The 71,505-nt window shown below is 32.2% G+C and overlaps 7 protein-coding genes across 12 annotated transcripts in view; 3 read left to right on the forward strand and 4 right to left on the reverse strand.

Annotated features, from left to right (window-relative positions):
- LOC107638233 (adenosylhomocysteinase) overlaps positions 1 to 2,473 on the reverse strand; it is a 2,599-nt gene extending 126 nt beyond the window's left edge. The window contains exons 1-3 of the mRNA XM_016341391.3: positions 1,612 to 2,473; positions 958 to 1,222; positions 1 to 573 (exon numbers count right to left, since the gene is read on the reverse strand). The exon at positions 1 to 573 is cut by the window's left edge and continues 126 nt beyond it. Of these exons, the coding sequence (XP_016196877.1) occupies positions 92 to 573; positions 958 to 1,222; positions 1,612 to 2,322 (1,458 nt within the window). The 5' untranslated portion in view covers positions 2,323 to 2,473 and the 3' untranslated portion in view covers positions 1 to 91. The remainder of the gene's footprint in view (positions 574 to 957; positions 1,223 to 1,611) is intronic.
- A 1,636-nt stretch (positions 2,474 to 4,109) lies between these two features.
- On the reverse strand, positions 4,110 to 19,184 carry LOC107638232 (general transcription and DNA repair factor IIH subunit TFB1-1-like). Its single transcript, XM_088483958.1, has 22 exons — positions 18,878 to 19,184; positions 17,017 to 17,155; positions 16,713 to 16,853; positions 15,760 to 15,838; positions 15,579 to 15,640; positions 15,369 to 15,429; positions 14,857 to 14,959; positions 14,138 to 14,213; positions 13,622 to 13,717; positions 12,904 to 12,948; positions 10,088 to 10,144; positions 9,818 to 9,973; positions 9,640 to 9,705; positions 8,425 to 8,548; positions 7,667 to 7,723; positions 7,479 to 7,588; positions 7,122 to 7,313; positions 6,817 to 6,930; positions 6,480 to 6,557; positions 5,429 to 5,476; positions 5,236 to 5,304; positions 4,110 to 4,526 (listed from the first exon to the last, which is right to left on the reverse strand). Exons 3-22 carry the CDS (start codon positions 16,791 to 16,793, stop codon positions 4,446 to 4,448), a joined length of 1,755 nt encoding a protein of 584 aa, XP_088340084.1. The 5' UTR covers positions 16,794 to 16,853; positions 17,017 to 17,155; positions 18,878 to 19,184; the 3' UTR covers positions 4,110 to 4,445.
- A 6,077-nt stretch (positions 19,185 to 25,261) lies between these two features.
- Positions 25,262 to 28,154, forward strand: LOC148566459 (uncharacterized). Its single transcript, XM_088483671.1, has 5 exons — positions 25,262 to 25,323; positions 25,413 to 25,527; positions 25,607 to 25,761; positions 26,172 to 26,289; positions 27,489 to 28,154. The coding sequence occupies exons 1-5, from the start codon at positions 25,262 to 25,264 to the stop codon at positions 28,152 to 28,154; spliced, it is 1,116 nt and encodes a 371-aa protein (XP_088339797.1).
- Positions 28,155 to 29,432: 1,278 nt separating this feature from the next.
- On the forward strand, positions 29,433 to 30,296 carry LOC107635791 (uncharacterized). Its single transcript, XM_016339356.1, has one exon. It carries the CDS (start codon positions 29,433 to 29,435, stop codon positions 30,294 to 30,296), a length of 864 nt encoding a protein of 287 aa, XP_016194842.1.
- Positions 30,297 to 32,569: 2,273 nt separating this feature from the next.
- RAD50 (DNA repair-recombination protein (RAD50)) lies at positions 32,570 to 47,141 on the reverse strand. Of its 3 annotated transcripts, none has more exons than XM_016341389.3 (27): positions 46,837 to 47,141; positions 46,655 to 46,741; positions 46,340 to 46,507; positions 45,883 to 46,058; positions 45,242 to 45,356; positions 44,590 to 44,818; positions 44,258 to 44,436; positions 44,003 to 44,173; positions 43,410 to 43,514; positions 43,233 to 43,340; positions 42,934 to 43,145; positions 42,740 to 42,832; positions 41,654 to 41,781; positions 39,145 to 39,259; positions 38,898 to 39,027; positions 38,562 to 38,771; positions 38,218 to 38,426; positions 37,620 to 37,821; positions 36,953 to 37,122; positions 36,549 to 36,873; positions 36,269 to 36,394; positions 36,135 to 36,187; positions 34,237 to 34,387; positions 34,079 to 34,141; positions 33,562 to 33,695; positions 33,343 to 33,471; positions 32,570 to 33,133 (listed from the first exon to the last, which is right to left on the reverse strand). In XM_016341389.3, the coding sequence occupies exons 1-27, from the start codon at positions 46,957 to 46,959 to the stop codon at positions 33,094 to 33,096; spliced, it is 3,951 nt and encodes a 1,316-aa protein (XP_016196875.1). In that variant the 5' UTR covers positions 46,960 to 47,141; the 3' UTR covers positions 32,570 to 33,093. The 3 variants fall into 3 exon arrangements, with proteins under 3 accessions (XP_016196875.1, XP_088340055.1, XP_088340054.1); XM_088483929.1 differs by having other exon boundaries at positions 45,459 to 46,058; positions 46,837 to 47,112; XM_088483928.1 differs by having other exon boundaries at positions 45,435 to 46,058; positions 46,837 to 47,112.
- Positions 47,142 to 54,741: 7,600 nt separating this feature from the next.
- LOC107635790 (uncharacterized) lies at positions 54,742 to 57,461 on the forward strand. Its single transcript, XM_088485181.1, has 9 exons — positions 54,742 to 55,113; positions 55,598 to 55,784; positions 55,956 to 56,089; positions 56,222 to 56,334; positions 56,427 to 56,679; positions 56,766 to 56,921; positions 57,001 to 57,080; positions 57,203 to 57,252; positions 57,331 to 57,461. The coding sequence occupies exons 1-9, from the start codon at positions 54,742 to 54,744 to the stop codon at positions 57,459 to 57,461; spliced, it is 1,476 nt and encodes a 491-aa protein (XP_088341307.1).
- LOC107638229 (mannosyl-oligosaccharide 1,2-alpha-mannosidase MNS1-like) lies at positions 57,205 to 59,577 on the reverse strand. 4 transcript variants are annotated; one of them, XM_088485182.1, is made up of 4 exons: positions 59,287 to 59,577; positions 58,820 to 58,867; positions 58,291 to 58,479; positions 57,205 to 57,372 (listed from the first exon to the last, which is right to left on the reverse strand). In XM_088485182.1, exons 2-4 carry the CDS (start codon positions 58,829 to 58,831, stop codon positions 57,322 to 57,324), a joined length of 252 nt encoding a protein of 83 aa, XP_088341308.1. In that variant the 5' UTR covers positions 58,832 to 58,867; positions 59,287 to 59,577; the 3' UTR covers positions 57,205 to 57,321. The 4 variants fall into 4 exon arrangements, 2 of the variants coding, with proteins under 2 accessions (XP_088341308.1, XP_088341309.1); XM_088485183.1 differs by lacking the exon at positions 57,205 to 57,372 and adding an exon at positions 57,767 to 57,999; XR_002360490.2 differs by lacking the exon at positions 57,205 to 57,372 and having other exon boundaries at positions 58,073 to 58,479; positions 58,810 to 58,867.
- Positions 59,578 to 71,505: the final 11,928 nt, after the last annotated feature.

Here is a 71,505-nt window from a genome sequence, read left to right on the forward strand (position 1 = left end):
CAAAAAAAACAAAGAATGAAATAATAATCTAGTCCTTGGCACTTGTTGACTTGAATATCATTATGATGATGAGCATGATAATGACATGTTATTAGTACCTATAATGAGCAGGCTTATAGGGACCCTCAACAGGCACACTAATGTAATCAGCTTGATCTTTGCTAAGCCTTGTGAGTTTAGCGCCAAGCTTGCCAAGATGAAGAGAAGCAACCTTCTCATCAAGGTGTTTGGGCAAAACATAAACCTTCTTCTCATACTTGCCTGTCCCCTTCTCCTTCCAAAGTTCAAGCTGAGCAATCACTTGGTTTGTGAAAGAACACGACATCACGAAACTCGGGTGCCCTGTTGCGCACCCAAGGTTCATCAGACGCCCTTCGGCCAACACGATGATGCCGGAGTTCGTCTCCGGGAACACCCACCTGTCAGTCTGAGGCTTTATCGTGATGCGCTTCACCCCGGGGTATGTCTCAAGTCCATGCATGTCTATCTCATTGTCGAAGTGCCCAATGTTGCAGATAATCGCATTGTTCTTCATTTTCTTCATATGACTCACCATGATGATGTCCTTGTTACCTGAAACTCACATATTAATAATATATCTTTTTTTAAATTCATATAATTCTCAAATTTTACTTCAAACAAAGCTCTGATACTATTATACGAGGAGTGTTAGGGGTAGCATTTTTGTTAAATTTTGGTAAGCACTTAATTATCAAAAGTAAATTGAATGATTCTACATCATTAGATACAATCTAACACCATTAAAAACATTATTGATGGCTAAAAACTACAAAATCTAATGTCCCCTAGACTTTCTCTTATTATATTTTAGCTTTCTCCTGTTACTCTTAAGTAAGTAATAGATTCAAAAGAGTGAATCTAATATAATAAATTAAATTTGGTAAAAGAGCAACCAATAGATTTATTCACGTGAGTTTAATAGTTGAAAATCAGTACCTGTGGTCGTTACAAAGATGTCAGCTTCTGAGAGGATATCCTCAAGGGTCAGGACTTGGAAGCCTTCCATGAGAGCTTGGAGGGCGCATATGGGATCGATCTCAGTCACAATGACGCGCGCCCCGGCCTGCTTCATTGCGGCGGCGCAGCCCTTTCCGACATCTCCATAGCCGGCAATCACGGCAACCTTTCCGGCGATCATGACGTCGGTGGCTCTCATCAGCCCATCAGGGAGAGAGTGACGGCAGCCGTAGAGGTTATCAAACTGTCGTCACAGATCAAACAAGTTTTATTAGACAAATTGTCAAAAATAACAGAGGATTACAGAACATGCTATAATTTATAACTAGATTACATTCCATGTCCCACTTGTTTCTTCTTATACAAACTCTGATCCTTTCATCATAAACATCAAACAGTTGATAAATCCAACTTCAAACCCAATATAGAAACAATTTTTGGAAACCAGATAAATTCCTTACATATTTAAATGATCATTTCAATAACCAAAACTAGTATGGAGAATAATTCTTGAAACAAACAATAAAAAACAAAATAAACACGTTCAGATTTATTGTAAAGTTACTACTTACTACTTTTGCAATCAAACCACAGATCCAACACAATAAGAACACAAAACTGAAGATAATATACCTTGCTCTTGGTAACAGAGTCATTAACATTGATGGCAGGGAACAAGAGGGTCCCACTGGCTTGCATCTGGTACAACCTCTTGACACCGGTGGTAGTTTCCTCGGACACACCAACAAGCCTCTCTTTCATTTTATGGTACTTCTTGGGATCAGTCTTCAACCCATCTCTTATGATCGTTAACACGATCTGGAACTCCGCATTGTCCGTAGAAGACGGGTCAGGCAACTTACCCGTCTTCTCGTACTCTTCCTCGGCCTTGACCCCTTCGTGGATGAGCAGCGTGGCATCGCCACCGTCGTCCACGATGAGGTCAGGGCCACCGGAAGGTCCCCAGTCGAGGGACCTCTCGGTGCACCACCAGTACTCCTGGAGGGTCTCGCCCTTCCAGGCGAAGACGGCAGCGGAGTCGCGAGCGATGGCGGCGGCGGCGTGGTCTTGCGTGGAGAATATGTTGCATGAGCACCAGCGGACCTCAGCGCCGAGAGCGGTGAGAGTCTCGATGAGGACAGCTGTCTGGATGGTCATGTGAAGGGAGCCGGTGATGCGGGCTCCCTTGAAGGGCTGTGACGGGCCGAACTCAGCCCGACTGGACATGAGCCCAGGCATTTCTACTTCGGCCAGCTCGATCTCGAGGCGGCCGAAGTCGGCCTGGGACATGTCCTTGACTTTGTACTCTCTACCACTAGTGGTCTTATCGACGAGTAACGCCATTGATGGAGAAGTGAGAATAGAGAATGGAGAAAGAGAGAGTGATGTGTGGAGAGTGAGCGAGTAGAGTGGGGGTTGTGAGGGAGTGTATATATAGGGTTTGAATGGAAAATGGAAGATCCGTTGTTGGTGCTGAGTGACTATAAACCACCCAAAACAAACACATGCTACTAGTACAATTGGATGGGAATGCTTTTTAATTTTTATTTTTTATATTTTTCGGACATAGATATATCTTACAATTTAAAACTAGAACATATAAAAAAATGTATAACTATATATATAATGAAAATGTTAATTTACAACAATTTATCTTTTAACATGATTAAATAATATATATATATATATATATATATATAATTGTTATTCAACTATTTATTATTTATCACTCGAGATCTTCTTGTTACAACATTATTCATTACATGGAAAAACTATTTTAACCAAAATAGTTGTTATAAGTAAGACCATTTAAACATTAAAACAAAAAACTTAACTTTTGAAAAAAATAGATATTGCTAATAACTTTAATTTATATTTTAGAAATAAATTTCAGTTTTTTTTTTTTTGGGTGACTGAATAAATTTCAGTTTGGTAAATAACAAATGAGCTAGTATCAAAGTTTATTACCACAATTTATTGATTTTTTGTTTGAATTGATTTATTCATTTATTTTTCTTTTGATACTAGACTAAATTCACTAAGATAATTAATTAATTATTTTTAAGATGAAACTCAAGAAAATAATTTATATTTTATTATAAGTACAAGTACAATAAAAACAATTAAAGAGAATGAAAAATATTATACATATACTAAAATGTTTAATTATTAAATTAATTACATGTTATTTAATTAATTTTTAATATATATTTATATTTTAATATATATTTTATATTAACGAGTAATTTGCTAATTATTTTCCGTGTACATATAGTAAAGTTGATAGAAAAATTAAATTGTAAAGCAAGACTAGCAAACTAAGAAAAAAGCACATATTAAATTGTAAGTATTAATTAAACATATCACAATAATCATATTTAACACCTCAAAAAGTGAACATACCTAAATAGAATATAAATTCAAATAGATTTTGATCAAAATTAAAAATAAAATTATTTATTAGACTACATCCATCATGGTGAAAATCTAAAAAACAAAGAACCAAACATTATTTTAATAAATTACATCCATCATTAAAATCTTAAAAACCTTTGTAGTAGGTTTGTTAGTTGTTACTACTTCATTGCTAGAATATTAAAAAGGATTACAAATATAAACATTTTAGTTGTTCTTTGATGAAGAGTGAAAGTTTTTATTAAATTTATTAAAAATGTATAATTTAATTTTTTTTATATTCTTTTTACTAAAAAGAATACTCTATTTTTCACCAATACTTCATTGTTCACTATAGCATCACTCGTATTAAAAAGACAATTGAACTGTAAAATTCTCAACTTAGTCCCTAAAAAAAATCTAAAAAGATATATTAGTTTCTATAAATATCAACACTCCTAATATTTGCAAAACACAATTTCGCTCATTCTGCATAAAGACTAATTTGTCCAATATTATATACGTGACATTTAACGGTATGTGACAATTTAACAATCCACATAGGCAAATGCCGTTATCCATCATGGTGAAACTAACATGTGGATTATAATTATACCAAAATAATTCTTTAATGACCGATTTCGTAATTAAATTTTCCTACGAACTAAAATGTCAGACTAAGCAGTCCTTAGAGACTAATTTAGGATATTAATATACATATTCTTCAATAAAAGGACATGCATAAATCAATCAAATTAACCATGTTTTTCAGTTCTCATTTAATGGAAGCAGTGCTTTGACATGCAGCAGCAGTAACATAATAATACAACGTGTGGGAGCTAAATTCTTCTAAATGCGCAAATTTTTGTATGTAAATTCATTTGGACTATGTAAGGAACTATGTTAATTCTGTGTTGCATGTTAACTAATAACTATATAATAAGATTCGCACTGCTACTTGAAATTTTCACCATGGTATATAGAAGAATAGCAATATGGCTTTTCATGTCTCGGCAAAATTGTCGGAATCTACATCCCTAAACTGTGTTTGGGATGATGCTGGGGAATGCCTCCTAAAAACCGTTGGGCTTCGCTCCTTTTGCGTTTCGTTTCCTAATGTCAGCATCATAATGTAATAAGGCAGCATCAAGAGCCTGCACCAAAAATGTTATCGTTGTCAAATGTCAATAAGAGGCAACAAGCACCAGGGATTTCGAAAATAGTAACAAAATACAATGAGTTAACTAGGACAATTAGGACTTTCTGCTTGTAAAGGCAGGATTTAAACAATCTGGATGTAATTGTTTAAATATCGGAAAATAATTAAAAAAAAAATATGATAGCATAATACATTCATCAAAAGGGGATTTTGTGAGAACATTGACCAGTAAGATGAAGATAGTAAAATCAAAACCTAAGTACCTAACTATAAATGTTACAATGCATTGACAAGAAGATTGGAAAAGAAATCCTCCTAAAACTTCAATTACTTTACAATATATGGGATTAATCATTAATGAAAATACATCCTCCTATTTTTTCACGGCATTCTATTGATGAAAATACATCCAATTGAATATAAAGACAAAAGAATTAGGTGGCAAAAACAACTCTGTATGAGGGAGGGGTTGGTTGGTCAGGAAAGTGCTCAATGATTTTCTTCTCCAAAACCTATTTATTCAATTAAATGATAATAACATAATAGTTTTCTTTCATGTCCCTCCCCATCTTTAAAATATAATAATTAACTTACTCAAAAACTGATTCCACTTCTCAATTTTACCTCCTGTACTTAGGAGGCAGGACAAGCAGAAATTTAAGACCAAACAATGAAACATGGTCAAATGAGTATAGTATGGTTACCTGCTGCATAGGGTGGACAATAAGGGAAACCTGGTGCCGCAGGTCTGACTTTGCAGATACCTTTATTTCCTGGGAATCAACCAAAAAGAAAATGGGAACAGGTTAACACAAAAATTACATGTTTACTACTAATGAAACTAATACAGAGAATATATGCTAGTGGATTTTTTTTTTTTTGTTGCTAAATGAATACCTCAAGTTTAGAATACACTTGTGATATGGCATCCTTTAGTCTTCTGGTCTGTATTTAATTTTGACATGAACAAGACATTAGACATGATAAAATGAAATTCAGGGCAATTTTTGATGAATCACTACATAAAGATAGAAGCATATGCATATAAGGGCACGTCACCATCAATGACATAAACCAATAGAAACCCTCTCATCACATCTAACCCGTAACTAATCAATCACTGCAGTGTCAATAATAATTAACTTTAGAAAAGAAAAGGAAGTAATGCTCAATGAAAGACTGATCCGAGCAGAATATTAATCAGTGTTACATGACCAACAAAATTTATCTATTAATAGTAGTCCTTGGAACCTATTTCGGAATCATTAAACATCACGAACTCATATGACGTACATTACTTATATTACTGTTTTAACTGCTCGGTTTAGTGTTTCCTTGGCAAGACATCAAAATCTCCATTGATCAATTAAGTTAGGCCTCAATCATAAGTAAACAAGGTGAAGATAATAGTTTAGTAGTTACTATATAACATCTTATAACTAAATCTGATCAAGTGATTAAGCATGTTAGAATTTTAAACTCAAATAATAAATCTACGTCTGCATATATTATTTAGCCTGAAAAGGTAATTGCATATTATGAGTATGAAACCCAGCAGCTCATCACATATGAAGACTAATCATTATTAAAGCAAGCAAAATTGATTATATAATCAACCAAAATTTTGACAAAACTGGTTAACCAGGACACTTATCAAGCTAATGAATATCCCATATGTCAAGGAACTTCTTACAAAGTAGGCACCAAACTATTAGAAGAGACATAAATAAATATGAAACTATAATATCATTTTCTGAAAGCACTGCTCCTTAAAATCAATGGGATGAGAGAGAGGAGGGTAGCAGGAAAAAAATAAATAGAAAAATAACATTCACGACAAAATCAATTGATATACGATGAACTCAGAAAATAATTGTCTCAACATTTTTGTGGTGCAATTTGCAACAATAAAGAGTTCTTAGTGAAATCACAAAAGCTCAGCATTTACCTTATTTGCAAGGTTTTGTGTTGTAATTGGATATGAAGACCAAAAATGCCTCAGCAATTCCTGACTGCAAACCCAATGCTGGAAGGAAGGAGACATTACAGAAATATAAATAAGGGCATTTAGGATAAGTAGATAACCCAAACTGGCAATATAAATAAAACTAAAAGCCATACTACTTGAAAATAAGAGCAACACATGCCACTTTCTCAAATAATAAACAAAAATTGAAAAGATTATCCCCTTATTCCTTTTCCTTCTTTTCTATCCATTTCTATTCTTTTTTTGCTTGGCATCTTTCCCTTTCCAAAGACCTCAAAACTAATACGGGTTAACTTACATCTAGTAGTTTCTCCTTAGTTGAGGTGGGCAATATATCAAGGATGCTATCCTGAGAATGTTTCCCAATATGAGATTTGGTGCTTGAGATATTTTTGGTCAATTCATTAAGGACCTGAAAAGTAATAAACACCTTTCATTATTTATGACAGAATCATAGTTAAAAGGGAAGCAACAAGACAGGAGAAAATGTTGTCTTAGCATAATATAGAGTGATAAAAATATAATATGCATTTGTCCACTACTCAAAAATTTTATCTTTAAAATGAAAGAATTATGCATTATGCAACACAAATATGTCATTACCTTGAGAGCAACCTCAGGACTAAATAAAGGATCCCTTAATCCTGAAGCTTTGATCTTAGATATGGACACCCTCAGAGAGCTGTAGGCTTCCTCGGAACTCAAACTGCATTTTATTTTCTCCATTCCAGCTTGGGAATCATCCAATGCTTTTACTGCATTAACTTGTTGGGAATCAAAATAGTCACGAGGATCCTGGTAAGAAAACAAACATAAAAGTCATAAAAAACAACAAATATTTTAAGCCCAAAAGAAAATATTGAATTAAAGTATAATTTTATTATTTGAGTATTCACTAGAACTATATGACAAAAGTACTACAATAATAATTGGCACTTAATTCTGGAGACAAAGTTGGACCTTGATGCAGAGTGGTGCAAAACGATGATCATCCTGAGCCTGAAGATCCTCAATCTGGGTCATCTTAGAAATTCTGTTACGTCTTTCATCTTCTACAACCCCATCGGATTCTATATAGTGGATTGAATAAGAGCTTTCTCCACGTGAATAGAAAGGAAATGAGCAACAAAGAAGTTAGCCAGACTAACCCTGTTTTCTCCGGGCAAGAACTTCTGCTGCTGCTCTTGGGTTTTCCATTTCTATATCTACATTAGTATTTTGAAACCCCACTCATCAGACTAGGCCATTGAGAGCAAGAAAATAATCTAACACAAACACAATGGAATATGGTCTGGTCCTATCCAATTCAATTAAGAGAAAATTTGAAACAGAACAAGTTGCATACTTTCAAAACAGAAAACTTCTCCATTATATTTCCAGGGGGGGAAAAACCAATCACATAGTTACTATTTATTACCGGTAGTAAAAACACAAATCTTTGTGCAGGAAGAAGCTTTTTCAATTACTGTTCATGCCATTGCATCATGTTATTCATGCTACCATAGCAGAATATAACTCACAGTATGGTGGGATAAGTGATGTGCACTGACAACTACATATGCTCTTATCCTATTCTAAAAGGTAAATAACAGCTGGTGTATGTGATGCAGTTTCTCTCTTGTATTTTCCCTTTGAACAAATACCCAGAGAACATAATCAGAAACCACCTTTAATATCAGTATAGGAGTAAAGCACATTGAGAATTTGGAAATTTTTAACCATATTATGAGAAAGGTTTTCTTTTATCCTCCTTATAGAGATACAATTAATATAAAAGTACAACAGGCATGCTCTATGACAATCGACACAAGACATAAAACATGGCTAATACTAAATCAAAATTAAAAAATACAATGTAATCATATTAGAAACGCAGAAAATTCATAAAAGTGGTCCGAAGAATTACCTAAAGTTTTCCCTTCAAGAACAACTGCACCTTGTCTATTAAGATCTTGCAACAATGTTCTCCGATATAGAGAATTTTGAGCTTCAGATATTTCCTTGCTACCATCACGGAAGATTCCATGATCCTTCTCATTGAATAGAGAGAAAAATATTAGGATGCAGGAGAACAACGCAGCCCTTATACTTCTTACCCAACAGCACAAAAAGATAACTATGCATGTATGGAACATTTTTCATTAACTACTAAATGATTGGCAGCATATTGTATGGAATATGAATGACTTGCTATAATGGATAATAAATGAAGACAATTTATTATAGGTTTCGTCCAAACAGCTATAAGAATATAAGGGTAGCATATTCCCTTGAGCCTGAATTTTATTTTATCTTATTTTGGAACAACAAATTGAGGCTCTTGCACTTCTCTTGTCTCAATTCACGATCTCTCATCATTATGGAGATGTGGGAAAGAAAGAGGATAGTTCATATTTGGCGGGGTAGATTTACCAGAGGTTGAGGCAGCAACACAGGGAACAAGTCAGTCAGGATGGCACTGGTGATCATCAGACGGAAGGAGGACAGTCATAGCCACAAAGTAAGACACTGAGGAAGACAGAAAATGCACTTTTAAGCATTTTCCCAGAAAGAGTTTCCTCCATCCTTTCCCTTTTCTCTATTTCTAAGTAAACAAGGTACACTTTAAGGCCCCATAGACTTTATGGCTCAAACCAACTTTGGCAACCGAGCAATGAGTATATATTTGTCTATTTCAAAATCACCAGAAAGCGAGTTTTATGGGCTTCTTAATGACACTAAAATAGTGAATCCTTTAACTAACTGCCTTCTGCAACAAAATTTCAAGCAGAACTGTTGTCACTTGGTTTACATACTTTAGCAACTTCATACAAGACTAAAAGATGGTCTGAGTGAAGTATATTCCCTTTGCTTGTGTGTTTCATTGTTCCCAGTCTTAAAAAAATGAAGGAAAAACCCTACCGAATATTGGTTTTTATCCATGAAACAAAACCCATGCCAACATAGTTTACTGCCAATTATCCTCTAACTAAAATAGTGGGAAAGTGTAATTGCAATTTGACAAAGAATAACTACAAGTTGCAAATCTTTACTTTCAAATAGGGCAAACTTAGCATGAATTATGAAATCAATGTAAGAAAACATCCTATGTGAGACTAAGGAATAGTTTCATTCACCATACAGGAAGATGAGTGTAATCATCTCCTTGATCTGCTTCCATGTCTAAAGTAGGATCAACCCGCCGAACCTGCAAATGCAGATACAAATAGCAGAAAAAAATACTGAGGTAAAAATAAATGATATTAGAGAGGAGACCCAAAAGATCATCAAGGAGAGTATAACAGAAACAAAAGAAAGACCTTCTTTCGAGCTTCAATTTCCAATATCTCATCATCTTTCAAAAAAACAGCAAGATCCTCATCTTCAGCTGCCTCTGCAGCTGCCGCAACGGCATTTTTGGTACTATGGAGATATTCAGCTTTAAAATATTTGTTCCAAAAATCTACTTCACTCATCTTGAGTTTGGATACCAATGCGAAAAATAAAAAGACTTGTTATCCAAAGCGACTGATAAACAAATGTAAATGATTATCAAGGAGGATATTACAAATTTTACTAACTCAACATACCTTACTAGGCACAAAATTGAGGAATGCCTGGTGAACAGCTGGTTTTAGGGCAAAAATCTGGAAAGACAATAATACAAAGAAAGTAAAGAAATAAGTCCACATAAACTTTTTTCTTCTTTCTTATTTTAGTGAAAAGCAATATACAATTATAATAGAAAAATGGAGTGAAATACAGATAGAGGATAGTGATCCATCCTACCCAAACAACCACAAATAAATAAGTCCAGCTTATAGTATGTCAAGTCCAAAATGTTGCTACCCCACGCTCACATCTTAGTTGAACAGACCTTATATATGGTGCATCCTAGTCCAAGATAATCCAGAATCCCCACGAGCTTGGTTTAGCAAATTCAGCTCTATTGTTCAAAGATTTTGCAATGAAAAGGATTGAACTGAACACTTAGTGTACTATTGACACAACTCGCATCAATCAGACCACTCAGGGTTCTATCAACACAACTCACATGGGCAATGCATATATTTGGTTGTTTATGTAGATGATATAGTCATTATTCATAATAATCATGAACGGATAATTCAGTTCAAGAAACATCTATTTCATCACCTTCTGAATAAGGATTTGGGGAACTCTATTACTTGGTATTGAGGTGGCTCAATCTAAAAATGGCGTTGCTATATCACAAAGAAAATATGCCCTTGATATATTGGACGAAAGTGATCTGTTGAATTGCAAAAATGTTGGCAGCCCAATAGATCCTAATAGTAAATTGTTGCTGATCAAGGAGAGTATTATCCTGATCCAAGGAGATGTGGAAGACTTGTAGGGAAGCTAAACTGCCTCACTATTACAAGACCAGATATTTCATATCCTATTAGTGTAGTGAGTCAGTTTATGCAGTCCCCTTGCACTGATAATTGGGAAGCTATAATGCAGATTGTGAAGTATATCAAAAGAGCCCCTGGTCAAGGACTATTATACAGATATAAATGAAATACTCAAGTAATTGGGTATTATCATGCAGATTGGGCAGGTTCTCCTACTGGTAGACAGTCCACTTCTAGGTATTGTGTCTTTCTTGGTGGCAATCTTATATCATGGAAAAGTCAAAAAGCAGTGCTGTTGCTCGATCAAGTGCAGAGGCAAAGTATCACCCCGTGACACTTATGAGTTAATATGATGGGTTAAACAGATACTTTCAGAAAAGTTTGGGACAATTACAGAAATGAAGTTATATTGTGATAATCAAACAGCACTTCACATTGCCCTAATCCAGTATTCCATGAGAGAATTGAACACATAGAGGTTAATTGTTATTTCATAAGACAAAGGATTATGTCTAAAGAAATTGTCACTAAGTTTGTTAATTCCAATGATCAATTAACTGATAATTTTTACGAAGTCTATTAGAGGTCCACATGGTAACTACATTTGTAGCAAGCTTGGTTTATATGATATAATATGCTCTAGCTTGAGGGGAAATGTTGATATAAAGTTCCTTTATGTATCAATTAGGATCAATTAGAGTCAATTAGAATAAAGTAGGGATAATTAGTTTCTCCTTTATTAGACATTGTAATTATGAAGTATGATTAGTTTAGTGTAGATAAAACCTATAAGCTGTGGAGTTCATTCCCTCAACCATTCACATAATAATCACTGCCTGAACACACCCAAAATCCTAGTTGTATATCCTGAACAGCTGAAACATACGTATGAAATCCAATTTTCTCTAGCACCTGGCATATGACTTCTTAAGCCACCCAATTATAGGCCTTTCCTTGATACATGAAGACACATGCAACCGAAAAGTTGATCAATGCTTCACCACTTAGTAAACAATGAAACTTATGATTATAATTTGCTACAAATAGAAAAGGCTGCTAGCCTTCACCAAACTCCACAAGGTTTTAGTTATAAGACTGGGGAAAACTAAAATCCACCTTATCCTTAATATAAAAAGAAGTTCAAAACTCGAGATAATGGCGGCCTAAAAGTATGTTTTTGCTTCCATGTTATAAATGCCTCAAATGAGGGCCCATTCAAGAGTCATAATTCATTATATACATCAAACTTAGTCTAACAATTTAAATATTATCATTATTTGTGAAAAACTAGGACTAACTTAAAATATCTTCATGAATTTCCTTAACCAACAAAGAAGAAAAATAAATCAAACAAAAAAAACACGGAAAAAAATATCCACGATAGTGCTGAACAGCTGATTAAATCAAATATTAATTTTCGGACACTTGTCGCCAAACTAATATAGCAAGAAAATAAGTCTACCGCTAAACCGCATGCAACTGCTAAATGGTAGAATATAGAGTCCAAAAACAAAATAATATAGACAAGCCAAAACACAAGGATGATGGTACAAATTAATTCCATCTCTTCAGGTGAAGTTCAAAAATGAACTCCCAACTATAGAATTTTATGAAAGCTTCTAGAGAATAATTAAGAACCTAAGCAATAAAAAATGTATGATTGTGCAAATATATATATATATATATATATATATATATATATATATATATATATATATATATATATATTAGCAGGAAGCTTGTAGTTCACATTCACATTAGCTAGAAACCTATATAAATCGTTTTTATAAAAAAGTAAGCTTCAACAAATTAGTACAAAACCAGCACTTCCGTTTGTTTGGCAAAATTATGTGAAAAAGTCTAAACTTTTGAATATTTGAGCTTCATATCACATTGAAAACATGATGATTATCTCGCTAAAATTCTTTGCATTACCACCCACCAAAAAACCAATACCACATTCATTCAATATTTAAGTTTGACTGGAAAAGCCAGTTGATTGATAAAGGGAAGAGCTATATGAAGCATGCCTGATATTTTATCTCCGGTGTTAATTGAAATTTAACCTGGTTTATCTGCAAAATAAAACAAGTAAAGTAATTGATTATGATTACATATGCATACTCCTGAAGGGGGAAAAATGAATAAATAAAGCATATAGACACAATGAAATCAATAGAGGTAAGTTGAAGAGTCTAGAGAAGTCTAGAAGGATCAAAATCAGTTAGAGCTTTAAGAGATGTAACTAGCATGAGTGTGAATGTCACCTATGCCCCCTGTGGTCAAACTATATATATATACTATGAGCTGAGCATTAACTCGATCATCAATAACAGAATCTAATTCACATCTTCTCTTCACTTTCTGTTTCTATCAGAAATGTTGCAATGCCATCCAAGGATGATCTGATTATTGATTTACATGACCAAAAGTAGCAGTAGTATATATCTACTCTATTCTTGTTGAAAAGTTGCAGAATCAGTATTGGTCTTTCAATGGGAACATTTAGTTTGGGATTTCTTGAGTCCAATCATATTTCATGTTCTATCCAATTTTCTATTCCTCCATTCACTCAAGGGAAAAGCACAAAGCCTGGCATTCAATTTGACAACAGACAAACTAAATACAAGATATAGATACCAAATATACAGCATTCTCATAGAGACATCCAAGAATGTAGTGATCAGTGACACATCCAAGTGTAATCATAGAGATACAGAACCAATATAAAATGAAGCATTATCATACCCGACCATCACTCGTAGGCTTTGTGTCGAAGATCAAAGAATTCTTAAAACCAATTTGTTGTTTTGTCTTCCTGTTTTCATCTCGATCAAGTAATTGCTGAAAAAATAATAATAATAATAATAAAATAATAACAACAACAACAACAACAACAACAATAATAATAAAGTTGTGAAAGAAAAAATTGACTAACATGAGAAGAAGAAAATTACATTGAAAGAAAGCAAGAATAAAAACAACTGAAAAATGTAAAGGGAAAAACCAATATGGCAAAGCTGTCCAATCCCTTTGCATATCTCCTAGGGAAACCACTTAAAAAACAAGGTGCTATAGAAAAAATACATTAATAGCAAGATTCTTCACATAGTTCTTTTCCATGCATAAAAAACCTTTCATGAATCATAATATCACCCCACACCTTGTTGAACATATAAGTCTCACTAGAGTTTAAAATAAAAATTCCATTTGCAAGCCTGGAAAAAATAAAAATTAACATCACATTGCACTCAAAATATTTACCTTCTTTGTGGCCCAAAATTCTGATTCCGTCAGCTTTCCACTAGCCACAAGTTCCTTATGCAGCTTCTGCAACTTGCTGCATAAGTTGTACTTTAGCAAAATCAATAACATTGAGGGGAGCATGAATATCAGAACCAATGATAACCCAATAGCAAGCAGAACATATTCAAATTTCAAATTTCCTATTATTACTAAAATGAGACCTGTTCAATACTCTGAGCCAGAGTAATTAGAGATTGTAACATTTGAAGTAAAAGCACGGTATCAAAGACACCTTGATCAAAAAGGCCTCTGTATGTTTGGATTTTAATTAAACACATTGCTATCATTTAAACCATGTTAATTCACCAGGGAATTTTTTTTTTTGTGGAACAATGTAGATTTTGATAAAATAAAGAAATATATTTCTCCTCGTTACAAGATTTTAGCATCACTTCCATGTGGAAGTAATTTCAGAAAACATATGAAAGATAAAATTCATTGATCATTGACAGATGTAAGCTCTGGAAGAGGAAACATATTGACAAGTTCCAAAGACAGCAAAAATGAAACAAAATATATATATATATAAATAGAAAAAAGGAATAGGAAATTCATAAAAAGATATTGTAAAGTAGAACGATGCACACAAATAGAGAGTCCACCATAATAAAACAAGACCACCGATAACTAACCCTTTCCACCAAAAGAATCAAAGTGCATTTTTGTGAAATAAATACCTATCTTCTTGTAATAGCTTAATTCTTTGTCCCATTTCAGCAGCACTCAATTGTTCCTCCGAAACGACTTTTGCAGCTTCTCCATGCTTGCTAAGGGCAATACCTGCTCAAACAAAGCAGACAACACATTGGAAGGCTATAGAAAACAAATAAATGAAATTGATAACTCCAAATTTGCTTCATATGATCAGATACTTTCATATTGAAAATAAAATTGGATGATGAAAATTGAGAAAAAGGAGGAAAGACACTGCAATCTATGGAAACGTGAAATTGGTAACTGCATGATGCATCATTTTTTTATCTAGCAAATGTTACAAGAGTAATAAATATATAATGCAATCAATGTGAATGCATAGAAACAGAATGATTTATAAAGAACTTAAGCTGAATGGCAGTGTGCCACAATTCAATTGTGCAAAATATTAGTCAATAAAGCCCTCAGAAGGACATTTAAAAGCTAAATAAAAGAAAAAAGACCTATATTGTCATTCCATGACAAAGAAACTTACCCACTAGTTCCCGGCAAACATGAAGATCTGAAAAGGTTTCTAATTCGAATATGTAACTTCCCTGGAACAACATTTTTAATTAGAGTTCATTCAGCATGAGAAGACATTCAAAATTTCAAAACAATTTAATACTAGTGAACTATAGTATACAAAAAAATGGAACAACAGCAAAAAGGAGTAGCAAGAGGTTAAAATAAACCAATGAAACACCTGTGAATGGGTGAGGTTAAGCCATGGTGGTTTGTTTGATCCCTCTTTAGTGTGTTTATGACCTAAATTTTTAAGCAATAAAAAGGAAAAGACATCAAGCCCAAAGAATTAAAGTTGCAAACAACATGGATAAGGAACATTCGAAAACTAACAATAACATAAAAATACGGATCATAAGTACTCTTTATAAATTTGAAATCGACTTCAAGTTTGTTGCTTGATGTAGGATCATTGGGCTTGAAAACAAATTTTTCCTCAGTCTGCACAGAGGAAACAACATTCCAGCACAAATGATTCATTGATCTGTAGCAAACATAATTACTTCGCTATACAAATTATTTAATCAAACCTCAAATACTGTCATCACACACCAGTATAATACAATACATCAAGTGCCAACTGAGCTAGAAGCTTATCACCAAGTTTATACATAAATTACAAGGCACCAACAAGACTACCATTATAAATATTAATAATACTACTTGTGTCACAAATTATTTGTCACTTTGGAAATTTTGGTATATTTGAAACTCACTGTACAAATAATTAATGACAGAGGGAGTAACACAACAATGAGCAACCTGATTCCACTAAATAGGATCTGTTACATCTGAGAAACAATTTTTTGATAATAATAATAATAATAATAATAATATAGAATCCAATTTCAATGCATTGTGACTTGTGAATACAAAGGTATATTACACAGACACTCAATTCAATTATATATATGGCACATCAACAGAAATGTTTAACAGTACCAAAGAGATAGTTTATATCAAACATAATCTATCAATAATGATAACCTTCTGTATCATTCTTCAAGTTATTTTCAGGTCAAAATTCCAGAGGTTGAGCTCAATCATAGAATAGACCATGAGATGACAACAACAAATTTTTACCCCAGTTGGTGGGGTCAGCTACATGTATCAAAAGACAATATTGCGCACTGACATGAATCATGTTTGTACTCAGCCCACTCATGCAAAGTTTAATCATAGAATACAAACAAACAACAACAAAGCCTTGTCCCACTAGTTTAATCATAGAATACACTAAAAAAAACAAACAATATAAGTAAAATTGTACGAAGACAATGGCAATTGAATTGGTTCAAAAGAGGAGGAAACATACCAATACAAGGATACCAGGAGTACCAGGGTCCTTCACAGTGGCTTTGTACTTGGCTTTCTTAACCACTTTTCCCGATGACATTCTTAGCCACACCAAAACAAAAGAATCTCAACAACAATCCAAAATTTCACACCGATTAACCTGAATATTGAAACAGCAGCTCCAATCATCATCACAAACAAAAACTGAGACCTTTGTGGGAGTGTTTAGGAAAATGAATAATCAAAAGTAAAGGGTTAAATTTTGCATTGATGAGAGAGAGAGGAATAGAAGTGTTTCGAGGAGCTGAAGATCAATAGCATACAGGTGGCCAGAAATCACGTTGGCACGGCAGCGAATCTGTTTTCAGCAGAAGCAAGCTGCTTCAGGAATCATGCATATTAACACTCCATAGCAAGGTTCTGAAATCTGACCCAGACATCAAACTGTTCAGGCTACCAGGTCTGCAGGTCAAAAGTTTAGAGGTCTAACCAGTTTAAACAAGGTTCATCTGGAATAACCAGATTATAATAAAATAATATATTAAATCATAAATCTATATTATTACTTAATAGCACAAACATTGCAGCAGACGGATAGCTTATTAGTCATCTCCTGAGGCAATTATCCAATCTTCCTCACACTATCCTTCGTTATTTTCCCTCCATCATATGGTACATGTCCATGCATCATGTTTATTAATGTCATGCATCATGTTTTATTTATACACTTCCTATCCTCTTTAAAACAATATAAAAAATTCCAACCATGTGCTAGGCTTTGACCAGTTACACTTTCATTGCCCAGCTGGTTTGGTCTTTTGATGTTCCGGTTAAATTACGAAGGCTAATGTTGAAAAACGGCATCCCAAATGTTGAAATCTTCTAACCTACTTGCACTTAAACACTCAACTGTTTTCTTATAAAAAGGCAGTCCTTTAAGCTGAGAAGGGAGAAAAAAACATTTAAGAGTGTATGCTGTGTAATCTTTGTTAGAAAAGTGTGTGAAAAATCCAAATAGTTTTGTTGAATCATTGCTAGATGATGTAAGAAATCTGGTGTTGAATATTATAACTCATGTTATTGCATTTCTTTTTACCATCTACTCATCATCATCATCAATATCTCATACAAACACTCCATTGTCACTCACAATGACATCGTGTATTAAGCATAGCAGAGCAATCTATTTTAGATAAAAGCATAACAAATCACAAATCATTATCATTATATTATACACATTATACACATTACAAGTGAACAGAAAGTTGGTTTCTCTCATTGGTTAACATCAATAAATCAACAACGTTTGGATGATTATGCAAATTGAAATGCCATTTTCATTTTCCTCAAGCATAGACAGAGCAAGAGTTCACTGATCAAGTAGATTTCTACCACAAACAACAAAAAGAAATTTTTTCTCATACCCGTAGTTTTGATAGAGTGCAAAATTCTTAGCACTATAATTGTATTTCTACTTCTCAACGTTTTCAATAATGATAATGAATAATAATATTCTGTGTGATATGATATATATTGCAATTTACAAAATTACATAGACAATAATAAAAGACAGGAATATGGTTAGTTCAACAAGCGGTCATCAATAGCATAGCCAAAAACGAGTCTCCTTACATCAACAAAAGATAAATCAAGAACTGCAAACAATCATATGCAAGACACTTATTACATTCTGTTTAATGAAGATGGATTAGTGAACTTAAATGGCAAGCAAAACAGAAGCAAACTAAGGCCTTCACCTTTCCATTTGTCTTAAATTAAATTCGTTCATTCTTTCATAAAGAGGCAAAATCAGAACTAATTTAATAAAAAACATAGATAAAAAAAAAGGAAATTTAAAAATTCAACTAATCCGTATTCTTAACCGATAAAGTCATCAATATTCAATAATCAATAATCAAATAATCAGAAATCAAGTATCAAGATAGGCACAGAAAAATAGAAGAAGAAACACACCATCAATGCTCATTCCATTAGGGAAATTCTAATGCCAAAGTTCTATCATTCCAGAAAATGACACAAAACACCATACAAAAATACCACGGTTTAAAAATAAATAAACTCAATTTACAGAGGTGAGAGCAAAATAATAAAACAAGAGACACAAATTTAGGTTCGAGAAAGAGAGAAGACAAGTATGAGAAGATGAAGAACGAGAACGCATACCTAAGTTTCCGAAGTAGGCAGTATACGAGCAGAGGATAGGAGAGGAGATCGGCGATGAGCTCAAAGGTTGCGGTCTCGGTGGAGAGGCATTACGTAGCACGACAACGGTGGAGAGAGAACCGCAGAGCAGTGGCCGCAGATGCTGGAGAAAGGAGTGGCTGCCGTTCTGTTAGTATGTGGAAGAAGGTTAGGGATTTCGAATAGTGGCCAATGGTCGGTAAAGTGACCAGAGAATCCGGTGTGCTAGTAGTGGTAGGGGTATTTTGGGATTTGTGTTTGATTTATTATTTCGAGAGAGCTAATAATCAAAATCTATTCTATCTATTATATTATATAAAAATTAGATTTTTATATTTAACGATGGAACTGACGTGACATACTGACATACTTACTCTGAAGAGTGTTTTTTTATTTAATTATTTTAAGTTTTTAACTCATTCAATACAATTTATTACAATAACTTAATTATTTTAGGAGGTAATGACCAAATCAGTACTCAAAATATTCAAACGCTGACATTTTGGTATTTCACTATTGTTATTGACAAAATAGTCCTTAAAAGATTTTAAAATTTGACAAGCGTACCCACGAGTTCGCCGGAGCACATCTCTGGCAAGTACAGTGCTGACATGGCCACTACATTTTGATGACATAGCAAACCCCTCCCCCCACCCCACCCTACTTCTTCCTTTCTTCCTTTCCAACGCACTTCTCCTTCTCCTTCCCCCTCCCCTTCCTGAATGCACTCTCCCCCCTCCCCAACCCTAATCCTTCCCTCCCCCTCCCTAACCCTAATTCCCCATCCCCAACGCACTTCCCCCCTCCTCAATCCAAAATCCCCATTTCTAAACCCTAATCCCTCTTTCCTTGTCCCTTTGAATTCTAATCTCCTTCTCAACACAATGTCTCACATTCTCAGCTCACTCTTCTCCAAAACAGTAGTGGAGTTCAACCTTCTCAGTCTTACAGAGTTAGTGTCATCGACACCGCACTGTCACCATCTCGTCATCGGATCTTTTGCGTTCACCAGTGTCGTCTATCTCCTTCATTGCATTGCGTTGTTTGTGCGTCTTCACCGCTGTCGCCTTTACTGCTTGTATCTGCGTGCTGCTAGCCCCCAGTCGCCGCCATGCCTCCTCTATCTGGGTTCCATCTTGACTCCATTGTGTCGTGCTCCCTCTGTGTCTGGTGTTCTTCTCTATTCTTGCTTTGGTGGTGTTGTATTTTATTTTATTTTATTTTATTTTATTTTATTTTATTTTGATTATTGTATATGAATTTGTTTATTTTCTCTGAGTTTTATTGTTATTACTTTTTTTGAATGATAATTTAACCTAAAAATTTGGGACAATTCATGATTTAGGACAACTCTGTTGATGTTGAGGTTGTTGTTGCTGTGAATGGTGGTGTTGAGGGAGGGAGAGGGGAGTGTGCGTTGGGGAAGGGAGAGTGGTGGAGATTATTGTTGTTGTTGATATTAAGGCTATTGTTACTGCGAGTGGTGGGGTTGAGGGAGGGAGGGGTAGTGTGCGTTGGAGAGGGAGAGTGGTGGAGATTGTTGTTGTTGTTGATATTAAAGTTGTTGTTGCTGTGAATGGTGGTGTTGAGGGAGAAAGGGGAAGTGTACGTTGGGGAGGGGGTTGTGATACGGCGGAGACTACGATGGGGGAGAAGTGTGCGTTGGGGATAGGGGCTGTGACAGGGGAAGGAGTGTGCGTTGGGGAGGAAACTTTGGGGGTGGTTTGCCAAGTCACCAAAACACGGTGGCCACATCAGCATTGTGCTTGCCGAAAATTTGCTTCGGCGAGCTCAGGGGCACGCTTGTCAAATTTTAAAATCTTTTAAGGACCATTTTGTCAATAACAATAGTGAGGTACCAAAATGTCAGCATTTGAATCTTTCGGGTACTGATTTGGTCATTACCTCTTATTTTAACTAATTGATTTGATTAAATATTTAAATATCAATATAATTTATTATAATCTATATTACTTAATTAATTATACTACGTTAATTATAATTCGTTATATTAATGAACTGATTTTTTCATTTATGAAGTTTAAAATAAAATAAATAATTTATTATTTATTCTAATTAAATTTATTAAATTTAATTATATATTATATATGAATTAATGTTAATTTATAAATTATTTGATATTATAATATTCAATCAAATAAATTGTAAATTACTTTAAATTATATACGCACGGAAAAATGGATTTAAATATGGTTTATATAATATAGATAGTATTTATTTAAGAACGGTACATTTTTAAGTGTTTTGATATGACTTAATTATATTAACTAATTGATTTGATTAGATATTTAAATATTAATGTAATTTATTATAGTATATAATACTTGATTAATTTTATTACATTAATTGTAATTCCTTATATTAGTTAATTGGTTTATTCATTTATAAAGTCTGAAATAAAATAAATAATTTATTATTTATTCTAATTGAATTCATTAAATTTAATTATATTATATATAAATTAAAGATAATTTATAAATCACCTTATTTTCTTAGCCTTTTATATTCCATGGATTGTTAAGTTTTAAGTTTTATATTTTCGTAAGCAAAAGTAATATAAGGCAAAATTTTTTTCATTCTAAATAGAATTATTCTATGTATTATTAACTAATATCATTAGATTTGATTTATTAAAAATATAAAATAATTTTATATAACAAATTATTAATTAAACTCATTCTAAAAGGTAAGCAGAATAAATTAATTTTCTAGGCGGCCCAATGTAGATTCATGATTTATACAACAATCAAACAAAGTATAGAACTTGTGAATTGTGATATAAAGGGAATAAAAAAGTAGGGCCCACACCATGTTGGCTTACTTGCCTCCATTGCATCTTAACAAAACATGGGCCTACGGAGACTAATCCCAATTTTAAGCTGGGCAGATAGAAAACCTATCCGGATCTCATACAATTAATTTCAACCCGCACCCAAAGTCCTCTTTTAATCTTTTTGGGTCTTCTCTCTCCCAGCAAACAAACATATACGCCAGCAATGGAGAACGGCGTCTTGGCATTGGCAACTTTAGAACAGTGAAGATGAGAAGACTGGTTGCTCATACGGCGGCGGATGATGACGGGATTGTGCCGGCGAGGAGGTCGACGACGATCAGAGATACTAATGTGACCAAAGAGGTTAGATAGCGAACCGACAAGAGGAGACTTTCACTAATGTTGTTGTCGTTCAAATCGTCGTCGCACCGGGACACTCCCTATCTGTAACTGATGGAAGTGAGCTGCTGCAAGGAAGGCATGGATTTAGATCTTATTTTCATACCCTATTTTTACTTGGTACATTTTGATTTGCCAGTATTTATGATGTAGAATAAGTGTTTTATTTTCAATTCAAATATTTTTTCATTTTTTAAATCATTAAGACATATTTTTTCTTCTTTTGGATTATGGAGGATATGTGATTTTGGATTCACTCTGATTTTAAAATGATTTACTCGAAAATCTACCTCTTCTTAGTTGCTATAAAAGCCTAAGAGGTGTGGACGTGTGGTCCTACAATCTTACCATACGTACTTGTTAGAATTTATGTTTGCTCTTATTTTTTTCACTAGAGAAAAAATGGTTAAGCAATATGATTTGTTGGAGATGATTGCACCGCCAAAAGAATATTGGAAGATTCATGTCAGAGTAATCAAACTTTGGTCTTTACCGAGATTCAAAGACCCCAAATCTATTAACTCCATTGAAATGGTGTTGATGGATGAGCAGGTACTTCTAATTTTATTCATACACATAATTGTTTCTCTGTTTTCATACACTTATTCCCATATTTGTATGATCCTCACCTCATAATTGTCATAATTTCAACCTCAACAATTTTTGTTTTTTTGGGACTATTCATTAAAAAACAGAACAAGAACAAAGCCCAGCTCTATGTTTTTCTGCAAAAAAACATAAGCTTTTCATCATAAAAAAAAAAGATTCTACAGTCAAAAACAGATTTAATATATAGCTCATGTTGTATTCGGCCAATAAAGAGAGGGATTGGAAAACTTTTAGCAAGATTTTCATAAACAGTTATATAAAATTATAAATTTTAGCTTGCAAAGACATGCACTAATGCCAAGATACATAATCACTAAATAATGCAGATTGGATATAAGAGTTTATGCCGACCAAAAACAACAAAATTTGAGTCGCTATTGCTTTCACATCCTAAAAAAGCATAATGTATATCTTTGATAAGAAATAATAAGCACATCACAACAAAATTGAGAATAAGATTATTCCTTACTTCTTTGTTTATTATTCTCATCTTGAAGACTTAAATTTCCTCCTCCCGTATGGGTGACAACTAACAAGAGAGGCTTGTATTAGAAAAGTTTGTGCCAAGCATCTCCAAGTAGTGTTGACTGTTGGAACCAAGCAATATAGCCTCCACTGATTTAACGTTCAAAATTTTAGACTAAATCAATCACATTAAACAAAGATGAATATGGAGGGGAAAAAAGAGAAAAAAAAAATAATAAGAGCATGACTAACGCATATGCATGATTGTCGTTAATCTTAATCCTCTTCTACATAAGACTTAATTCTCATGCATGATTGTCATCACAAATGTTTTCTTTTTAATACCTATGGTTAAAAAAATAAATCAAAAGTTTTCTCAATCTGTTTTTTATATGAGTTGCGTGAAAAAAAAAAGTCAAGTACAAAAATTTTATACTCAAGTAAAAGTCACTAAACAATAAAATTATTCGTTTTAAATTAAATATTTTAATTATTGTGTTAATATATAATTAAATTTTTGTGTAAAATATGATGATAGTATACATTAAAGTATTAAATATTTGAATCCATTATATGTATATTCTTCCTTTTGGGTGAATATAAATCCGTTAGTTAATACTTAATACTTAATATTTTGGAATTAAATTATTTTTTTAATTTATTCAATTATTTTTGTTGAAAGAAATATTTTATATAAAATTTATTTGTTTATTTAGTTGGACTTTATTGGTACTGTGTGTAGAAAGTAAATAATAAAATATTTTATTTTGTGAAAAATAGGAACAACTATGCATGCTTATATAGGTAAAGATTTTATATCTGTGATCAAATCATTGATATCGGAGGGAGTTGCGTATGTTTTTACATACTTTGGAGTTAGCAACAACTGTGGGTTGTACCGCACAACACCACATCATTTTCGATTATTTTTTCAAAAAAGAACTATTGTCTTACCCTCTTTCTGTGATGCAATACCATTATATAGTATTAAGTTGATCCCTTTTAGAAAAATTATGGAATACTCTCTTCAACATCCTTTTTTGGTTGGTAAGCGTATGACTTATGGCAAGTACATAAGTTTTTTTTTATGACAAAATATCACTAAGACGGGTGATTTGTGCACAATCTTCTGTTTGATATTTATTTTAGACGTTGCTGGAGTTATGACCGGTGTAGAGAGTGAGAGAAAATATGTGAAGAATGACAAACTTATTGACATATTGGTCATTCATATTGAGAATGATAGATGCATTTTTTCGATGCCTTTACTCAACACTTAATATGTTTATATAAGCAATTTTTTATTTTCTAAATAATTAACATTTTCTCTGTAGTTTAAAGCTTAATATTGCTGTTCTTGGAGAGATGGTGGAATGGATCAAGGGTCTTGTGACAGCGGGTGAGCAACAGCTATTGGTAGTTATTTTTAATTGTAAGGATTTGACCACTATCGAATGGTTATATCTTATTGTAGTTATTTTTACTCATTATTGGGATGCGATTCAATAGGTATTTTTAGTTTTAAAATTTTATGGTGTGATGTTATATATAATAGTAATTTTTTTTTTGTTTTTAAATTTTAGAGTGTGATACTATATGTCGTGGAAGCAAAATTATAAGTACTATGTTTTGTGTTTTAATACTTTTGATCATGTGGAATTACAAGTGTAATTATAGAAAACAGTAATAACAATTCAGGCAAATGGCTGGCGTTCTAGAAATTAAAATTTGAAGCGATAAAAATTATTATTATATACACGTGGATAAATTGTATCACCAGTTTTTTATTTTTTTAATTGTAAATTCTATGTTGAATTACTCAACAATTAATTAATCAATATATAATTTCAAGCTATATTTTTGTTATTATATAATATTTTTTATTATTTTATATTTACAATAAATATTTTTTGTATAGCTCATTGCTAAAATAAAAAATTTTACTAATTAATTAGGTTCACAGTAGATTATAGTTATTTTTTTAAATCTAAGGACACTTTTGGTTATTTTTCATTCGATAATTTTTCTGTCATGTATAATTGTACAACTCATTTAAGCAATGATTATTGTACATAGGTAGCAATATTTTACAGAACATTATGTATGGTACCAAGCTCTTGATAAATTCAGATGTTCCTGAGGCTGTGAAGCTTCGAAAAAGGTATTGTACCAATATTGTGAATTATTTATAGTTGTGCATATTGACTGTATTTTTATGGCGTTGTGATTGATAAGTAGCGTGTACTATAGAGAGATCTCGCAGTACTTGTCTGTGCTTTTTGGCAAACTGGCGTATGTTAATGAAGATGAAGTTTTATATTCCACTGAGAGAAAGACAATAAAGGAGTTACGTGCGGCTGCGGATGTGAGTGCCTTATAAAAAACTACTTTTTTATGTTTGGTTCATTGTTTGTTTTTTTTACTTTCAAACTGTTTCTATGTAGGTTGGATTCTATGTTGTTCTGGCCACTATTCTTGATGTTGAACCCGTTCTAAGTTGGTGGTATAAATCTTGTGTTTGCAGCGTGAAGGCAAAAGCTAATACGGATACATACTTCTGCGATGGTTGTAATAAGGACGTGAATAATGTGGTTGATAGGTACGACTCTAATTGGACTTATTTGTGCAATCTTTTCATAAAAATGCAATATAGTTATGTAATTGATTATGTCTCTTTTTAATTTATTTAGCAATATCTAGCTTAATACCAACAATTAGTATACAATAAGAGAACAATTTATTAAAAATAAAACTGCTTTGATTGATGGAAATATTGTCTATCCACAAAAAAAAATGGCAAAATGAGATAGAATACATAGAAAAAATTTATATACCTACAACAATTTTATACTAAAGTCTCCTCTGCTAGACTAAAATCTATAAAACTGATAAGCCTAAAAAAATTGTGTTTGAACATTTAAATTATGTTGAATATAATTTTTATGATTTTATTGTAACTAAAGGGTGACAGGCCAAGTGTCAATTGATGTTTTTAAATAAAAAAAGCAGGTATAAGTTGAATTTGTTGGTTTTTTATGGTACTGCTACAACAACTTTTGTTGTGTTCGATAAGGAGGCCGCAACTCTGTTCGGACGGACCTGTACTGAGATGGTGAAAGAGTTGAATGTATGTGGTTTCTGCTATTGAAACCATTTGAATGGTTATGATGATTCAATGCCGGATGTGAATATAGAAGATAATTTCATACCATCCTCAGAAACTTTAGACGGTATGTAAAAATTTTATCTGTATGTTTATTTGCATCTTTGTGTACATCATGGACTAAATTGTATCGGTATGACAACTGAGTATCTAAAGAGAGTTCATTCGCCAGATGTGTGGGATATAGAAAATTCTATTTATCAATGTCAACACTGTATAGATGTGGTCTGAAGAAAGGCTTGCTAAATTCAAACAGTCGCCCTAACCAAAATTTTCATTATGTTGTACGGAAGGAAAAATCGAGCTTCCTCTACATTCTGTGCCTCCTGATAAGCTCATTCAGCTTCATACTAGAGGAGATCAAAAAAGTATTAATTTTCTAAAAAATATAAGGGCATTTAATTCAATGTTTTGTTTTACATCAATGGCCAGAAAAATTGACTGTGGGGTGAACAATGGGACTGCTCCTCTAATTTTTAAGCCTGGGGTCAAAACTACCATAGCATTGGTAGCTTACTTCCTCCAGATAGTCTGCGACCAACATTTGCCCAGCTATATATCTATGACACAGAAAATGAGATTGATAATCGGATAAGCACACTTCGGTAATTTTCATGCAAGCAGTCAAACATTTTAGTTATTTTTTATCTGTGAGAGAAAATAACATAAAATTTATTGTGTTTTTTTTTTTTTTTTGTGTAGTTCGAATGAAGCTATAAATGAGCGGGATAAGAAAAGTGTGGCAATATCAAGAAACATGCTAGACAAATATAATAGTTTGACAAAGAATTTTTGCTATGCAAGAGCTAGGTACTAACAGAAAAATTGCACAAACATAAAGCTTAAGTTGATTAGTAAAAGGACTACAGATGGCAGGACATACAACTTGCCATATGCATCTGAAGTGGCTGCATTGATTGTTGACGATGTTGAACAACTAAGCAAAGATAGAGATATTATTATAGAGAGTCAAACTAGAAAGCTCCAACAGATTGATATTTTTCACCCATCTTATTTAGCCTTGCAATATCCATTGTTGTTTCCGTATGGGGAGGATGGATTTTGTTTGGGTATTGCAACATCAGATTCTATCTCCGCTAGGCCTACAAAGAAAAACAAAATAATCACTTTGCAACAATTCTTTGCTTTTCAACTACGTACAGAAAAGGACGGATGAATCTCCGTTAATTCTGAGATCAAAGAGATTATTCCAACAGTTTCTAGTAGATGCCTACACAATGGTGAAATCAGAGAGGTTAAAATTCTTTAGGTGTAAACAATCACAGTTGAGGGTTGATAAATACAAACATATAACACTAGATGACATAAACAAACATACAACAGCTGAGATTCCTGATGAAAATGAAAGGCCAAATCTACATGGAGCTGTTCAAAATTACATGGTACATGGTCCATGTGGTCTATACAACAACAATTCACCTTGCATGAAGAATGGATCCTGTTCAAAGTTTTATCCCAAAGAGTTTAGACAGCAAACACTCATTGATGAAACCAGATTTCCCAAATATACGCGTACTGATAACGGTCGAACAGAGAAGAAAAGAGAATGTGTACTAGACAATAAGTTTATTGTTCCTTATAATCCAGAATTGTTGCTCAAGTTTGGGTGCCACATAAATGTAGAATACACATGCCAAACAAGTTCTATTAAGTATCTGTTTAAGTATGTACACAAGGGCAATGACCATGTAACAACTACCCTATACAACGCTGGTGATCCGTTAGAAGCCACACAAGTTGTTGACGAAATTAGGAATCACTACAATTATAGGTACATTTTGGTATGTGAGGCGGTTTGGTTTATTTAGATACGAAATCCAAGAGAAAGAACTATTTGTGATTAGACTTCCATTCCATTTGGAGGATGAGCAACCTATGGTTTATAGTGAAACTTCTAATGTGAATGATATCGACGAAAGAGCAATATCTCAAGTCCATGTTTTTGGGATGGATGGCGACGAACATGTCATATCCCTATGCTCGAAGTCTGACTTATGCTGAGTTTCCAACCAAGTTTGTTTGGAAGGACAATGCTTCAAAGTGGTTTCCTCAAAAGCAAGGCTTCGCAATTGGAAGGTTGACTCATGTACCTACAGGTAATGATGAGTTTATATTCAATTTTGATCTTATTTATCTGACCATTTAAATTTAAAATCTTAATAGCATGTACCCTACGTCCATTTTATTCGATTTATCTACACTAAAAAACAAATGTTCAAATAACTTTCAGCAGTTATAATCTGTAGATTATACAATTTTAGAATTGTTCTATATTTTTTAGAAAAATTAATCTTATGCGGATGTGTAGCTACATAACAATTGAAATCGCGTAGCCTAATCCATTTAGCAATTTAAAAGTGGGATTTTAACCAAGTTTTTTGCAGCAAATACCGAAAAATATTACCAACGACTTCTCTTAAATACTCAAAGAGGATGTATAAATTTTTGAGATATAAGAACAGTAGGAGGAACAATTTATGCTACATATAGAGATGCATGCTTCGTCCTTGGACTCTTGCAAGATGACAGAGAATTCATGGATGCAATTAAGGAAGCAAGCTCGTGGGCCTCAGGATCATATGTTAGAAGGTTATTTGTCATTCTTTTAACATCCAACAATATCTCAAGACCAGAATATGTCTGGAATAGATGTTGGCATGAACTCTCAAATGATATTTTGTATCGACAGAGAACTGTGATGAACATGAGAGGTAAGTTTTTATAATTGCAATTATAAAAGTTCTTCATTATTGATCATTTTTAGTTTGGTTGAATTTTTACAGTATCGTATAATATGCAGAGTTAACCATGTCAGATGATGAGATTAATCAGTTGTGCTTAATGGATATAGACAAGATCTTACATTCCTATGGTAAAACCTTGAAAGACTAACCTCCTATGCCTTTAGCAACTGAAGTTGATAGTTCTTTGTTAACCGAAAAGGTTATCAGGGAAGAGCTAAACTTTAACAGGGATGATTTAAAGAAAAATGCCTCAAACATGTTAGCCATCGCAACACCTGAGCAGAAATATGCATTCGATAAAATTGTTACAGCTGTGTATTGTAATGAAAGGGTTTTTTCTTTATGTATGATCATGGGGGTACTGGAAAAACATTTCTCTGGAACCTTATGTCTGCTGAGATTCGCTCAAGGGGTGATATTGTGTTGAACATTGCTTCAAGTGGTATTGCATATTTACTTCTTTCCGATGGAAGAATGGCACACTCAAGGTTCAAAATACCGCTGAATATAATTGAGGATTCTATATGTAACATCAAACCTGGTTCCTCTCAAGCAATGCTGTTGTTGAAAGCCAAACTTATAATTTGGGATGAGACTCCAATGGTTAGTAGGTACTACTATGAAGCACTTGATAAATGCTTAGGTAATTTCATGAGGTTTTCTCTAACATATAACAAAGATTTGCCCTTTGGAGGAAAAGTGGTTGTACTAAGTGGAGACTTAAGACAAATTCTTCCTGTCATTTCACGAGGATCGAGACAAGATATCATTCATTCAACCGTGAATTCATCTTACCTTTGGAAGTTTTGTCAGGTGCTCAAACTAACAAAAAACATGAGACTCTCTATAGGGACAACTGTTTCAGATCAAGATGAGACAGAGCAATTTAGTGAGTGGTTATTGAAAGTTTGTGATGGTCTAATATGTGACAATATGAATGGTGAATCTGAGATATGTCTTCCAGGAGATATTGTTATTTCTTCTTCGGACCAGCCATTTGATGATTTAGTTCATTTTTCTTATCCAAATATTTTGGATAACATGTCCTCAAAGGATTTTTTCAAAGAAAGAACTATACTAGCTCCCACGCTGGACATCGTTAAAGAGGTCAACAACCATTTGATGGCTATCATTCCTGAAGGGAAAATTTATATCTTAGTTCAGATTCGATTTGTATGGATGAAGGGAATATGGAGAGTCAACTAGATCTCTATGGTCTTGAATTACTGAATAGCATAAATTGCTCTAGTTTGCCTCCACATAAATTAATACTCAAAGTTGGTGTTCCGATGATGTTACTGAGGAATATTGACCAATCTAGTGGTCTTTGTAATGGTACAATGCTAAAAGTTAGGAAGCTTGAAAATCATGTCATAGAATGTGAAGTCTTAACGGGTAACAATGTTGGTCATATTGCTTTGATTCCAACAATGAATATGGTACCAACAAATGAAACCGTCCTAGTTAGATTCTAACGAAGACAGTTTCCCATAATAGTATCATTTGCCATGACAATTAATAAGTCTCATGGACAAACTTTATCTCATATTGGATTGTACTTGCCCAAACCAGTTTTTACACATGGCCAACTATATGTGGCACTTTCAAGAGTTAAGAGTAAGAGAGGTTTAAAAGTTTTACTTATGAATCTTATAGAATTGTCTACAAATTCAATCATCAACGTTGTTTATAAAAAAGTCTTTGAAAAAATAAAATTCTAATATAAATATTTTAATTTTATTTTAAATTCTGTATCAATGTATAATTATTGTACTTAAAAAAAGTGTAAAATAATTATTACTCACTATTTTTAAGTTAAACTTTGATTTTGATAATAATTTTATAAATTTCTTAACATAATAATTATTTTGTATTTTTTTTTAATATCCAAACATATAAATTTTTTTATTTTTATAAATTTTTTCGTGCTGAGCACAAGTTCATACACTAGTTATCCCTTAAAGATACTGATCTCTATTTTTGTTTGAAGGAATAAATTAATTAAATTCATCTCTAAAAGATAAAGAACCTAATCATATTAGTCCTTATCATCTCTTTAGCTACGATGACTATCGCTAATTGATGCGGTTCTTCATTAACTGTCAACATGGCAGCCACTTAGTATTACCTTTCTAGTTTCTATTACCGACAAGATAAGAGTGTGTTTTGTTTGTATTTTTATTTTTTTTTTGTTTTTGTTTTTAATACTTTTTTGTTTTTTGAATTGTGAAGAAAAAAATGAAAACAGTAAAAATAATAAAATTTTATTTTCTATTTTTACTTCTTATTTTCACTTTTATCTTCACAAAATTTAGAAAATAAAAACAAAAAAATAAATACGTAAACCAAACGTACTCTAAATTTGTTAGATCAATTTAAATTAGTTTCTGAATAAATCCTAATGTTATTATCAATCACCGGCTCACAAAGTATACAAAAATCTATTAGTAATTGCATATAAACTTAAGGTATTTATGCATTTTGTTAAGTATTCTATCATGCCCCTTTTTTTTTTAAGAGTAAACTATTAAAATGGTATCCGAAAATTTAGATGGTCAAGGAAAAAAATTTCAAAAAACGCTAAGAATAAATAAGCACCCAAAAGAATTTAAAATGTGACAAAAAAATTAGATATTACATATATAAAATCAATTTTAGAAATCAAATTTTGATGTAATTTTTTACAATTATTATTGAAAAAATAAGATCTTTTCATCTTTAAATTTAGTAATTTTTTATCGAGTAATTTTTTTAAAAAAAATTTATTGTGAATGAACTTTTTTTAAATAAAAAATCTAAAGATCAAATTTTATTCCAAATTTTTTTGTGCACCTTTTTAAATATTTATTCAAATATTATCACAAAAATTTAAATCAAATAAATAAATTATTTACTAGATATAAAAAAAATTTATTACTTCTAAAAAATATAACATTTATTGGCTTTTTTGTTGTATTTTTAAACTATTCAAGGTATGATTTGTCAATACCGGTCTTTCAAAAATTTTCAGTGTGCGACTGACTTTCAAATGGTGAAAACTCAGGTACAGTCAACTTCACGTAAAGTTGATAATTGAAAGCCGTTAAATAATTTGATAGATTTGACTAAATTTTCATTTAACGGCTCTCAACTATCAACTTCATATGAAGTCGACTACATCTATATTTCCACCCTTTCAAATACCATTTTGATACCTTAATGTCGGGTGGCAATAAAAAATTCACCCTTTGACAAGATTATACCACTCAAATGTTGGCAACCCTCAACGGGACAAGAATTGTTAACCACAATAATAGGTTGAAGTCTAGAGAAGTGTTAGTTATAAGAGTTGAGTTGGTTACTAGAGCAAAACCAGCAAGGACAGCTGCAAGTTTATTACAGCTGTTATAACTAACTTGAGCATGAAAGGACTATTCTACCCTTTGGACTAGCTTACACAGCAAACTATCCTTCTCCATATGTATAAGCACAGATTAGTGCTAAACGAACCAATAATTCACATTACACATTTTTGAGCTTTCTCTCTGAAACTATTCTTATTACAAAGGTTTTGGGTTCAAAGGGAGTGCACTGCGCCTATCTAGTCCTTCCTAGCTTGCATAGAATTTCACAAGATATATGTGGTGCGCCAACCACCCCCCCCCCCCCCCAAAAAAAAAAAACCCAAAAAAGGTGCTAACCTAATACCAAACACATGTAGAACCTTCATGATCAATCATTTTCTTATATACAGGCCTGATTTCAAAATTCCAGCAATAATGAAAAGCTTATGAACAAAATTCAAATGTTATAGAAAGTAGTCAAAGATTAACAAAATTAGTATACAAATTTTAACCAACGAAGCGTGCTTAAATTACCACCCATCTAGAGCATCTTATAACTTGATCAAGTTACAGCATAAATGTATGAAGTCTTGGGGCTCCGGTTCTTCAGATCCTCATTTTCTCCGATGTGGTCAGACAAGAATTCTCGAAGGAGTAACTAACTAAATATAGTCTTCTCTTCAGTCAAATATCTCCTGGCATTCAATTATACTGTGCTGACTGAAAACGTAAGATAGAAAGCTGTTAATAAGCAGAGACAGTAGTAACATGGGGAAGTAATCTTGCACAAAAATCTTGTCATGTATAAATTTTCACCACTGATGGTAAAAAGATTTACATTAGTAGTGACAAGGTCATAAAAATTTCACCCGAAGGATCCACATATAATCAAATGAATTTGAAATAAATGCTGGTACGGCTATCCTTACAGATCATCTTTTGAGACTCGATAATATTTCTCTGCATGCTGGCGCTGACCAATCAGTTGAGCAAAACGCTCATCATGAGTAATTACGATTAGCTGAAAATTTTCCTGGCCTTTCCTGTCTTCCATGATCCTGCATGTTAAGAAGATAAAAGGCAGGAAAGTGAAAAAAAACTTGACAATAACTAACTGCTAGCCTGTGAACTAGGAGATCTATTCACACCTTAGGAGAGCAGCAGCCAGACTTTCAGCATTGGGGCCATCCAAATTTGTGGTTGGCTCGTCCAGTGCCAATATTCCACAATTGAGGCAAAAAGTTTCAGCTAACGCCAAGCGAATGATAAGAGATGCAAGGACCTGTAACCTCGAAATTTAGTCAAGCTTGTTTTTAAAAGATTATAATGTACGAATTAGGATCAACTGATACCAATGTCAATTTAAGCAAAGTTACACTGCTACTGTTGAATTATACTCACCTATCATAAAGATCTTTCGTGTTAAATTTTGTAAAAAAATGAACATCTATTCTAACAATTCATATTCATGGATGTTAAAAACTTCTATATTACTGTCAATTTGATCTATAAAAAAGTAATCAAATGATTTTAGATTGATATAAAATTTTATATTTATAATCTACAATATATAAGCTTCTAATCCAACAGTAGGCAATGTGATTTGATCTTAACTCTCTCAATATATATATATACACACTAAACCTCAACATAGTAATAACAGACCTTCTGGCCCGCACTACATCTTCCTCTCATTTCTAGCTCGGCATCACCAGTCTGCATGAGAACCTGTATGGAATGTGGAAGAAGCAATATTCTAGGAATCGATGAGAATATTACACAGCTTTTGAAGGGACCAGTGATTGAATACACAGATGACAAACCTTGTAACTGTAGGAACGGGTCCCAGCACCTTCAGAATCTGAATGAATACTAATGTAGTCTATATCCTGTCCTCTATAGGTTTGTTGCCACAATTCCCTTATAATTTTGTTGATTTCTTCCATTTTCATTGAGTGGAAGCGCATCAATGCTCTGAAATGGAACACAAGGAAAATTAAATGTTGATTAAAATATAAGGCACATATATCTAATTTTGTTGAGGGTTAAATATCAATATGATCACTTGACTACACCAATCAAGAGCAGAGAATAACGATTCTATGTCAGGCATGATAATCAGCTATTTAGCTTGCAATAAGAACAAACACTAAAAGTGAGTACACCAATCAAATGAACTCTGAAGAGAAATGCATTTCCTTGCTCTAACATAGTTGTACTTTCAGTTCTACTAGTTCTGATCTAAGATAGTTTGATATCGAGTCCCCCTAATTTAAGTTGGAACAATGTGATTCTCTGTTCAAATTGATGCAATTAAGTCCCCTATTAGCCAGATCAACACTGGTGCCTTTTAACTGATCTAGCCGTTTGATTGACTCTACCAAATTCAAAAATGTCATTTACAATGCTACACCAGCAAAGAAAAAGATATCATCTTTGATCAGGGAAAGGGACTTCATGGCAGCTTCAACTTGAATACTAAAGGCATGACATTTCCACAAATAAAACTTATGCCATCAAAGTCCGACGTTATTAGTGCTAACGGGACCTAAGGCCCTGTTTGGTTCATGTCTATGTCCACGAGAGACATGGACACGGTGGCACGTGTACACCGTTTGTTTGCTGAGACAAAATTTTAATGGACACAGTTACACAAAGATGCACATAAAAGACGTGTATTTAGTGTATCTCGTTCAAGATATGACACTAAGACAGAACCCATGAGACACATTTTTCCAATTCTATCCCTGATTACTTTTTAAAATTCCAATCTTGTCATTTATCCTAATCCTCATAACTCTCCTCTCCTCCTTTTGTCAGTTCCTTCAACCTTCCTCCCTCCCTTCTACCACTGCCTTCTCCTTCCACCATTGTCGCCGCCACCACTACCGGCGTTGCCACTGCCTCCTTCCTTTGTCCGCTTCTCTCTCTCTCTACCCCCCACCCCCTTCGCCGCTGCCGTCTCCCTCAATGTTGTGTCGTCGTGTCTCCGGCTGCCTCTCTTCCTCCTTTGCTCGCGCGTGCCGACGCCTCCCTCACCTTGCCTCCAGATCTATATTCACCGCTGCCCTCTTCACTCGTCGTCCACTACGTCGCCCTCCGCAATCACCGTCGTCATGTTGCTGCTGCCCTCTTTGTTTGTCATCCACAGTTTCAGCAAACCCTTACCCTCCTTCTCAGATCTTCTTTTGTTAGATCTGTTTCTGTTTACTTTTTTTAATTATTCCAATTTTTTTTAATTTGAATTCTGTAACTGATATTTGAATTAGAGTTGTTAATTTTAATTATTTGAGATAAGATTGAAAATTAGAAATGATGATAGTGGTGGCAATGGAAATCAGAGGTGGTGGTGGTGGTGATGGGATTGAGGTTGTTTTAGTTTGGGAGCAAAAATTGACTTTTGAATTAAATAGATGTGTCTTGTCCATTATCACCAAACATGTTATAAAATTTGTGTATCTTTGTGTTCATGTGTCTCTGTGTTTGTGTCTATGTCTCTATTTTTTTTAGACAGTAACCAAACACAGCCTAAAGTGCAGTTCAGCAGTTCAGCTTTCAATCTCTCCAGGTCGGTAAGATAATCCATAGGATCTAACAAACAAAATATACAACATATACCTGAGAATGCATATAGCCTATAAAGAGGTTTCCATAGCCATGACTAGTACATACAAAATTGATGGATCCGGTAGTAACTTCTATTGAATTCTAAGAAACTCACTTATCAAGTGCATTGTAGTATCTGTCCAGGTCCTTGTTCGCCATTTCAGTTGTCTGTGATGAAGATTTAAACTGTTAGCCATTTCAGAAGAAGTCTTGAAGTAGAAAGTGTACAAGTATGACAGTAGATTACACCTTAAGCTGTATAAGTTGATCAAAGTATCGCTTATCTATGTCCTTGTATTGAGACTGCTTAAGATCAATCTTATTTTTGGAAATATTGCTTTGGTAAACAGACATTGTTCCATGGTACCTGTTTAACTGTCATCGAGACACCAGTTGACAACAAAAATTAACGAAGAAAAATGGTGTCAATTTAATATTAGTAGGTAGATGGTAAAATGTCCAATCACTGTGTGGCTAAACTATTAATGTATTGCATGCTTAGAGATATGATTCATAGATTTGAGAATACCTCTGAAAGAAGCGTCTCTCTCTCCTTTGATAATTTCTGTAGTTCACTTTCAATTGCGGACACACCACCAACCTTCAATATACTTTCTTCGAGTGTTTCAATTTCACGTCCTAGCTCATCTACTTCAGCCTTTGTTTTCCGGTAATTTAAGTGGTCCTCGATATTTCTTTTTATATTATCTTGATCTCGCAACAAATCTTTGCTTTTGTTAATATCAGCTAAAATTGCTTGCTTCCTAGCATCACAACTTTTAAGTTCAGACTCTGATAGAGATTTCTTTTCCTGCAGTTCCTTTAACCTGTCCCCTTTCTTTAAATCTGAGTACCTGGACAAACAAAAGTTGCGTTAAAGAAAAGTAGACTATAATAAACCTAGAAAAACACTTTCAAGCTGACAAAACTTACTCTCTAATTTTAGAAGTCATTTTAAAAAGTGATTCAGCTTCTTGCTGATAAATTCTCTTTTGTTCAACAAGGTACTGATAATCACGATTAAGTCTAACTTGCAGTTCATCATGGTCAGCAAGTAATTTATCTCTCTCCTTGGATAAGGGTCGAAGAGCTTCTGCTAAATGCTGCAAACAGATTGAGTGGAATGAGAGAGAGACAGATACTTCATTGTTTAAAAATGAATAACCAAAGGTAATCAATTATTAAGCCTTGACAAGAAAAATTAAAAAAAGGCTTCTGACTTTTGTTCCCCTGGAAATAAACCAAATAAAGCATACTGCAACAAATGATAAACTAAAACAACTCTATTAGTCATTATTCAGATTGGGTATTTTGAAAAAGAGAAACATTTCTTTTGATAAAAAGACATTTCTTTAGTGTAATTGAACACAAATCCAAGTATTCAACATGCACAATTGGATGAAAAATTCAATTAGCCAAAAAATAGTTAGAATAAAACTCAATAATCCATGTTATATGTAAGAGAATGAATCATTTTACTGAAATTCTTTTGTAAGTGTTTTGTGAGTGAAAGATACTCAAATATATGCACTAAAAGGGTCATTTACATGCCTATAACTTAAAACTAAGTATCCATCAATGTCATGGATAAGTAGACAACCTTTTCATCAAGATCAACATTGGTCTTTTCTTCAGTCAGACGTGCTAATTCTTCTTCTACCCTTTTAGCATCTTGCAATGTGTTAGCTGCTTTGACTTTCTCCTCCCTAAGAGTGTGCCACCTAATTTGAATACTTGATAGATCATTCTCTGCATATCTCTGTTCTTCCCTCAGCTTCTCCAATTCAGCATGTAAATTGTCCCTATTAACCAAAATATGCATGGATATTGTTGTGATAGGAAACTGAGAAAGAGGATATGAAAGAAAGACTGAATATTTTATTGGATAAATAATGAATTTCATTAAGATAGGGAGAAGGATTATGCAAAAAAAAGAAAGACAACGAATATATATTGATATTAGTATAATATGATGTGATGTGGTATCTTACAAGATGAACACCTATGCCTATTTATAATAATAGGAAAATCCCAAATCCTATCTAATAAGGAAACAATCATAGAATAAATAGAAAACATAAAACTAATCCCAGAGATATTATATGACAGAAATACCATAAGATATAACTTAGTTAATAGGTTTAGACAACAAAATTGACCATGTTTGTAAAAAGTAGTAATTAACTTAAATCATTTACTTTGTTCCCTGCAATGATTTAAGCTCCAATTGAATTTCTTCCATAGTCCTCACTCCTTGTCCCCGAAAATCAAGCTTATATTCTAAATCCTCTACTTGCTTCTGCAAAGCAATAGTTTCTTGAAAATGCCGGTCAGCGTTTTCAATATGTTGCATCAATGCTTTGGCCACATCTCTGTCACTCTGTATTTGTGCTAAAACACCTAACATCTGAAACAAAATTTCGGAAGTTATAATGTTAAATAAGATAGAACAAGTTAACAACACAGATAACACTAAATGAAACATTAAAACTAAACCAGAATCTTACGCAAGAAACTATTCCAAATTAATTAAGATAGTTACATCATCCAGTTCCTGAGATTTGCAATCCAGCTCCTCATTAATTTGCTGAAGTTTACTTTCAGCATCAGGGATTGTCTCCTCGTTAAGTTTGACATATTCTTCATAAACTACACGAAGGATGTCCAACTGCTGATAGTTAGAGTCTGCAATTGCAGACTCCTCAGCAAGAGCTTTAATAACTTTAGCTGAATTAGCAACCCTTGATCTTTGCTGTCATTATTTTAAAATGAAATATAAACAGAGAAAAAGAAGCAGTGAAATCAAAACCATATGAAGTGCCTGGTCAAAGCCAATAGATAAACTAGTACATTACAATAGGCTGTGAACTTTACAAACCTTCTTCACAAACTCGTCTTCTTCTTCTGCAGAGAAGGCGCGGTCACAGCAAGGGCAAGCATGCTTAGTTCTGGCTTCCTTTGCAAAATGATCAAGTGAGTTTTGGATACCTTCATTACCTTTATACTTGCTGCAGGAAATAACCAGATAAATTATCAGTACGTTTGGAGCAGTCAAAACAGTGACAACACAAACAGTTCAATGCTGTCAAAAAGAAGACTGTGTAAGTGGTTTGACGTAAAATAACCTTATTGTGAAATCTCTCTTCTCCTTAAAAGACTCTAACATTTTGGGATAAGAATCAACACAAGACCACTGAGGATCCAAAGACTGAAGCTCGGTTTCAATACGTCTCTTTTTTGCTGCATGAAAATATTTTTAATGTAAGGGTGCATAACATTGTATTCAGTAATTCTGCATGCTGGAAGTAACGAACAAACTAGAAAATTGAAGGAGTAGAAACATAAAGAAATGCAAATATAAGCTGTTTCCAATATCAGTAATATAAAAGCCATAAAAATGCAAAATTACAAAATGCCAATTTCATTCTCTTGCATGTTCTTATCATATAAAAAAATTATAAATGATATTCAGAATCATGTGGTTCAGTGCTTTTAAATTAAAAATACCAATTTCATTCTCTTACATTCGATTATCATGTAAAAAAATTATAAATGATATTCAGAATCATGTGGCTCAGACGCTCAGTGCTTTTAAATTATGGCGTGGCAGTTTTTGGGATAACCACCATCCTAAGCATGTGGCGCTGCGGAAATGGCATAGGGTAAATGGCCGCATTGGCAGTGGCACTATGGCGGTCCGATACAAGTATGGCATAAATGGTGGGGGTTTTGAAATTTTATTTAAACTGAGGGTCTTTTGGTTATTTTGATGACAACCCTAACATTTATAAAAAAAACCTCCTCTGGCTCTCGTATTCTGCTTCTTGCCCTCTCAATCTATCATTCACCCCCCCTCTCTGATGCTTGAGGAAGACTGAAGACGTTGTGACTTGTGATGCCAACAGCATCACCGCTGTTCTACGGAGGAAGACCACGACAACGAAGCAACAGAGCCACACAATATTGAGGATGATGGCATCATGACCCACAGAGGAAGACAATGACGTTGAACATTGTTCGTGAATCTACTTCTCTAAGCTGCTTCATTTATTTCTTTATATTTTGAACCCTTAAGTTTTTGCTTTTCCATTCTAATCCCTTTTTTCTATTCTCACCCCTTAATTTTTTTATTTTCTATTCTAAACCCTCAACTTGCTTCTACTGCTGCTTAGTTTATTATTAATATTAATGGCATTATTTATGTCAAATTGATATTAGTTTTAATCTTTAATATTGATTGTTATAATATGGATAAATAGTTTCATATTATTATTAACAAAGTATTAGTAGCTAGTGGTTTAGATATAATTCCCTTCTATCTTTTAGTACTTTTATTTATATTTTGTAGATTATTTCAGTATCTATCTGTATACAATTTTTATATATTTTTTAATGTATCTGCCATTTCCACCCTTTGCCACACCATCCGCTATAACCTCAGGGCGGTGTTTTACTCTTCTGCCATGAGCCACCATCCACCACCAAAAACTAGATGTGGCTTTCACACCCCTGCTGAACCAATATACAAATTCCTTACTATTTTATAATGCAACAGAGGCAAAGGAATGTAGAGACCACAACAGTAAACTTAAAATAATAATCATTTCTAATTTCTGTTAAAATATCAACCAGATAAACATATACTACCTACTAAACATTTTTAGAATAACGGATGCAGAACTCAACACTGATTTCACATCCTCACTTAAAATGTCATGAAATCATCTTTCCCAAAAACTTGTGTTTCTAGTAGAAGCACATGAATATTTTTGTATCTATACTACAATGGGCTCATTTATTAATGCTTTTGGTAAGATAAAAAGCAAAATTAAGAAAAAGCAGAAATTTGCTGTGTTTGGATGCAGACACAAATGTGCTTTTTTTTTAAATCAAAAGTAATCAAGTTGTTTGGATGTAATAAATGTAAGTTTTTTTCCTTTATTAAAGAACAATCAGGGGCATAAATATTCACTTTTGGAGAAATACTTTTAGATTGAAAGTCATACATTGTACTACAAAAATTAAAAAATGCATACTTATTTTAATTAATAAAATTAAAAAATTAACAAAAATAATTAATACAATATATAATTAATAATATAAAAATAACCTAAGGAATGAAACTATATTTATATTTAAACAAAATAACAAGGATAGCAAATTAGAGTTTACTATGTGTACTAACTTTGGTTACATAAAAAACATTATTTACCTTTTACTAAACCAACTACATGACAGAAATATAGTTTTTATTATTTAAGATTCTAATAAAAATTTTACATATTTATTGTATTATCGTAAATAATATTTAAGATAAAAAAATGAAAATGTGCAATATTAGAAAAGTAAAATAACAACCAATGAGTATTATTGATTTTCTAGGAAGAGTTTTTTCTCTTCTACTGCTTCTACTTTTTGGGAGAAGCTGCTTCCTATATGCTTGTTAAAAAAAAGCAGAAACGCTACTTATTTTTAGCTTATGTTTTTTTTTTTAAATCACAAATAAACCCAAAAAAGGTTATATAAAAATATGTAACTGATTTTCCTATAAAAGAAATTTATTTCAAGGAAAAAAGTTATAATAATGGAGCTAATGTTAATCTATAGTTTATTGGAATGATAGATAGCACTTACATTCCAAATCCTTCTTGTGTTTCTGCAGATTATTTTTAATTTCCGTTTCTTTTGTCTCCAACTTGGTAACTTCCATTTTGACCGCATTGCAACTTGCATTTTGATTATCATATTCACTACCAAGAGTCCTGCACCACAAAATGAATGAATCAAAGGGTATTCAGGATGTACTTAATTGAAGGTTTCGTTTTTTTTTTCTTTTGTGCAGAATGAAATACAACAAAATCATGTGAAACCATAAAATAACAACAAAGACAACTATGGCACTCAGTAGAATATTAGCTTTACTTTATTCTGTTTTTTTTTTAACACAGCAACATCATTACCCCTCCCCCCCCCCCCCCGGCGGGGCCTTTTTGCATTCTGTTCTACTATCAATGTATCAGAAGAAAAAAAATGAAAAATCATATAATAGCTGGCCAATTTGCCTTTCAAAAAACAAAGGAACAAAAGAAAAAATGTAATCAGAAGTAGTGTACACTAACCACGGTTCCCTCTTTCTCTGGTTCGTACATTTTTTCTCTCTCTTCCCTGGTGCCCCTTTTTATACACCTTATCAGTGATATAAACCTCTCTTCTTCCAATTTTTTTTCCGTTCAGTTCACTATGTCTACTTCCAGACAAGCCCCTGATTCTATATTTAGATGGTTTATTTCATCATTTGTTAGTCTAAAGACATGATGAGACAACAGCTTGGTTTTTCTTTTAAGTTTCTAGTTTTTATGTTCTCTGTGTTATGTTTTATGGCCTCTTATGACTTGAACTTGATCTTATGTTTATTTGTTAAATTTGCTACTATATTTGCTGCATCAATTGGATGTCTTATGACTAGAAAATTGCTTATATAGACTAGATTTTATAGTTTATTATATTTGCAATTTTTCTGCATGTTTGTTTGTACATATATATGTATTTTTTAGGTAATCTGCCGTTTCCCGCAACGCCATCCGCAATAAATTTATGGCAGATTTTTGGCTTACCGTCATGAGCCGCCATCCGCAATAAAAAACTACAGGTTTCCAACACTGAAATTTTGCAAATATATATAAGAAAAACACAACAAAAAAAAGGGTTTCCCCAATCAACCTTAATGCTTGAGAAACTTCCTTCATCAGATCCTTATCAGCAGGGACCCTCCCTTTTAGCACCATTTTTATTTTATCCTTTTGGTCATCTACTCTGTAAAGAATACACAGAAGATTACCAACTTCATAATATACAGTTATGAAAACAGAAAGCCAATAATAAGGAAAATTAAATGATACAAAAAATTGATTTACATCTTTCTATGTTTCTTCTTGTGATTCTCCAACTCTGCTTTCTTAAAAGATAGCTTCACTCTGTCCTCTGAATCAGCAACCATGATATCCTTCTCCCGATTGACAGCCTTAATCTTTTGTTCAATACTATATACCTCACTTTGCTTTTGACGTATATTTACTTCAAATTCTCTTTCAGCTAGTTGGTTTGTCTTCCTCTCGACATCTATTCGCTGCAAGCATCACTTCATAAAACTTGCTGGTGTCTAAAATTAAGGTTATGTGCAACTGAACAACATCAAACAACAGGCTAAACTCACCAAATTTCTTTCTCTTTCATCAATGTGAGAAATGTTTACATTGGAAATTTGAAGTTCGAGTGAATCACGCTCATTTTCTTTTTCCTCAATGCGTCTAACAATGCCATTCTGCATATATAACAAAATCTTAATATCATAAAACGAGTTGGCATCTGACCATGCATTTAAATGTCAAACCTTGATCTCTGATTTAGCTTTTTTTTGAGCCTCGGTATTTTTCCATCGGTCATTGGCATTCATGTAGCAGTCCCATGCCATCTTGAGTTTATTATCATTTGCTTTCTGCACAAAAGAATCCAAAAATATAAAATAAGATACTCAATTCACCATAATTTAGAAGCTCCAGGAATATTTTAGAATATCTGATGTTACTGACATATTCAACATTGATGATGTTTTGTAAGTGTTGAAATATTGAAAATGATTTAGAAGTTTTGTCAATCAAGAGAAGCACATCAAACAAAACATCAATTCATTAGTGAATAACTGAACAGACAGAATAAAGTACAAAAAACTAGGATAACATATCCTGCTAACAAAAGCACCAAGGAAAAATACGCATGTCATGCACATAAGCATGCCATTCTCTCTGTACATCCAGCAAAGAAATCCGTTATAATAGTCGCTAGCCAAGTATGACAATGAAGCCCACAAGATCAATTAACTAACCAGCATCAATTATTCTCTAAAATTCTGTCATTTCTATCAAATCATTATCATAAGTACATAAAAGCAAAGATGTAATTAGAGATGGAGGACAGAAAACACACCTTTTTATCTTGGAGGTCCTTCTCAAGATCTAAAGCCCTTGATTTTACACGATTGGTCAGGTTGGTAGCAACCTCATCAGTGAAGGGTGACTCTGGAAGAGGCCCTAAATTATGCTTCGCAAAAAGATTTTTAATACACAAATCACGTTCATTCTTCAAAGACATGTGAGCCTGTAGTTCAAAGTAGAGAAAATTACAATAATGTTCCACACAACTGGATAGCTGTATAAACACAACTTTACATCAATTATTTACTTCAGCTTCAGTTTGAAGCTTGCTGATCTCCCAGATGGAATCATTGATAGTCTGCTTAAGGAAAGAACTTTTAGTGTCAATGTCATTCAAGTCTCTCTCCAATTTGCTTATTTTTGTTTGTAAAAATCCAATCCTTTCTTCAAACTTTGTCTTCCATTCCATCAACTCTTCATCAGTGTCTAATCAATGTAAGAACCAGAAGTATAAAAAAACTTACTGTGAAGTAAACTAGTGGGCGATAGGTAAACAAGCACATAGAAATATAGAATGAAACTAAAACTAGATGAAAACTAAAAGAGAAATGGTAACACATATACAACAATGGTCAGCACCTTCATTATCCTCGGTAAGAGCTGCATATTGTTTCTGTTGTTCCCTAAACAGAGTGCTTCGTTGAGCAGTTTTAGTTGAGATTTGGTCCTGCAGCTTTCGCAAATCTTTCAGTGTTTTCTCTGCATGATGTATTTTATCATCCACATCTTTAATGCTTCCTTCCAACTCCTGTAACTGACATTTTAGAGATTCTGTTTTCTCCTGGTCTTGGGCAATGCTTTCACGAAGCTGTAAGAAGATAAAAGAAAATAGTTATAATCAGATTTTTTTTTCTTTTACTTTTTTGGGAAAAACTGTGGTCTATTTTATATTTATAGTAGTCAAAATGGCAGAACTTCTCTACATTTCTGTTTGAAGACACATGGAAAAGAAGACAACAGCACTGCCTGGAGAGATGAATGCCCTCCAAAAAATAATATGTCGTCGCAGCAACTAAGCAGCACATGAATGCAAGAACTCAGAAGAATTCAAATTGTTTTTTGTGTCTTACATTTATGATCCAAAAAAGTAGGGAGAATAATGCAGTTTATGTCCAAGATCATCAGGAAAAAATTAAAAAAATAAAATAAAATAAAATAAAAAAAGAAAAAGGGAAGACAATTTGCAAATTTTCATCTGCAGAGATGTCAAATTTTAGAAAAGGAAAGTGACCTTATAGGCTGCATCTTTCAATGTTTGAAGATTCTCAAGCTTAAGCTTGAAAGTCTTTATCTCTTGTGCTTGTTCCTTGTGAAGTTTCTTTATAACCTCCAGTGCCTTTGTATATCTGCTCAGTAATATTAATATGTTATCAACTCTAAGTCACAAACACTAGCATTTGCTTGAATTGCTTTATGTAAAGTACCGCATCAGTTTTTGCAAACTCAACCTAACATGGCTCAATAAGGAATGTGTGCGTGTGTGTTTTTTGTCCTTTTTTTTGTGGTCAAGCAGAGCACTCTGCACAGGTAATGGAGTATTATCAGCTATGTGATTTAAACCATAGATGATTGAAAGTTGCTTCATACTTATGATAGTAAGATTCTTCTGAAGCAATTTTACAATGTAGTGACAGCTGATTTCATGTACTACCTACTTGAGCAAGATGGAAGACAACTTGAATTTCATAATGATGAGAAATTTGGTAATTTGGATGGGCAGAATGCATTGACCAAACACAATATGTAAAAGACAAGTTAAACGAATTATACAAAGCTCACAAAAGTTGAAAATCCAAAGTAGATCTGTGATGTGTAACCCTTTTCATACAAAAGATTAATAAAAGAGGAATTGTATAGTAACACAAATGATACCGAGTTGCAGAAAAGATGTCGTCAAACTTTTTCTTCAATGTGGAAGGATCCTGCAGTGGCCAATTCGCTTCATCTTGATGAACAAATATAACATTTTCTAAAATGGCCTTAGAAACACCCATGAGCGCAGGAATTTCCTTATCCATGTCTGCACATCTATAGCTAAGGCAAACTTTCTGACAAAGCAAACCAAGTAAGTCAAGTTAATACGACAAGCAAAAAAAAAGACAATTTGGCAATCACAACTCACAAGCCAGAAGCAAACCCTAGATTCAAACTATATTACGTTAACAAAGTAAACCAAAACACTTAGTCTCTCATTCATTGGATTAAACAAACACTTTCATTACTCTTTCCAATTTCCTATACTAATTATAAAAGCAACATATTGCCTTTGTATTGTTTCCGCATCTCAACATCTTGTGGTTGAAGTTGAAGAGTAAAGTTGACAATGTACCTCCCCATTATGAGGATTAATAGTTTGAAGTACACTCTCAATTGCCTTGTATTCCATCTTCGACGCCTTTTGTGTGAGCTGAAAGGACCTTATGCAAACCACGTCTTTTCCCGCTGCTGTCTTAAATCGGAGCTTAATCTGGCCCTTCGTTTCAGTTTCACCAGCAACCTTCCAAAACAAGTTCCAAAATACTAATCAATTAGTAGTAGCCATAGCAGTATCCTTATGTTTTGTAAAATATAACATGAGTGAACTTAACATGATCCTAAATCCCTAAAGTGATAAGTATACTACAACAAGTCTTAAGAGAGGAACCTTGGGGTCATGAATGAAGCTGTGACCAGACCTTGCATTAGGAGGCAACTCGCCGGTGCAAGAAAGCTTCAAGCACTCGATGATTGTCTGCATAAACCGAATGAAAATGGCGTATTATTGTGAGGAGTTAGGGTTATGAAAAAGAAGAAGAGAAGAGAAAAGGGAGGGAATGAAAATCGTACGGTTTTTCCAGCACCGTTGGGGCCAACGATTAGGGTTAAGGGTCTGAAGAAGGTGATGACATTCTTGTTCTCTGGGTCGAAGCTCCGAATGCCTTTGATGAGCATCTTATCAACGGTACTCATGTTTTCTTCCTTTCTTTGTGGGTGCTGTGTGTTAAGTGAAAGTAACAAAGTAAGACGAAGAGAGGGGGGAAATGGCGGGAGAGGAGTTCCCCCAAGTGATGATGATGACTGAGAAGAAATGAATTTGTGTGTGCTGCTCCCGTCACTCAAAACAAAAGCAAAGTAATAAGTAATAGGTAGCATTTGACGGAGATTAAGAGATAGAATCAGTATTTTATTTGGTATAAAATGTGATATAGAAATTAAAACAAAAATGAAATTCTAATTTAATTTGTACAAAGGTAAAATTGAAATTAATTAATTAAATAAGAGTATTTTAGGTATAAAATGTTATTAAAATTTTCGTCTCCATTTTTAAAAATTTTAGTCAAATGTTTCCCTACTTTTTGGAAGTACTGAAATACTGAAATTTTAGAGATGGAGACAGAAATTTTAGTACCAGTCTCTGAACTAACAAATATGATACTGAGTATCACTCTCACAATCTCTATCTCAGTACCTCAAAACAAACGCTACTAAGGTTCGGAAAGCGGTAGGACTTCGAACCGTTCTCGCAACGAATCCATAGGTTCAATCATTTCATGGACTGATTTTTTGGCGAGTGAATACTACACCCGACTCCTGACAATTATCTCGAAAAGACTATGACACTCTCAAAAAAAATACTCAATTCGGTCTTTAGTCTTTTTTTTTGGACTGATTAGTCCTTATACAAAAAAATAATATTGACTTTTTTTTAGCATAGAAGCTTTATTGTCTTTTTGAGGGTTTAGGGTTTAGGGTTTGTAAATATTTTAGATTTATTTAAAACGCAAGAATAAAAGTATAATAATCTAAAAGCTTTTAATTAAATAAATGAATAATTTTTTGTAGTTTAGGAAGAGAAAAAAAATCGATAGACTAGGATTTACGTTTTAGACTTTAGGTTTTAGGATTTATGATTTAAGATATATGATTTAGGCTGCAAATGTTAATTATGTGGGGTTTAGTAATTAGTTGTGTTAGGATTATTGTTTAGGGTTTAAATTCAAGGATTTATAGTTTATTAGTTAAGTTTTATGGTGAGGGTTTAGTGTTTAGGGGGTTTGGTTTAGGATATAGGGTAGAAGGTTGGGGAATATAGAAAGGTTTAGTGTTTAGAGTTAGGACTTGTGCGTAAGAATTTATAATTTACTGTTTAAAATTTATGGTTTAGTGGTTTAGATTTAAAATTTACGGTGGATGTAATTGGTTTTTGAAATAATATAAAATGAATCAAATTATTATAAATTTAAACATTTTGAATTTAAAACTTAAATAGATATAAGTTAAATGAATGATATATTTTAATTTGATAACAACAAACTTTTACTCATCTTAAAAGTTTTTGAATCGGAAAATTTTAAATAACTTTAGTGATTTTATTTTTATATTTTTAATTTAAATATTTTATTTTTTGATAAATACATGCAGTGAAATAAGAAATTCAAACCTAAAAAATTATTGTGTGAGAGATATTTATATTTTGTCTATTTTCAAAATATTTAGAAGTTGAATGAAAATTTGGATCCAAATATTTTGAGACTAATTTGGTGTGATTTTATCCAGTTTTGGGTCGGGTAAGGATCTAAAAGAATAAACCGGTTAATATTTAGGGTCGGATTCGAGTCAAGACGAACTCGGCTTCGCCCGACTCATGTGCATCCTAGGAGAATTTAAAAAGGTATATATGTTTTAAATTAATTCTAATATTATGTTATATTAATTATAAGTTTATTATTCTGTTTTTGATCATATTTGTTGAATTAGGAAATAGATCAAAGAAGAATGAAATTAGGATTTATGGATAAATTTAAGTTCAAATGTGGATATCAACTTTTCGATAACAAGTATGTTTTTTCTTCTTTATAAATAAGTACATCATAATTTGTTGACATAAATTTTATCAAGATCCGAATTTCACTTGATCTAGACCCAATTTTAGTAAACTCAAAAGTAATGTAATTTCGTCAAATTTAAGGTCGAATAAGAATATTAGAAATAGATCCAATTATTATTTAAAGTCGGATCTAGATCAAAATACCCGACTTGACTTGCCCTATGTGCACTACTAATTTTTCATAGGATATATAGTTTGGGTATATTTTTTATTAGATATATAATTGAGTAAAAATATGGGTGGATTGAAAGAGTACAGAGTAATTGGGCGATCATTTTGAAATAATTTGAAAAAATTTTGATAAAAATGAGAGACCCGTTGGAGGTGTCTCCTTCACTCCACAAGGGTAGTAATTCTTCTAGAGGCAGAGTCATTATTATTCTTATTATTGTTATCATTTTTCTTCTTCTTTAGGCCCATATTGATTTTTTGGGTCCATTACATTGTTACCATATCCTATGAATCACGGAATATTCAGACCAAACGAACTAACGAAACCCAAATTTCATGTACCAAAAAAGTAGTAGCTAATTATACATTTTTGCTTTACACCACCGACTAAGGACCAATATTTGGACCTCAATTCTGAAAGTTACCCAAATGGTTCCAATCCCTCTAAAATGAAATGTTGATAGTCCAACTATGCGATACTCCATCATTTTTTAGACAACTTTTTGAGTAGAAATGGTGACCCTTTTGGTCTTACCTTGTAGATATATCATAAGAATATTTTCAAATGTACCGTCATATCAGTGTATCAGTAATTTTTAACCGCTAATCTTAATTATATATATTATATATATTTTTTATAATTAAGATCAACAGTTAAAAATTACTGAAACACCGATATAATAGTATACTTAAAATTTTTCCTATATTATATTAGCATAACATAGTTATTAGCTAATTGTTTGGTAGTTTCATGTACTTAAAAGTTAAATGTCTTTTTATAATTGTCAAGCATTATTGTCAATTTTAAAATTATAAGACGATTTTTTAAATTATTTCTATAATTTATTCCTACTTTAAATTATTTATTAACAATTTTATATTGTCAAATTCAACATCACCTCCTCATAGTACTAAAAAAATATATATTAATTGAGTTAGACCATTTTTTTTTTTTTTTTTACTTTGCTTGGGCTGGAAATTAATTCCTGACATCACTGGATCTGTTTGTGACCATGACATGATATTATTCGTGGCTAGCCCGAGCTTGCTGCACAGAGGAGTTGCCCAGCGTCTTTTTTATTGGCCTCGTCGGAGCCTGTTGTAAAAAGAAGTTTGTCATGGTCATCATCGTTGGCTTTGTTGGAGTTCGCTGTATAGAGGAGCTCGCCGCGCCATGCAGAGGATGTCATCCATAACAACAAAGTAGTTTAATTTATGGCTATGGATTATGGAGTCTATTCAAACTTTAAAGTAACCGCGGTCAGAGAAGGCACATAACTAGTGCTACATTTAATTTAGAGAGTGGGTCGGGTGGTTCTTGGAGTCGAATTTGGGTTGTTGGGCATAGTCCAAGTCCAAAATAAAATAAAATAAAATAATGGCTAATATACTTTCATATTGGGTCTTTAGTCAGACTTAATCCCTTTTTTTATGTAAATTTAGGACTTAATAAATCTTAAAACCACATGCATTGGGCAAATTATATCGGATTTGGATCTTTTAAAGTTTGAATTTCAGTTTAGAGAATAAAGTGTGATCTTCTATCTTGAATAGTTTCTTTTTCATATTTATTCTTGATTCCACCTATGAAATAAATGGTGAGAGATCACACTTTACTCTCTAAAGTGAAATTCCAATTTTAGAGGATCCAAATCTCATAGGGAGTAACTTACCCTTTATTAAAGTGGGTTTAGTAAAATTTATCTATATAATACTATATCAATAAAAATAACTATCTTTTATATTAACTGCGTGAATAATTATTAAAAAGAACATTACATGACTAGTAGGACATCAAAATTAAATTATATATATTATTCGTCGTTGTCACCTGTAATGGACCATAAAATATATGGCTAAACACTTCCAAGAACACTTATTTTATTTTAGTATATGTTATATGATTATTGGAAATTAGTCAAGAAAATTGGACATATATTAGGAGCACCGTGTAGCCTTGCGAAGGTGGAATTAGATAGTCACAGTAGCGATATTACCATTTGGACGCAGTTATGAAGTATAGAGATATATATAGTCTCAGCAACGTCTATGTTCTCAATCTAACCACAACATTAATATTTTCATTAATTTTTAGAATAAAATTTCTCTTCGGTCCCTAACTATTTACGAAATTAACCTGGCGCCTCTTCACTATTGAAAATTAACAACGCAGTCTTTATCCATTCTCTCCGGTTAAGAAGGTCCTTTCGGTCACACGAAGAGAATGGATAAGGACCATGTTGTTATTTTCTAATGGTGAGAGGACCGGGAGGGATTTTACTTAAAATTGAAAAATAAATAAAAAAAAGTATTGTTTTAAGTTTTGCATCTAATGCATTCTGCCATATTTTACATGTGAACGGAGAGCAAACAACGTTATTAGAGCAAACAACGTTAAACTTAATAGATAGTACAAAATCATTAACAACGAGACTTAACACAAAAGTGATAATTATTTGGGTTGATTAAGCATTATTATGTCTTGGATTTAGGATTTTAAGAACGACATGTATGTTCTATATTGTTTAACCTAAAAAAAATATGTTAGTTCAAGATTATTATTCCATACACCTTTTTCTAAAAAAATTAAACTGCTTTTCTTATTAGTGGAATTAAATTCATCAACCATAATTTCAATAGTAGAGTTACACGTAGAGACTAAATATTCTTTTTAGATTTTTAAAAGTGATATTTGTTTCATTCAAATGTTCGTGATATGACAAATTAATTTTAATTTAATTTTACGTATTTTAATTTTTTTTATTTAGTTACTAATTTGAATTTTATGTCAGAGGATTTAGAGTTTTCTTTATTTAACCTAAAGTTGAGTGAGTTTTTTCGATTTAATTTCCAAACTAGTGAACAAATTATATTGAGGTATTTCTTTTTTGTTGCATTAAGAAATTGAATACAAAGAGAATCAGTTGATTTTTTATTCAATTTCTTCAAATTTCAATCGATTGGAATATATTATCAATCGATTGAATTCAGAAAAAAATAATTTAAAACGCTTTCCAATCGATTGAATTAGAATTCACATACACAATCAATCGATTGAATTTGGCAAATCCATATTATTTTGGTGAATTCAATCGATTGTTTTGGTGAGACCTCAGTTGTTTTCAAGCATTCAATCGATTGAAATACAAAAATCTACTTTTTATTCATCGTTCAATCGATGGGGTCATATAACCAATCGATTGATTTATGCGAAAATCATGCTGCTTTGCAATTTTCAAACGATTGTTTTGTGATAAACTGTAATCCAATCGATTGAGTTATAATTCAATCGATTGTTTTGAAATTCCAATCGATTGGTTTTCAAAGAAACACGATTTTATTGTTGATCATGAACGTCACGGATCAAATATAAACTTTTAATCCATTGGAATGGCTAAGAGGTTTATTATGATTAATGGAAGATCTAATTCGTTATTGTTTTTGTTTTTTATTATTAATAAACATAATAGATGATTGATAAAATAATAATTTATAAAATAAAAAACTGTTTTTATAATTAAATAAAATATATAGGATTAATTTGTAATTAAAATTAGTTAAAGAACTATGTAGCAGTTGTTAAAAAGACTTTAAAAACATATTTTATTATGGAACTATTTAATAGTTCAAACGTTTTGGACCATCGGCATAAGATTTGAATGTATCTAAGAGCAAGAATAAATACTAACTAAAAGGATAGTTTAAAAATTTTATTGTGTTCCAATAATAAAAGGCTGTGGAAGATGCAGAATGAGTTAATGCTCTTTCTTATAATTTGATCCTTGATAATGTCTCATTAGATTGATTGACCTTAATTATTACTATATAATGAATTAGTTTCAAATATTTTTAAAATTATCATGTAAATTTAATTGAAACTGAAAAAAAAGTCCTACTTACAAAATTTTTAAAAATAAGTATTTTAAATAGTAATATAATTAACAAGTTAAAAAAACTGGCTATTTGAAGATTTTGAAAGAAAAAAAAGCCAAGAGTCTAATATATTAAATGTAAAACATAAAAAATTATTAGTTAGTGTTAGATTAATTTATTTAATATTTTTTAAAAACGAAAACAGCAAACACAAAATTTATGAAAATGCATGCATGGTTATTAAAGGTTCATCATCTTATCTTCTTAGTTATATTCATATGCTTCTATTTCACATGCATTAACACATGACATACATAATAATGTGCATATAATAAACATAAGCAGAGGGAGAATTTTTTTTAATAATTAGTGATCACAACTAATTCTTTTTTTTTTTTCGGTTAATGTGACTGCAACTAATTTAATTATAGAAGGACATATGAAATAAAATATGAAAATATAAATATAAAAAAGGAACATGGAAAAGAAATTAACATAGCTCTGCTACAACTTATACGTCTAGCATTTGTTTTGAGAAAAAAAATAATTTATCATTTAATTTCTTTGCTGGTTGGTTGGTATCATTTTCTTTTTAAGAGCATCTCTATTTAATTTGCATGCATTTAAAAAATAGACAAAAAAAGAAAAAAAGAAAGGGACTTATAAGTTATAATCATATAACTATATAAGTTTTCAGTCACTTTCAGCATCTCTCAGATCAATTATCATCATCAATATAATAAGGTGAAGTTTGTAACACATTCCTTCACATTATCTTGTGTTAAAATAAAATGAATCAAATACAAAATCCCACATGAATGCACACGGTCCAATAATAAATTCTTTAATAGTAAAAAACTGTATCCATATTTTTAGCCTTAGCTCAGTTTTAATATTCTCGCCAAATTAAAATGAAGATCAATATCATTCTCAAGGTTAATTGAACTATTGATATTATAAGTAACAATGCACGCCAAATATGAATTTGTTAATTATATATTTTTTATTTTCTTTTAAAATTAATACATATTTAAATTAATAATTAGATAATTGTGTAAAAGAAAAAAAATATCATCACAAAATTACTTATTCTAAAAATTTAAAATAGTAGTATATTTAAATAGTTATATATGTAATATATTGTTATCTCATATAACATATTAAGTGTTCGTTTGGTTTGTATTTTTTTAATATTTTCTATTAAAAAAATAAAAAGATAAAAAATTTTTTTTATTATTTTTAATCTTTTCTTTTCACCAAAATTCTAAAAAAAAAAATAAACAGGCACATATATCACACCGTTGTTAACAATAATATAACAAATTTAATTATTATTCCTAGACGAATTGGAGTGACCATGGGTTGTGTCCTAAGCCAGTTTAAATTTGATGTTAATCTAAAGCTTCATTACTAATATTATTATACTGAAAGGGATAATAGGTTTTAATTATGGAGGAGTATATGAAATAAAATATGAAAATATAAATACAAAAATAAAAAATGGAGTTACTATTTGTAGTTTTAGCATGAAAAAGAAGCATTGTTTTGCTGCTGACTTGTATGTGGAGCATTTGTTTTGAAGAGGAAACCATTTAATATTTAAGAGTTTAGGTAGTTGGTTAGTATTATTTTCTTTTTGAGAGCCCCTCTATTTAATTTGTATCATTTAAAAGATAGGTAAAGAAAGAAATTAAAGAAAGAAAGAAAGAAAGAGCCCCTCTATATAAGCAGCCACTTCTCTTCACTTCTTACACCATCTCTTTTTTTTCCTTGGCCTCTTTACTTCATAAGAAAAAAGAAAAAAGATTAGAATCTTCAAAATGCATGCATTAGTATTGAAGTGGTTTTTTCTAATCATCTTTTTAGGCACATCAACAATTTGTGTTTTAGGATCTAAATTTCCTAGACTAAGAATAATTTCACAAAATACTAAAATAAAGTATTATGATCATGTTGTTAACATGTCTTATTATTTCACTCAAAAATTAGACCATTTTAATTATAACCCCGAAAGTTATATCACTTTTAAACAAAGATATGTGATAGATTTTAAGAATTGGGGTGGTTCTAAATCGGGTGCACTAATTTTTGTATGGTTTAATGCCGAATCTTCTTTAGAAGATGGAATCGTCGCGGCTGGATTTCTCAAAGACAACGCTCTTCGTTTTGGTGCTCTTCTTGTATACATTGAGGTAATAATTAATTGTGACTCTTTAGAAAATATACTTGACATTCTGTAAACCATAGTAAACATTTTTCCCTTTTTAATTTAATTTTCAAAATTATTTCATAGAAAACATGAAAAATGTAAGAACGTCTTAGAAAGGGTGCATGGGGTGTCAGTTGTTTTCAAGTAGTTGTAGTTCTTTAATTTGTTGGGATTTGGGAATTGATGATTAAGTTAGAAGAATAGTAGTGATAGTCTTTATGGTAGGATTGGTTTTTTCACTTAGCTTTACATCAAAGCATAAAATCGCATGCATGCCTTAATTATGTGGCCAATATAATCCAAGTAAAGATATATACGTTTCTGTCTACGAATAAATAAATGAAATAAATATATAATCTCTATTTTCATGTTTAATTTATTTATGTCGTTATATACATTTTATATTGTTATTTATATCATACACTAATCAATTAAGAGATTAACTGAATGTTTATTATTATCAACAGCATAGGTATTATGGAAAATCATTTCCATTTGGCTCATACAAAGAAGCTTTGAGAAATGCAAGCACTATGGGATATTTAAATTCAGCGCAAGCATTAGCAGATTATGCTGCTATCCTTCTACACGTCAAAAAAGTTTTCAATGCTCATGATTGTCCAATCATTGTTTATGGAGGTTCCTACGGTGGAAGTAAGTCATATTATATATTATTAATTTTGCATAAAAAATTTAAGTATCACAAAATATGCAAACAGTATATATATCTCTCTATTTCAAAGGACCATAAAAACATTTTTGAATTTTGTTATGTATACATATGATTAATATTTATTTTAATTTTTTTTTTTGTTTATCTACTAGTGCTTGCAGCGTGGTTTCGGCTAAAGTATCCCCATATTGCATATGGTGCTTTAGCTTCATCCGCCCCAATTCTCTATTTTGATGGTGTTGCCCCAAAACATGGATATTATTATATTGTATCCAAAGATTTTAGGGTAATACATTATATATATGTTATTATTTTATAAATTTTATATTGTTATTAAAATAATGTGTATTTTGATAAAAAAAAAATTAATAGTAAATTCTAAAAGATAATTAATTTAATTTACTCTTTTGGTGTGTAGGAAATAAGTAAGAGCTGTTATTATACTATTCAAAAGTCTTGGTACGAGATTGACGAAATAGCCAAGAGATCTGATGGCCTTTCAATTCTAAGCAAAAGGTTTAAGATTTGCAAGTAAGTCAAATATATATATTTTTTGTTTCATATTATTATTATTATTATTATTATTATTATTATTATATACTACATTAATTTAAAATTTTTAGGAAATTAAAAAATGTTGAAGTTCTGAAGGATCATTTAAAGAATATATATTCCGTCGGAGCTCAATACAATCAACCATCACTTGAGAGCATATGTCACGCCATTGACGAAGCAGCCAATAAAACGGATAAAATTGGTCAGATATTTGAAGCTTTTGCAATTTTTAATCACCTATCAAATTTTTCATGCTATGACATAGAAGGAAGTAATAATGCAATTGAACAATCTCAAGATGGCATGGCATGGAATTGGCAGGTAAAAAAAAATCCTACTACTTTTTTCTTGGTTTATATATATAATGTCTAATTAACTAATAGAAAATTAATTAATTTAATAAACAGACTTGTAGCGAGATGATTAGTCCAATTGGTATTGAGAAAGATGCTTCAATGTTTCAACCAAGACCTTTTAATATGAAAAATTATCTCGATTTATGCGAGCATCAATATGGCATCATTCCACTGTCTAATTGGATAACAACCTATTATGGCGGTCAGGTACTTAAATAATAATTTTTTTATAAATTATTTTCATCAAATAATTGATTATCATTAATCTTTATTTTATATATGACAGGATATAAAATTGGTCTTCAAAAGATTTGCCAGTAATATAATTTTTTCCAATGGATTAAAAGATCCATATAGCTCAGGCGGGTAAGACATTTTAATATAAATGTCTGTTTGTTTATTAAATATATACAAAAATAATAAATATGAAATTAATTATAATTAAATGATAAATATTTTAATAATATAATGTACACTATGTATTGCAGAGTATTGGAGAGTTTATCAACCAGTCTGATTGCTATTACCACGGTCAATGGTATTAATATATCAATCATAATTTTTTTTTTTTACAATAAATAAACAATTTTAGTTATTTTTATTATTGTTACTGCAGGCAGTCACTGCTTCGACATCCTTCCAGCACAACAGAGTGATCCTAAGTGGTTGATCAATCAAAGACACGTTGAAATCAATATCATTGCAAGTTGGATTGCAGAATACCAAGCTGATAGATTAATTTGTTAATAATGAGTGATAGTTTTTTTTTTTTTTTGTCCTTTTTATGAATGTACTTTATATTAGTCAATTTTATATATTGAGTTTATGTACTTTACATTTCTTAAAAAATTAAGTTAATATGTACACTATCAGAATAATGTCTGAATAAGTTAATATGACAACGAATACAATAAAGCATAACCAAAACCATAAAAATTAAAAATCAAACAGAGTAGCATCGCAAACAATTGAAACAAATCTAAGAAAATTCCACATATAAATTCAGGAAGCTTTCAGGAATAGAGTTAAAAAGAACAATTTTTTTTTAAAAATTTCGACGGGGCCTACAGCTTAATTCCAAACAAATATAGAGATGTGATTGAAGAAAGGCAAAAAAGAATTGCAATGGTAACTATAACATGCTCAATGTACAGAGTAAAAAGCTACACCCATTCTCGGGCTTTTTGAAACTGTTGATCAACACTCATGATGTATAGTGTATCAAGTGAATCTATTAAAGTTGCCCAAGACCTCCAAAACTGTTGACACCACTCTTTGATTGAGGCTGGCATCGCCAGGGGGGAAATAGTTACTAAATATTAACGAAAAAAATAACTAATTGATAATAGAAACAGTTATTTGTACAACCACAATAAGCATTTTACTTCATCAAAATTATAATGCATACTATTTTTTGCATTGCAGTAAAAAATAGTAAACAAAATCAGGCATTGCAAAAACACCATAGTGTCATATTCAAAAGAAAGAAGCTGAACTACTAACTTTAGACCAAAAGCTTTAAAGTTGATTGTTCATATATAATTACCATACTTATAATCTGGGACAAAAAGAATACCTGAAGTTCATCTTGGCCCCATGGATACTTCTCATAAGTTCCCCAAGCATGGAGCATAGCTTCTTTTACTTTTTCTCTTCTCTCGATGTCAACTGGACCATCTACGATCTCTTTACTAGACTTGGTAGTTTTCCTCCTTAAGGCAATTTCCCCAACTTTACCACCATGGGCATTATTTAGCTCTTCCAACTGAAACAAGACCAATTGCTTACTCCCCGAAATAGCATATTATTAAAATTGAAAAACATTTCTCATGACAAAATATTATATTAACCAAATAAGAAACCTGTGCTGTATACAAACAGATCCAAAAAAAAAGTGCAATTAGTATCAAAAGATGAGGATTTAGCTTTATATAAGATTGAATAGAGAACGAGAAATTAAACTATGGATTTCAATCAGTTTGATGCAGGACTGATGCAGACAACACCAAACATATATGATCATTTTGTTAGTTGTGTTTGTTTCTTGTGATTGCAACATACAATGAACAAATGTACAAAAAGTTAGGCGCTTTACATCTTCTTACAAGATTTTGCATATCAGTAATTTCTTTCCGTAACTCCTCAACTTCTACCTGCATTTCACAGAACAATTAATAATGTCTGCAAAATGAACTTATGCAAAAACCAAAAGGATTTCAGCTTCCCTTAAAAAGAAATTTGAATAGGAAATGAAAACAAAGTTCTACTTCAAAATCATCTACATGAATGAACCATCCTAGTTGTGCCTACCTCTAATTAGTAATTACAGCATTCTCAAGTCTCAACCTAGTAACAACTTGGTTGTTTAGCAATAAAAAACAGTAGTTCCATATAATTCAGCTCCAATGTTTCCTTCAGAGTTAATCTACAGTCTAATTCCAACAAATTAACGACTATGCAACTAATTAAAAGCCTCAATTGAGCAGATCCCTACAGAATCTTTGACTAATTACTAAGCTGAAAACCAATTCACTATTATAAATAATTCTGAGGGTTAGGGTTTACAGCGTACAGGGAAGAGGGAGGGAGCGGCGGCGGAGGGAGCGTGGATGGAGGGTTTGCGAGAGAGAGTGAGCGCCGAGCGGGGAGGCCTTGCCAGAGAGAGTGACGGCCGAGGGAGGGTCAGGGTTTACAGCATACAGGGGAGACGGAATGAGCGACCACAGACGGAAGGTGGATGGACGGAGGAAGCGCCGGCAGAGGGAGCGCCGACGGATGCATTGCGACAGAGGAGAGAGTGCGAGCGCCGGCGATGAGAGGAGATAGTGTGTTAGGGTTTCTTCGGAATTTTTAGGCGCATGAGCGCGGGCGTCAGAGAAGCGTAGTCTGAGTTTGGGAGCGCGCCACGGGGAATTTAAATTTTGAGTGAATACCCATCCGCCGGTTTCTGACAATTATTTTAAAAGGACAACGAGGCCCCGAAAAAAAAAAATACTCAATCCGGTCCCTGCTAAATTTTTTTGGGACTGATTAATCCCTGTGCTAAAAAAAACAACATTGATTTTTTTTTTGCACAAGGGCCTCGTTGTCTTTTCGAGATAATTGTCAATAGCCGAGTTGGATTTTTTTTGTCAAGGGCCTCGTTGTCTTTCGAGATAATTGTTAGGGGCTAATTTGAGTTTTTCTCTTAAATTTTTTAGTTGGAATCTTTTCGTCATGTTTTTTCAGGACAGTTGAAACTATGAGAATCGAACCCATAATTAACTCGATCAGTGAGTTATGGATCCTCTCCCTTTTTTAACAATTGAATAAGTAAAGTGTAATTTTTCACCATTAATTTTATAAGTGGGACCAAAAATAAATATAAAAAAAGTAATAAAAGATTAAATATCACATTTTACACTCTCAATTTTTTTTAACTCCGATCATAACTAAAAAAATAAAATGTACAAGATCCACAATAATGTTGGTGTAGCAGTAAAAACATACTACAGTCTAGGAAAAACATTTTTACAGAGAACACCAATTGAAAAAACAAGCCTAACTCGCCAACAAATTTAACTTACTGACCAATTTCAACAACAAAAAATTTAGTTTAGCAACAAATTCAATTCACTAGTAATTTTTAGCAACAAAAATATAGTTCAAAAGATGATTTATAGCAACAAATTCAATTCAATAGCAACAATAAATTTAGTTCAATACAGCAACAAATTGACAGCAAGAAAAGATGGTTCAACAAAGTTAACAGGGACAAAGGAAAAAGAAAAATTGAAAAGGATAGAAATTTTTTATGACGACTTTCATCCAAATATACATATTATCAAATAATCCCCATATTATAATTTGATGTTTTTTAAAATATTATCAAATAATCCCCATAAAAATAGTTATCGTTACAATTTGATATTTTTTTAACGGAAGTTCTTATTGTCTAAAAATAATAATGTCTGGGATCGAAGTTAGGGGTGGCAACGAGATGGATAGGGGCGAGTTTTTGTTCTACTCGATCCCGCTCCACCGTACAACAACTTGCATGGAACCCGTCTCGCTTCTATTTGCGGGTAGTAAAACGTTGAACCCTAATCCGCTTCTGCGGGTACCCGTCTCGCCCCTACCCGCTCTTATAATTATTAAAATTCAATAAATAAAATTAAATTTCAAAATTTATATAACAATCATCACATATATAACATAAATTAAAGTAAAAATTTAAATATATTATATATATAGCGGGGCGGGTAGAAGCGGACATTACCTAAATCCGACCCCGTCCCGCCCCTCCCAAAAATCTGTCCCGCTAAAAACTCGCAGGTTTGAGTAGTATTGTCATCGCTAATCGAAGTATCCATTTTTTATATGTAAAGGTCGTGTTATTATCTTTCATAAAATTAGATAGAAATTGAATTTCAGTCTTTACTCTAATTCCATCCTAATATATAATTATATAAGATATCACAAATTTTACATGCAAAGATAATAACATATTATTAAATTTTAGAAATTTTATTATTGAATATTTTATTTTATTATTATACTAGATAGTAAATATACACTAAAATCTGTCATAAAAATTAATTATTAATATAAAATATACATTATAAATAAATTAAATAATATATGTATGCATGATTTGGTGACTAATTTTTAATAAGCGTATAACCTTTTTATTTATTTTATATCATATATATAGATCACAAGCCGCACATTCGCATTCCCTATACATATACTAGCCTAATAATTTTGATTTTTCACCATCTTTGTCATTGTGGCGTTCTTGTTTTGTGCTTGAATTATTATTATTGTCTAACCCTACACACACACATTTTCCATTCACACACGTAGGAACTTTCGGATGGCAAATAAATATAAAAGTTACACAATCATTAGGACAAAATTGAGGCACCACCCTTTGTGGTATTTTTCGGAGACCAAACCCTACAAAGAGATTAAAAAAAATAATCATTACTAATATAATTTGATTATCATAAACAATTTACAATATTTTAACGAACACATACATAGAGGAAGAAGAAAAAATTAAATGTGCCTGGATTGGTTTTAAAAAGTTTTTGTTAGAAATTAATATTATTTTTAATAGATGTTGTTTCAAATAAATATTTTATTAAAATCCGTTATATAGTTTTTTGAAAAAAATTCACATTGTTTAGTTTAACTAAAAGTGTCATATTTTTGTTCAAATTAAAAACATCATTGTTTAAAAGCCGTATGTAAATTTTCTAAAATTTATAGAAAAGTATCCTTTTAGAGGAAAAAAAAAAATAAAAAAAAAAGTATAAATATGAGATGAAATAGAAAATACCATTGGTGACTACTAAAGCCAAAAGGATCATTACAAATGTTATCTTTGTTGCAATTTTCACCATGTCTTCTAATTTTTGGGATTTAAGAATACAATCTAAGTTAAAGTCACAAACAAAATATTTTTTTTTCTTTTGATGACTTCCCTCAAGACCTTCTCATGCATATTTATAGAGTTGGATTAATGTCGAAAACTAACAATAACTTATAATATATTCATAAAATACTTAATTGTGGATATTTTTAATTAATACTTTCTATTCTTAGTTTGTGATAACCAAAGTTGACCATATTCTCTCATTATGTGTGCATATAAATAAAGTGATAATTACTTGAAAATTAAAAACTATTTAATAATAATAATTATAATAATAACAATAACTACTGTATATATAGATTTTTTTTTTTTTTTTGGTGACTACTGTATACATAGATTTGATTTGTTTGTAATGTTCTTTAGGTAAAAAGAAATATAATAGGTGAAATATCTTTTGATAGACTAAAATCTTAATTAACTGAGAGAAAAGTTAATGACGTAATGTTGACTAGAATATAAAATCATAAATTTTTCAATTTGATTACTTTACTTAAATGTTTTTTTTTTTTTTTTTGAAAGGGACCAAGATGGCTAGGGGATTTGGTAATAATATATTGCATGATCTAAAATTTGTTGGTATCAGTTATGATTTATTTATGTAGTAGTTATAACTAATTGTTGGTTTAGATAAACTTTTTCTAAAAAAATGTAATAGGTAAAATATCTTTTAATAGACTAAAATTAAATGTTAATTAATCAAGAAAATAGTCAATAATGTAATGTTGACGAGAATAAAATAATAAAATTTTTCCATTTATTTACCTTACTTAAATATTATGTTTTTTTTTTTTTAAGAAATGGGCCAAAAGGATTAGAAGGTTTGGTAATATAATGTAATGCAGGATTTTAAATTTGTTAGTAATAAATTGTGACTAATTTGGTAATATAATGTAATGCTAAGGGAGACTATTACAGTTGTAAACAAGATTAATTGGTCTTTGGTAATACAATAATTTAGATATCCAAAAAAAAAAAAGATAAAAAAATATCATTAGTAACTATTAAAGTAAGAAAAATCATCACAAATATTATTTTTATTACAATCTTTATCATGTCTTCTAATTTTTAGGATTTAAAAATACAGCTTAGGTTGAAGTTACACACAAAATATTTTCTCTTTTGATGACTTCTATTAAGGCCTTTTCACGTATATTTATAGAGTTGGATTAAGTCAAAAGTTAATAATAACTTATAATATTTTCATAAAATATTAAATTTGGATTTTTTTAATTCCTTCTATTCTTAGTTTGTGACAATCAAATAAAGTTGACGATGTTATCTCATTAATATGTATGCATATTAATAAAGTGATAATTACTTGAAAATTAAAAAACTATTTGATAATAATAATAATAATAATAATAATAATAATAATAATAATAATAATAATAATAATTGTAAGGTCCCACATCGGTTGGGGAGGGGAACGAAGCATGCCTTATAAGGGTGTGGATATCTCTCCCTAGTATAATGCGTTTTGACGAGTGAGTGTGGGGGACTTCGGCTATCATCTCTATCGTCAAAGGCAAAATCGTGAGGCTTTGTGTGCCAAAGCGGACAATATCGTGCTAGCGGGTGGTCTGGGCTGTTACAATAATAATGAGAAACATTAAGGAAGAAAGAGAGAAAATGAAAAAGCTTCGTATTCATGAATCTTTGAAGCTTAGTGCATCAAATTTCAAAGCTCAAATCAAAACTTTACTCTAGTTAATCTCTTTCTCTCAACTTTCTCTTTATTCTCATACTAACATCATCAAAATAAATTGAAGTACAATCTCTCTTTTTTCTCTTCAAGAATTTGACCATAGTATTTGATCTTTGTCAACTTCATTATACATGAATATGAATAATAATTTTACACAACGAAAAAAACAGTATTTATAACCGAAAAAATTGTTATAAAAAATTTGAATTTTGAAATAAAAGAAATTTATAATAAAAAAAATTGAGTTAATAGTCAAAATCGTCCCTGAAAGATATTCCAATCTCTATTTTCGTCTCCGAAAGATAAATTTAATCAAAATCGTCCTCGAAAGATTTAAAATTAATCACGTTAGTCCCTCCGTCTATTTTGCCACTAACGACGTTAACTTTGCTGACGTGGCATGTTAGTTTTTTTTTTTTCATGGGCTGTTAAGCCCAAAAAACAAAAACAGATCCTAACTACCCATAACCCGACCCACCCGTACCCACCCCTAAAATCCTTTCTCAACCGTCTGAGTAGCTTCAAGTCTCCATTCTCCTCACTGCAACACAACCTCCGCCACCTATCAAGCGTCTTAGAGCCCATGCTCCACAGCTGCTGCCTCTCTCTACTATCGGTTCGGATTAAGTCTTTCACATTTGGAGAGAGATCTGACTTACTTTGGAGTTTGGATTTTGTAGGTCGTCTCTGTGAAAATGATATTTCTTCTCTCCGTCGCTTTCGTTAGAGTTATTTAACAAATATTCTTGGTGCTTAAACTTATATCTCACTCCTTCACCACACTGGTATGTTTCATCGTTGTAGCTCCCTTTTATTACTACTATTTTATATCGTGTGAAATTTTCATTTTTTGAAGCTGTTGTGTCCAAAGATTGTGCCTTTTTTGGGGCATATCAGGTGTGGTGGTGTGATCATTCATGGTACACTGATCATGCGCTTTTGTTTTTGTGTTTTTGATTCTAGTAATTTTCTGGTTTATCTTTGGGTTGCATTTTTGCATGCTTGGTTTTGTTCATAGAACGGGTCTTATCTTTGCTTAAACATTAAAATTGAACATTTTCTCTTGGTTAATTATTTTGCATGTTTGAGATTGTGATGATGCTATGTTGATTCCTTTGTTTATTTTGACATGCACCGAATTGGATTGGGGGTGGAAAGCGAGCACTATACTATTGATGTGGCGGCGGTGGCAGCAGCTGTGGAGCGGGGGCTCTAAGACGCTTGATAGGTGGCGGAGGTTGAAATTTAGGCAAGGCATGGTATCTCTGCAACATCCGGCGACGACGGTGGTGGTTACTAGAGACGGTGCGTAGCGTGAAGCTTGAAGAACCACCATTGCGGGGGTTGTGTTGCAGCGGGACGAAAATGGAGGGTCGAAGCTACTCAGAATCTCAGATGGGTTGAGGAGGGATTTTCGGAGCGGGTACGGGTGGGTCGGGCTCTGGGTAGTTAGTGTTTTGTTTCTATTTTTTGGATGACCAAAAAGACAAAAAAAAAAGCTAACGTGCCACGTCAGCAAAGTTAACGTCGTTAGTGACATAATAGACGGAGGGACTAACGTGATTAATTTTAAATCTTTCGAGGACGATTTTGATTAAATTTATCTTTCGGGGACGAAAATGGAGATCGGGGTATCTTTCAAGGACGATTTTGACTATTAACTCAAAAAAAATTGTTAAAAAGTTGTTGTAATATGTCCCGTTACAAAAAATTATTGTAACAAAAAATAAAACTGTTATAATACAAAGTAATATTTTGTAACAAATTTTTTTAATACAAAAACTGAAATTTGTTACAAAAGTGGTAACAATTTTTTACCTTTATAATGTTTTACATAACAATATAAATTTTTCTATCATAAAATTTTATTACAAAATATAACTTGATTTTGTAACAATTTTTTTAAATACAAATTACACACATAATTTATCAAATTATTATTTTTTAATTAATTGATATATTAACTAATTTACTGAGCAAGTCAATATTTATATAATACATAATAATATAGATAATTGAAACATGCTTCATTTAACTAAGATTGTTTTAAAACAAAATAACTTTAGTGCCTACATTGATTAGTTTCACAAGTTATATAAGTTCCACAAGTTCAATTAAAAGTTAAAAGTCTAACATAGATTAGTGTTTCTATAAATAAAAATATTATCGAGTCCTTAAGTTAGCATGTTGTGTAAACCCCGTTAAATTAACCGGGCCAGCACTTAAGTGAGCCAAAGCTCATTTTCTCCTCCAAATGCAAGAGAAGCAACGCTGAACACAGCAGGGGAGGAGAAGGGTACGAAACCCTTACGTTAATTTCAAAACACCGTAACTTTTCAATTCGAGCTCCGATCGCTGCACTGTTTGCGACCACGCGACCACCGCATCGAGCTCTACGTTTTTACCAGAACAATTTTATAGGTAAGCTATTTAATTACTCTCATCCACTCCTTCTCCAATTTTTAAAAATTATGTAGAGGTATTGAATTTCTTTACTTTTTGATGTATTAGGATCCGATTAGCTTGAGAAAAATGTTTACTCTTGCTTATATGAAACTTAGGTAAGGTGAGAATACCATAATTCTATTTAGTTTTCTAAATTTGTGCTTTGGGTATTAAATTGGGTGTATATGTGTTATGAATATGTATTATATTGTGAATAAATAATTGGAGCTTGGAATTATGGATATTGGAACTTGGAAGAGGCTGAGCATTAGTGTTTTATTGAAGTTTTTGGGGCTGTGTTGGTTTTAGTGAACTGCCTTAATCATTACGAGAAAATCGGCCAAGGTATGGTTTAGGTTTCTTGCATTTAATATATAATGTTATGTGAAAACTTAGGCTAGTTGATCATATGATAAGTTGGAATATATGTGTATATATTTATTGTTTAGTATCTTGTTAATAAATATGTGTGGTTTGGTGCTTGTTGATTAGTTGGTGATTTAGAGAATTGTTGATTTGAGGTATGTTTATTGTGGTAATTGTTGTGATGATGAGGAAGGGCATATTGAGTTATAAGCCTAGAATTTTGTAAGCTATGATTTTGGTTGATGGATTTTAGTAGTGTATGTATATTATGGTTGATTTGAGGTATGTTTATTGTGGTAGTTGTTATGATGATGAGGAAGGGCATATAATGTTGATAATTGTAGATTTGGTAATGAAAGGAATGGGATTTTGAATGAAAATGAGGTTTGGAAAGTTATGTGAAATTTTGGTTTTGGTCGAACTTTGGGGAGCTATAATTTGGCCTCCGGACCCTCAAATTGTTCCCAAATTATTTTAAATAAAAATTGGGTTCGTGAAGTTTATGTCGTTCGAAGAACGAATGAAAAACGATTTAAAATGATTAAGTTATGTACGTAAGAAGTTTTGGTTTGAAAATTATGTAATTCTGCAGCTTTCTGCTTAATCAGGTTTTTGGAAAAATGTATGTCCACACGTACGCGTGGCATGGAATTTTTTACTGTGCGTACACGAGTCTATGCGTACGCGTAATGGGCCAGCATGCATGTCCACACGTATGCATGATAAGGGGATGCGCGCGCGAGCTGCTTTTTTACACTCCCATGCGTACGCGTGGCCCCTATTCCAGCAAACATAGTTTTCTGAGTTTTAAATCCTATTTCAAACTTCTAAATCTCTATTTTCATTCCTCTAGTCATAAATAATAGTATTAAACCTAATAATCAGATGAAGTTAGGAAATGGGGATAACTTGGAGGTGAAGTAAAGCTAAAAAAGTGATGAATTGAATATGAAATGCTATGAATAATTATGTATGATATTTGGCTAAATAATCAAATGATCTGAGATACAAGATTTTCTGGGTAAAGTACCATGGCTTGCCACCATGTATACCAGGTCAAAAATTTGATACTCTATTGACCCTACGACGTAAGGGTGACCGGGCACTTATAAATTTCCGGAAATGTTATTCCCATTGAGCAATATTGATTATTTGAGAAAAAACTATGCATAGACTCTTGGAGACGCACGTCGAGGGATAGTCCAAGGGTTTAGCCAACCGGACTTGTCGGGTTGGCTTGATAACCGACAGATGAGACTCATCAGCCATAGGACAAGCATGCATCATGTGCATATTACTTGAATTACTTGTTTGTGCATTAACTGGGTGTGCCTAAGTGTATTTGCTATGTTAAATGTATATTTGTTACCTGCAGTACTTGTAACGTTCTTGTGCTTGCCTTTATCTGCTTATTTGTATGTGATATGTTGTCGGAGATGGAGGTATGGAGGAAAGACAGTAGGACTTAGATTCAAGATTAAGTTAAGTTAGGCTTAGATACTCTTAGAAAACCACCCTTTTATGGTTTCTGTTTAATACTTTAAGCTTTATAACCTGAGTGTCGGCATTCTAGAATTTCCTCTGGCATTCCCAGGACCTTATATCTTATATGTGTGACACATTTACCATGCTGAGAACCTCTGGTTCTCACCCCATACTATGTCGTTGTTTTTCAGATGCAGGTCGGAGGCACCTCGTTAGGCGTCTGGACTTTTGAAGCGAAGTGGTTATCGGGTTACTTTTTGATTGTATAGTCATGTATATATATGGACTTAGTTTTCTCTCCGCATGATTTGTTCCTTTTGACCCTCTTAGAGGCTTATGGAGAGGCAGGATTTTGTTTATGTAAATTTGGATTTTGGATATGTATATATTATGTTTAAATATTCTCTGGCCAGCCTTGACTTCGCGGGTTGAGTTAGGAGCTTATTATTTTGTATCTTTGGCCCTCTAGTCCTACTTTTGTTATCTTATACTTGACAGTTATAGTTTTCTTAATACGCAAGTTAACTCGTTTCTCTGAGTATTGCGCTTTTAATTCGCGATTTTTATTTTATCTGTTCTTCAAGTCTCCTAGTTTATTATATTCTTTCTGCTATTGTATGTACATATTTTATTTTTAGAGGTCGTAATATCACACCACCTTTGTTTTACGGCTTAAGCGTAAAGCTCCATGTGGTAGGGTGTTACATGTTATCACCATTTTAGCACTGCTGTAAATGTGAAATACCAAAACAAAAATTAGAAACAAGATATAACACTAATTACAATTTTTCTCATTCACTTTTATTCAAAATTTTTAGAAAAATTTTGGCAGAACCTCCCCTAAAACTTGAATACTTTCACTGTCTACGATTCCATCAAAACAACCAATTCATCACTTATTTCTCATTCAATACACAACCAAATTTATCAAACCAACAAAACCCATTCACAAACATACGCATAAAATCATATAATTTTATTTGATGGTAATCAGTGACTAAGAAAGGGGGGTTGAATCTTAGTCCATTTTTTGCTGAATATAGATTTCTGATTTTTCAAGAAACCTCAGGAGATATTTCTGCTTTTTGTCTCGTGTCGAATTGAGAGACACTTTTGTTTTGTCTCGTAAAGAATTGAGAGATATTTTTGTTTTTGTCGCCTGATAAACAAAAACTGAGAAAGGAGTAGGGAAGAAGAATTAATACCAGATATATTCTGATTCAGCCACTAGGTGCAATGTGGCCTACGTCCAGTCTCCATCACAACAATGATGGAATTTCACTATGTTATCACAATATTACAAACACCAATTTCTCCCTAGGAACTACCTATTCCTATCTGGGACAAATCCAAATTCTACACCCAATCTGAATTTGACTAGGACTCAAAACCTAGCTTTCAACCACAAAGTGCTAACCCAACTTGCAAGGGAATCCCCATAGGATCATGACACACAACAGAAAGATGTACAAAGAAACTCTGAGACATCTATGACTTTTTCTCTAATATTGATCACTGATTTTTTTTCTCTCACTAGCTTTTTCTTACAAACCTCACCATGTTTGCCTTTTACCATGAGACTCAGGCAGACAATATTAAGAAAAAGAAAACAAAATGAACACCAGTGAAGGAGAAGAACTCAGGAAGCTTCAGGGTAGCTATGGGAACTCTGTGCTTACTCTCCTTGATCTCAACCCTTGGCTGTTCACCCTTATTATAGAAGGGGAAGCTTCCAAGGTTGAAACCGGTTCAACCAAGAACTTCTTCTCCAACCAAAAACAGTAGCGGTTCGGACAAAGAGAAGAGAGAGGGAAAACCAAAAACCAACATGCATGTACCTCTCTCAACTCTTTTCATCAAGCTCCTTCCATCTGAACTCTTGATCTTGTCTTTGGCTCCAAGAAAGAATTCGGACCCTTGATGATCTTCTGACCCAAGACAGCTTCTTGCTTTCCATTTTCCTACGTGTAGCTCAACGACTGTCTTCTTTCTTTGATGAACAAAAATAGAACTAAACTTTTTCACCTCAGAATTGCTTCTTCAACGAGGCAGATTGTTTCTTTTCTTGGCATCAAAATCTTGAGGCCATCTTCCAAAATCTTTCCTTCTGAAGTAAAGATCTTCTTTTCTTCTTCATAGCTTTTTTTCTGTAAGCTTTTCTGATAACTTCTTCAATCTTCTTCTCTGATGGATGTGACAGAAAGACAAGAGAGAGGAGAGAAGAGAGAAGAGAGAAGAGAGAAGCTTTCAATTCACAATAAACTTAATTTAATTTTGAGTTTCGGTTACCATGGAGTGTATTTAATCAAATTGAATTTTGAATTCCAATCACAAGGAAGTAGGTAACCGAGGCTTGCTTTGAGAACCTTTGGGTTCTTTTCCTTGATCCTTCAATATTGGTCTATAGGCTTGTGATATGGGATTTGGCTCCTCTGAAGTTATTCATTTACTTTAGAGAAAAAAGTAACGCAATCTAAACCCTTAATAATATAAATGGTTCTGATTCTCTTAAATAAATAAATAGATTAAATGTAGACTCTTTAAAGAATTAGTTGAAAATCGTGCGACAATTGCAGCAACTTCCAAGACTGCGTAATTTCTTCTTTTTATTTATCTTCTCTCTCTTTTATTTAGTTTTTTCTTTCTTTTTCTTCAACAAAAAAAATATTTTCGATTCTATTATTTCACAACATTTAATTTTCTTTTTATGTTTTATTATCATGTTCTTCTATGATATTATTGTTGTTTTGGTTTTCTTTTTCTTTTTTATTTTTGTCCTCTATAGCTTACATTTAAAGTTTTGTCATGAAAGAGATTAACAGTGATCACTAATAATTTTTCATCTTTTTTAAATCTTGAACAATTTTTAAAAAAATCTGATAAAAAGTATAAAATAAATTAATTTAAAATGGATCAAGAAATATTTTTTTATTTTTTATTTTAATATAAAAAAATACTCATATAAATGTACTCAATCTTTTTTATATAAATGTACTCAATATTTTTTGTTTATACTTGAAATAAGAATGTAACAAATTAAGGAATGTTTAGAGTAATTAATGATATGATGTTGGTTTAATAGATCTCTAATAAATTGATATTGATATACATTAAATTAATTAATTTATATTTTTATGTGTTTATGACGCTTGTTTCATGTCTAATGTTATAATTTAAATTTAAATGTGGGAATGGTTAAAGAAAATATAGTAACTAAATGATAGAATGAAAATATTTTTTTTGTCGAAGAAAAAAAAAGAAAAAACTAAATAGAAGAGAGAAGATAAACAAAAAGAAGAAATTACGCAGTCTTAGAAGTTGCTGTAGTATTTCAACTAATCCTATTAGACAGTCTACATTTAATGTATTTA

Source organism: Arachis ipaensis, chromosome B4 (assembly GCF_059453495.1).
Source record: "Arachis ipaensis isolate K30076 ecotype BB chromosome B4, ASM5945349v1, whole genome shotgun sequence".
Lineage (NCBI taxonomy): Eukaryota > Viridiplantae > Streptophyta > Magnoliopsida > Fabales > Fabaceae > Arachis > Arachis ipaensis.

Coding starts and splice junctions, on each gene's coding strand:
- LOC107638232 (XM_088483958.1), bottom strand. CDS start 16,793: ATGTCATCGGGAAAAGTGGTTAAGAAAGCCAAGTACAAAGCCACTGTG. Junction 9,706..9,817: donor AAATTGAAGCTCGAAAGAAG/GTCTTTCTTTTG, acceptor CTGCATTTGCAG/GTTCGGCGGGTTGATCCTAC. Junction 5,305..5,428: donor AAGTGTATTCTAAACTTGAG/GTATTCATTTAG, acceptor GTTGATTCCCAG/GAAATAAAGGTATCTGCAAA.
- LOC148566459 (XM_088483671.1), top strand. CDS start 25,262: ATGTATGGTACCAAGCTCTTGATAAATTCAGATGTTCCTGAGGCTGTG. Junction 25,528..25,606: donor AGTTACGTGCGGCTGCGGAT/GTGAGTGCCTTA, acceptor GTTTCTATGTAG/GTTGGATTCTATGTTGTTCT. Junction 25,762..26,171: donor GTGAATAATGTGGTTGATAG/GTACGACTCTAA, acceptor TAAAAAAAGCAG/GTATAAGTTGAATTTGTTGG.
- LOC107635791 (XM_016339356.1), top strand. CDS start 29,433: ATGTATGATCATGGGGGTACTGGAAAAACATTTCTCTGGAACCTTATG.
- RAD50 (XM_016341389.3), bottom strand. CDS start 46,959: ATGAGTACCGTTGATAAGATGCTCATCAAAGGCATTCGGAGCTTCGAC. Junction 37,822..38,217: donor AAATCATTGCAGGGAACAAA/GTAAATGATTTA, acceptor TTTGGTTAATAG/GGACAATTTACATGCTGAAT. Junction 33,696..34,078: donor GATGTAGTGCGGGCCAGAAG/GTCTGTTATTAC, acceptor TCGAGGTTACAG/GTCCTTGCATCTCTTATCAT.
- LOC107635790 (XM_088485181.1), top strand. CDS start 54,742: ATGCATGCATTAGTATTGAAGTGGTTTTTTCTAATCATCTTTTTAGGC. Junction 56,090..56,221: donor TTGTATCCAAAGATTTTAGG/GTAATACATTAT, acceptor TTTGGTGTGTAG/GAAATAAGTAAGAGCTGTTA. Junction 56,335..56,426: donor AAAAGGTTTAAGATTTGCAA/GTAAGTCAAATA, acceptor TAAAATTTTTAG/GAAATTAAAAAATGTTGAAG.
- LOC107638229 (XM_088485182.1), bottom strand. Junction 57,373..58,290: donor GGGGCCAAGATGAACTTCAG/GTATTCTTTTTG, acceptor TCAACCACTTAG/GATCACTCTGTTGTGCTGGA.